The sequence below is a fragment of the Brienomyrus brachyistius genome, chromosome 3 (genome assembly GCF_023856365.1).
Source record: "Brienomyrus brachyistius isolate T26 chromosome 3, BBRACH_0.4, whole genome shotgun sequence".
NCBI lineage: Eukaryota > Metazoa > Chordata > Actinopteri > Osteoglossiformes > Mormyridae > Brienomyrus > Brienomyrus brachyistius.
In genome coordinates, this window is record NC_064535.1 from 14,471,699 (window position 1) to 14,543,787 (window position 72,089).

A 72,089-nucleotide genomic window follows, 5' to 3' on the forward strand; every position below is an offset into this window, starting at 1 on the left:
ATGTGGACGAAGGTTCTTGTTCATTTAACTGACCATTTCGAGATTTTTTGTTCGTCTGATTCCCTCCTGAACTTCCTAAAGATTATGGTTGCCATTGGTCATTAATCTGACTGACAAAAAAAAATAATTTTCAGAATAAGTAGTAATGTGATATTTGTCAAAGTATCTTACTTGTCATCTTCAGCTACATTATGTATGAGTCACTTGAGATGATCTTTGATCTTGCCATTTGTAGTGCAAAGAAAAGTGCAATATATGCAACACATTTAGACATGACATACTGAGATATGTACATAAGACAGAAAAATAGAGTTAAAATTTGGTCCTGCTTAAGCATAGATTTGGTGCTGCATGCCTGGGTCTTGGACAGGGATGACCAGGTCCCATCCCATCTTCTGCTCTTCCCAAGATGGACCCCCGCTGAAATCGAACCCAGGCCGGCGCAAGCGGTTTCCTTCAGGAAAGAACTGCAGTTGGGATCTGGTTCATTACCTCTTTCCTCATTTTCCGCAGCCTTGGCTGCATGGAGCCCTTCACACTGAAAAAGCGAGCCGACCCTGTGCTCCGCGCTCTCGTGCTTTGCGTGAATCGGGGGCCCCGCGACCTTCCCCTTCCTCTGGCCCCCAGCACTTATGGGGCTTTGTAAGTGAATTAAGATCCCCCCCGAACATTGGCCAGGCCCCGAAGAGCGAGCCGTGGGCCCGGCGTCCGGGGCCCCCGTCCCGGATTCCTGTGTAATGATGGGGCCTTAACCGTTCTCAGTGTTTTCCGCCAAACGAAACAGGGAGCCCTGCCAACACCCTCCATGTTTATTTCTTTCAATTTTTCATCCTTTTTTTCCCTTTTCATATGACGTGAAAAAAAACCATACACACTGAATCTGCATTCAATTTGCATGGCACTCTGCTAGGATGGTCTGCCCACCTCCCCCCCCCCCCCCACTGTTTTTGCGTATTCAGCAAGTAGCGGGGCCAAGTGAGGGATTTGTGGCCGGTGTGACTCCAGAGAGAGCGAATCAAGAATATGCCTGGGATGGATCCCCCACCGGCAGCCCCTCCTGTTCGGAGCCTCACACGTCGTGCTCCTGCTCTCAGTACCGGAGACGCAGAACCGCGGGTCTGAACACTCAGCGGATCAACATTCAGCTTTTATTAACTGCATCCTGTATGGGTACAAGAGCACAAAAACATGCACAAGCACAGGCACACAGACAGACAGACAGGCAGGCAGGTAGACAGGAACACAGACAGACAGACAGACAGATAGACAGGAACACAGACAGACAGACAGACAGACAGACAGACACACACACACACACACACACACACACACACACAGGCTGTTGCAGCAATAATGGAAACCTTCAGCCCAGCTGCTAATCAGTACTTTACATCAGTTGGAGAACAAGTAGCCACGGATTGGAGGTTAGGATTTCAGAGAAGGATTCCTGCGTAAACCCCGCCCCCAGAACCATCTCAAGCCCGAACCTCCACATTGGAGTGACAGAGGGTTTAGTCATTTGTGCCAAGCTAGGCAATTTTCACAAAGGTGCCCCCTGGGCTTACGCCCTCAAACATCAGGCAGAGACCAAAGGCAGCCGTGACCCCCCAGTAAAGACAAATCGGGGCCTTTTTTCAGGGTTACTTGATTCGTACTTAAAGCCAAAAGAGAAACCGCTGCAGAGAGTCCGGAAGTCTTTTCAGCGTCGGTCACTGAGTCACTCACTCAGCTCTAGAACCCAGGCCCTGAACTGTTCACCAACATGATGTCGCCAAGCTGCCCTTTCAGCTTGCAGAGTCCAAAACCTACAGTGGGTGAACGAGGACCTCTTCTTCCCCGTGGGATATGGAAGTAAAAGATTTGAGTGAATCTGATCTCGACTGTGGTCTGGAACCTAGAAGCTGTGGCGACAGGCGACCGATGCAGACACACTTGCTGTCCATTCGGCACGATTTATGGAGCTTGCGGTCGAAACCTGGAATTCCCGAGCTGTGTGAGGGCTCGAGCATAGAGGCTGCCTGGCAAAGAGGAGAGACAGCTAAGGGCCGGCGCTGTCTCCGAAAACAGAAAAAACAGTGCGTCCCCACAACCAAACGGCGCACAGGAGCGGGGAGGCCGTGTCAACCACTACCCAACACATGGTACTTTGTTCTGCCCCTAGCACAACAACAACCCCCCACCCCTATCCACCCCTAATAAAATAAAAAAAAAACCCACACTAAATTCCATTCACCTTAAGCCACTGTTTCAAAAGAGTCTTTGTTCAAACCTTTGCGGTGATTCTTCATTCAGAGCAAAAAAAAACAGGCCGCCTGACTCAAAATGGCGGCCCGCAGTGAGGCGAGAGGCACTGATTTTGCAAAGGAATACGGCACAGATGGGGTCCTATAGTAAATCCATCTGCCAGACACCAACTCTCAGGCAGAAACAGCAGGGCCCCCTTGGGCACAGGCACCCGAACAACAATGCGAAGGAAACAAACATATACACTGACGTCAGAAAGCTGAACCCCATAAAATGAACGCCTGGCCAGTAAAGGTCGTCTCAGAGCGGTCCTTTCTTCCATACTGCCCTTAGCAGGAGGGCCAGATTTTATTAAATCTATCAACAACAGGCTGGGAAGGTTTCTCAAGACTGCAAGATTTGCCGCTTAAAAAAAGGGGAAAAAAATTGTGCCAAACCACTCTTATTAGACACCACACTGTTAGCGGTGTGGTTTTACTGTCTGCCACAGCTAAGGGCTCGAACCCGCTGACTTCCCAAGATTTCAGATGCGGCTTTAACAAATCAGATTGGTGGATAGCAAGTCCTCCAATGGTCGCCCCCACTTTCTGTTCCACATCTTGTTTTGTCACGCGGGGAACAGATGCGGGGCGTGTGTATTGTCAGTAATTAGCCAGGTCGTTCACTGGCATGTGAGCGGTCGGAATGCCGGCCGAGGATGGACACAGAGTGAGTAAAGCGGGCCAAGAAAGGCCTCCGTCAAACACCCCAGCGCCGCGAGCCGCACTGATGGCGGTAAAGGCATCCAGACAGAATGAGGGGGTCGTGTCGCATGCGAACGGCCAGCGGGAGGTTCCAAACAACGGGAGGCCCAGTGGCAGAGAGTGACAGGGTAGTTAAGGACATGGGGAGGGTCTACAAAGGGCAGCCCTGGCATGAGGCCCCCATTCCCACGCATTTATCACCCCTGTAAATACCGGGCTTAAGAGATCGTGATGCAACGTGGACTTCAAAGCATTTTTGAAATCTCTAAAATGCATCCCCTAATCCAGCATGCCACTTAGCATGTGCCTGTGTGTGCAAGGCCAAAACGGCTCCATGGGGCTGCCGGCTAAGGCTGCAGGAGTCTATTATAGAAATTGTGCCACTCTCAAAGAAGGGATCTGGACAGGTAATCAGGACATGGCTGTAGTGGTTCAGCGGACTGTGCCTGTGATTGGAAGATGGCCCATCTAAAATCTCATCCTTGGCTGAATTGTCAAAAAAGAAAAAAAGTAAAAAAAATGTCCATTGGGCCCTTGAGTAAAGGCCCTTAACTCCGAAAAAGCTCCAGGAATGTCAGATGATTGGCCTGACCATGTGCTCAGTCCCAAAGCTTCTATATGTATGTGTGTGTGTGTGTGTTTCAAAGAAAAGCGTGACGAGACGTGTGAAATAAACATGCCATTTAACCTGTACGTGTGTGATTGGCAAAACGTCATTTCATAAAATAACAAAAACACTGCAATCATCTTCATTTAGTAAGCAGCTGCATGCCTATATGAGAAACAATTAACAAATGTGCTAATTATAAAAAAAACACTGTGAACCATTCATTGGAATGACTATTATTTTGAAAGTAATTAAAAATTTAATTTGTAATTGCATTATATATTATAATATATATATATATATATATATATATATATATAAAACTAGAACAGAGGGAGGAAAGAACTGGGAGGAACAAAACAAGGACCATCGGAAGAAAGTCAGAGGGGTTTTGTGGGGAGACGAGAGCCAAAGAAAACGAGGGATGAGAACGAGTCCCTCCTCCCTGAAAGAGGGAGAGAGCAAGGGGAGCGTAAAAAATGAAATATCTACTAATGCAGATATTTTTCCACCCAGTGTGCGCTATTATAAATTTTCTAAAAACACACACACCCATACTGAAAACATGAAAATATTTAAGAAATGTTCTTTATATGTATTTTGTTCGTAGGAAATATAGAGAGAGAAAAAAAAACCATGAAATGAATCAGTAAGAAAAACACCGCCTGGCCTGCCAGCGCTGCTGGAATCTCTTCATAGGCCCGGCGAGTTGTAAATATCTGTCGTTTTATCAGTCTAATTGTACAGGTATTATTTTTCTGGTACAGTAAAGTTAAAGCCAGTTCCTCCCTCAGGCCAGCAGGTTGCCGTGGCGATGCCAGGCTCCCAAAGCAACAAGAGAAGCATTCATTGGGTAAGGTTTACAGCGTCTCTAAAAACAGCACGGAGGGAGGGGGTTGGTGGGCATTAGCACCTGAAACTTGGCATAAAAAGTTTATTTTGTGTATTAAAGAGGATGGCTAAGGACTGGAAGCAAGCGAGGCAGTAACTGGGGTGTAGTCTGAGGTGGGGGGCCTTGGGCATTGAAGCTGGGCACAGCAGGACTCCAGTTGCCGTTCCACCTGCCCCCCCCAGTTTGCATTGTGGACATACGTATTCTAATTCCACTGCGAATATGCATGTGCACGGGGGAGCTAGAACACTGCCGCAGGGTTTGGGTAGAGGGGACTGGGTTCCTGGGGTCCAGCTCAGAACAGCCATGGACAAGTTGAAACGCTGGGCTGAGTCAAAGATTCACCTCGACTTTATTGGGGGGGGGGGGGGGGGGCAGGTATGGGGAGTGGGATTCAGGCAGAAGACAGACCTGGACTCACACCCCCGCACGTCATCCTACACGTAGACTTTCCTGGCATAGCTATAAATGTGGCCCCAACATGTCTTTACCCCCCACCCCCACCCTCCCAGCTCGAGGCAGGGGGCTTTAAGACCAATAATCACATTAAAAATCTGAAGATGCAGGAAAACAAAAGAACTGATTGGGACTGGGCTCACAGAGGCCTGTTTTCGATTTGGGTTTTCATAATGGACGAAGATCCAGCACCCAAAGACACAGCAGCAATAATTTAGGAAAAAATGTTCTGTTACGCTGGATAAACATTTATATAGTCGCCAGTGACTGTTTCTACATAATTGCTGGGTTTATTTTCGTTGATTATTAGTATTATTTTTCTAAAAAGCTGGAAATCAGAGAACTTGCGTGTGTTAGGAAGATAAAGTAGCAGATCAGTGGGCAAAATGTTCCTCTTAGGGGCATTTTGTGGCTGCTTGCGCACCATCTTCAGAGAGCTGCAGGAGCACAGCATCAAAGAGCAGCCCCTGGTCTCAGGGTGGTGCTGAGGAGCAGCATGCGAAAATATGCAGAATCACAACGTGTCCAAACGCTTGAACATGCCTCGCCAGTGACTCCGACCTTATGCGACCTTATGATTCCTGGAATTACAGAAAACGTACATAGGGGGGGAGCCCGGAAGCAGAGGGCTACACTGTACTCCTACCCCACTTCTCCAGCCTGCTCTCATCTACTTTCCATTAACCCACCTGATCTCTCTCCATCCACCTTTCAGTCATGGCCTCCAACATCTTAGACATCCATGAAAAACCAAAGAGACTGAACTCCTTAGCCCTCACTAGGGTGTACCGACACCCCCTCCTCATATCCCCCCCCCCATCTTAGTACAAGGAAGCTACTGAAAACAACACTCCATGCCCCCCAAAAGAGTTAGTGTGGAAGCAGCGAGATGAATCTCTCTGACAGCACCCAGTGAGAAGGGCTGCTCTCCCCCCCCCGTCCCTCTAATCCCCCAAAGAAAGACCCACACTAATTCTGCTGCACGTTTAGGGGGGAGGGGGGGGGCTCACAATACCAACGTGCATTTGGGCGACGTTCCACTGGGCACCCAAAGCAAACAGTCGATGAGAAAGACAAGGAAAGGCAGCAGAACTCATGACCAGGAGAGTTATGAAGAAGGTGCTTTGCCGACTGCCCATAAACCCATCCATCCATCCTCGGAGTCCATCACGGCATCACGGGACTGCCCTCCCCAGAGCCTAATCCTGCTGGCCAAACAGGACCCTGTCAACGCTGCAGCCTAGTCCCCACGCCCCCGCCTCCAACATAAGTACCAGCTCCACATCTTGGGAAAACAAGCATCGTCTAAGCGTGACGTCTGTCGCGCTCTGAAACTTTGCGTGTCCATTGACCGATGTCTGTGGTCGGAACCAAGTAAACAGCATAGCTGCCGGTAAGGGTCCCTACTGGCCTCTGCGCGTGTGTGAATGCGTGTGCGTGTGAAGGATAATGAATTCGAGGCACTGTACTATTCCATCTTAACCTTCCTTTTCCAAACTTATTTTTCTCTAAAATGGCTCATTCATAGCCTTTTTCCAGCTTTTTCCTGCACCACAGGTCCATGTGCCAGTCCCCTGCTGCCATTATTTACACTGAGATTTGTGCGTGTGACTAGCGGCCGGGGAGTGGGCTCTCCACGTCAAACACAGCTCCGCATCCCAAACCCCCGACCACCCCGCTGTCCAGGATGCACACAGCGTGGCTATACTGCGGCCAAACCATCTTCCTGCCCTGGTTCCAGTCGGAGTTCTGGGATCACCTGGGAATCATCCCAGCACTGCAAACACAATTAAACCTAGCTCACTGAACCCGGAGGATCCTTTATGGCTTTTGGGACATGTTAAGTAATTTTAATAGCTAATTTCCGGAATTGTGCGTGTACATATTTTATTTTCATAAATACACACACTCACCAGGTTGACAGATAACATGTCAGATTGCTACAGGGCTTTAAAATGAATTAGCATGTGCAGGGGGAGGGGGGTGGTGGTGGTGGTTTAGGGGGTTCAGCGAGGGCAGGCGAATCATGTGTGTCTGTACCGGGAAAACCGCAGAGAAACGATACTCTGCTTTCATGCCGTTCCTTGTTCTTGCATGTTTTCTTCTCCCCTGCCGCCTCCTTTCTGGAACAGTCCGCAGAACCAGCTGGCCTTTCCATAACTGCTAGGAAACACGGCTGTAAATCCAGCAGAGCCGAGGTGCGAGTGCCGTTCTGGGTCTCGGCTCGCCGTATCTCTGAGCCGGTGCCAGTGGGTGACGCCACCCACGGTACAGGACCCCGCCTTCTGGTAGACGCTTACGACCTGCATTTTCACCTCACCTGTGACACACTGAAGATTTTCCATATACACTGGTGGCCAAAATTGTGGAAGCACTTTCAGTTTTTAACTTTTTTAGAACTTTAGTCAACTGTTGCTCCAGTTACTTAATTGTCCAGTGTATGAAATTTGTAACATTCTTTGATGGTTTATAAACATTATCGACAATATTTGTGTAATCATTTTTATAGCGTAATGCCAAAAAAGTTAGGTGCTTTCGCAATTTTAGCAACATAAATTATATATATTCATTCTTAAACTGATCAACAGCATCAAAGACTCAACGCGGTAGTGACCTGGAACCTACTGAATAAGCTGCTGTAGCCTGTTTGGCCGAGTTGGGCCAGGAGAACTGGTAACACTGGAGAGTGACTGGTACAGGACTGGGGAAGTGGAACAGATGCGACCTGAAGCCAGGTACCGAATTCCACCCTAAGCTCATTTCCAGAATGATCCGGCGGTCACACATAAAAACCCAGAAAGAGGCCTGCAGAGCCGGCTGCCTTGGCTCAGATGGTCAGCTATCGCACCTCCAATGCTGAGGGTGACCTTTCTGGGGGGCGTTTAAGGTTAAGGACAGAACACTGGAGAAGGAAGGCAGAGTCTGCAGCCAGCAGGCTGGACTGATCCGACTTTACTGCTCCTTGAGGGAGAGGACTTTGTTCCTATGGAAACAAACAATTTGTTGACCAGAGGTTTTCACAAGGTGTGGGAGTGTCTAAGGACCCCATCCCCACATACAGACACCAGTTGGAGATTGTTGGGATTAATGTCTTTGGGTTCTGCTCTCATTGGCAGACATGAAGAGTGTTTAGTGTGCTAAATCTGTTCCCTTCATTAACATCTCAGTCCAATTACGTCCTCTGGCTGGAGGCTTGTTTCCCCCGTCGAAATGCGCTATCACTCAACGACGCTCCACTTTCCTGATTGACATACCTGTCAGGGCCCACCAATGCTGGAACCGGCCACGGTTCTGTGTGCTTCCATACGGCATAAGCCCTGTGTTGCAGGCGTGGCTCGGTTTGGTCTGCTTTCGTTCAGGACTAGCAGGCCGCCGTGTCCCAGCTCGAGACCGGCGGCTATTGGGGCGAAAGGGCGGCCTGTTAGCTGAGCCTCAGCCAAGCTCAGCCAGGTCCAAGAGATTTGTTGGCAGTGCACGGCTGGCCCAGTCTGACAGCTGGTTAGCTAAACATGGCTGAAGACAGGGCTTCAACTTTTACATGCGTGTCACCACAGAGCTTACGGTTACAGCTACAGGGGAATTCCATTAAACCTGATCACGCTCCGTGCCTGCTCTCTCCACAACAGCTCCCGACACAGAGAAGCGCTTCTCACTCTCACGACCAACAGGACGATCCTGTTCTGCTCGTGGCTCGGACGAGAGTTGGCAGTCTCATGAAATTCCAGCGGCGTTTTTGGCGACTGAGGCCGCGTACGGCTTAATAAAACAGAGGATTGGTGAGGTGCTGAGGAAGGAGAAACCCAAGTGGGACGTGTATCCATTTTCTTTACACAAGTCTGTTAAACTGCAGCTACACTGAGGATCACAAATGGTGCTGCTGCAGACAGAAACTCACATAGCAGGTGGCAGCTTCCAGGAATCTGGAAAACAGACGATGTGCAGGACACAAGGTCTTGACCCATGGCCATCCAGCACAAAGATGATAAATGCCTCCCGCTCTTGTCAGGGGGGAGACTCACGCTAGGTCTCTGTTCAAGGTGCACATGGTAACATTTACTTTGGAAACCAGACTGTTTTATGACAAAGAAAACACTTTTTTGGGTGGAATTCCACCTCCAAGCTTAACCCAATGCGATATTCCTGCCTCGTTGGCAGTCACCCCCCCCCCCCCCCCCCCCCCTTCTGCCTTTCTTTGCCACATCCAGGCCACAGTGCTTTCCCACAATGCCTTGCTCCCCCCAGCCATGAGGCTCCCCTCGATTCATATACTGAACGAGACGTGTACTACATGTACAATGTTTATATTTCTCGAAAGCAAAATTAAACATTTATTTTTGTTTGCTTCATAACATTAACAGAAAAAAAAAATGTTGCAAATAAGCCATATTTCAAGGAGAGAAAACAAAGCTTCAACTGATCCAAATGAAGATAAATTCTGTGGTTTTCTTCTTCTTTCACATTTCACAGTATGAGACTGAGTCATCTTGAGCTTTCCGCCTTTAACCGAAGGTCTGACCACTGGTGGCCACTTCAGAATCACGACGTCAGCTCTTGAGTCCCACCCACGTTGTTCGTTCTGATCCTGGCCTGACCAGGAGCAGCCCCCCCCCCCCCCACCATTTAAAGGTTACGGCGTGTCGCCAGAATAAAGTAAGAGGCCTTGTCCGTTTCCCCATATTACCCAGCAGCCCTTGCGCTGCCCCCTTCATCCACAGATGAAAGCAAAAGCCAAGCAGACAGTCGAGGTCTGCTGTCTGCTTGTTTGGGAGCCATGAGGCATGACAAAATGGCTCCGCCAGGGGCACAGTCTGAAACCTGAATGAGCTGGATTTGGACACCTTGAGGATCTGAAGATTATTCCACCCTTGCTACAGTATAGGAATCTCCCAGAAGAGGAGACACTGCGGTCTGTCCTTTCAAACTGCTCCATCCACTGGCCTCATCAAACTGCTGACATTGGATTGGCTTCCTTGAGGAGCTGCGAAACATTTTATCGTCCAGAGGCAGTCAGCCCCGAAGTCGGAACCGGGGAAACGAGCTGGAAGGAAAAGCATCAGACCAAGGCTGAGATGCTGAGAGCAGAGAAATGTCTCAGCAGATTGATTATTATTTGAAAAACACTGCTACCAGGGATTTCTGGACTCTCGTTCTACTGAAAAGAATTAAGTCCAATTCAAGAGACAGGAATTGACATGTTATTTTTTTTAAGCATGTAAAGGCATCTGAAGCCTAACAGACTAATTTGAAGGACAATGGTCTATTGTTTGACACCTCAGTGACTTCAGATTACAACCAGTGGGACTTCAACTGTAAAGGAATTTGGCTGTTTGCAAGGTGTGAAAAGCTCTAGACATTCATGTAACGTATCAAGGTAACACGGTGACACACTCCAGGTGGTGACATGAGTGAAATGGAGATATACGAAAAGTGACATTGGTCTCAGAAGCTCCACCCCCTCTAAAGGTCACAGAAGCTCTGCCCTTCCCTCCAAAGGTTACAGAAGCTCCCTCTGGTGGTCATGCTCTGTACAATAGCATCCTCTCCGCGCAGGCCTGCCCCACGAGGCGGGCATACTGCACCACCTCCTGCTCATCAGTGGAGCCTCTACGCTTCTGTTTGTAGATGCGGTAGGGCATGACGCTGCGTTGGTGGAGCACCAGCACCTGATCCATGTTCTTCAGCGCATTCTCTTCCCCTGGAAAACACAGGCAGACATATGGATCAGAGGTCTTGTTGCGTCACCCAATAGGGTGGCCGTGGCAGTCCCAGAGAATCCAGGTACCTGGTGACATTCCTCAACACGTCCCAGTCGTTAACGGAAGAACATTGTTTCCACATGCACAAACAACCGATTTCACGACATCCGATACGCCTGCTTCTGCATTCCTTGCTTGGCCCAGCAAAGCCGCTCGACCTCAGGTTTGCCCCGTGCAAACCTCTGACCCCACGTGCTAGTGGATGCTGTGCAGGAACGACGACGACGCGTAGCTCTGCTCCCTTTAGCACAGTGGCATGCTGGGATATGGAACCCCATGGGATGGGAAAAAAATGACGGGGGGGAGGAGAGGTTGAGTGTTTTCTGCAGACTAAAGATCTGAGCAAGACAATGAATAACACAGTGCCACCCCCCAAACAAATATTACCTGGGGTGAGCAGGGCAGGGTGGCTGGATGGTTTACAGGTTCTCATTCCTGGCCGAATTGCCACTTTCAAAACACTCATTACACAGTCTGTAAACTCCCCACCAAGCTCCCTGAAGAGCCATGAAAGGAACATTGTTTAAGCCCAACGCAAGGGTTTATGGGGACCGTTTGTGGAATATAATAATGTTGGGGAAAAACACACAAAAAGGCCTACCTAGGTCTGAAGGGGATGACAGAAACCGTGATAAATGGCCGATCCCCACGGCCAACCGATATAAAGCAGAGGAGAGCACACCCCTCAGCACCACGCCGGGGATTATGGGTAATGTTCATCCATAACAGATTCAACGACTCTGGAGCTTATAATTAAAAAAAAAAAAAAAAAAAAAAAAAAAAAAAACTTGATATAATATAAAATCAACTTTTAGTCTATAGGATTTCAGAAGCAGCCAGCTCACAATGACACAACCCCCCCTGACAGAGATCTGGGGAAAAAAATATTACAAGATGAAGATTAAATAAAAAAAAAATTGCACAGCTTTATTCTGATCAGAGTTGTCAGCCTGCTAGCCTGTCATGTCGATGGTATCTGTGGAGGGGGTGATGCCTTAGTAATGTCCTTACTGGAGTGAAAGACGGGGCCCAGAGCAGAGCTGTGCTCATATGGTGCCCAGCTGAATAGGATCGGTGCTCTGGCATACGCTCCCTCTCACGTGTCCCCTCACATACACAGGAAGCTGCCCTCAATTTTTTACCCCACTTTTAAAATAACGCCACTAAATGCTCCAATAGTCCAACCGCTGTTCTTCAGCTCTTAAGGCGGAAAAAAAACATAAAAGAGAACAAGAGACTGGAGAGAGGGCTGAGGAGACGTGGACTTGCAACCTCCGCCCCCCCCCCACTTCCTGTTGCCCGGGTTCTGATTGGCTGATTAGGGTGCAAGGCCACCTCCCTCCCTTTCCAGTGGGGGCAGAATACTGCAAAAACAATCCATCAAAGACATTAAACCAAATTATGAGAGAATAAAAAACAGAGTAGAAAGGAGACCTGAGGCATGCATCTGGTCACCAAAAAAAAGAATAATCGTTAGATATTCTCTCCTTTGCTCTACTTCTCATCCACCCTCCCCGTCAGCCAAACATCTTCAGAAATGGTTTTTGCTGGATTTTCTGAAAAAGTAAATGCCAGAAAATGCCTCTGGGATCCCTAAACTTATCCAGAATGCAAATGAAGACCAGGTACATCTAGACTGTCTGTCAACAACTTTTATTTACATTTTATTTCATCCGCATTTCATTTTCTCTTCTCTTTTTCCATCCCCCTCGCCGCTCGAGACATCCAGTCAACCCCATCCTCAGATACCGGAGAGTAAAAATCAGTCGCCACGGTTAGACGACATTCGACCATAAACATCCAGAACCCGCATCTGTGAAAAGACGTCATGCAGTTTGAAGACATAAAAAGGAATAAAGAAATCTTCTCTGAAATGATCCACTTGTATTCGGCAAATTTCTGGACACTGATGTTAATATCAGGGTTGATACACTGAAATGCACTGAAATCTGCCCATTGCCATTTGGAAAAAACCAAAGGGGATGAAAAAGTATGGAAGTGCGACGACACATCAGGAGGGAAGAAGAAAGGAAAAAATCAAACAACTGTAATGAACAGTGATTTAAAAAGCTTTTAGCTGTAAAATTAACCTCAGTAGTAACACTGAGCAGGGCTGTCCAGAGAGCAGAGTGGGGCAGTCCAAACATCCGCATAGGGTATAAACATGCCCCTTCTCCCTCCCTCTCTCTGAAAAACACCAGACCTTCATCCTCCACCAGGCCTGGAGGCTCCATCATCCTTGGGTTCACCTCGGGCACACCAGTCCTTAAGGGCAAGGGTCAAGGTCAGAGGAGATCGTCCATAGGAGTCTCGACATTCCCAGCCACACTGGTTTGGCCAGAAGCAGAACCCCAGGGTGACCAATGACTGTAAACGCAGTGAGATCCTAACCATCATGGAGATCTTCACCTGCCATATTCTCAGAAACATTGCCCCGAAAGCCGAAGCCTGAACCACCTATAAAAAAGCCATCTAGAGACCTTTACTTTATAACCTAAAGATCTCCATCAGCACATCTATTTGCTCAATCTCCATAGTGGTTTCCCAGGGCCGATTCCCATGGGACTGCCCATGGGATAACCAAGGCCCGGGCTGGACTCTGGACTTGGGGTACCCCCATGGCCCCACGGTAAATTTTGCAAACTGGAAGGGTGGGGGGGTTCACCATGATAAAATTTTGCCTGTTCATATACCCTTTGGCCCAGTATGCCAGATGGCCAGTACAGCCCTCTCCAAAGCTATGTTCCCAAGCCTCTTACTGACCAAGTGAAGATGTTCAAGCGGGGGGTAATGCCTTAGTAATGCCCTTACTAACTAACACGCCTCAAGCAAAAAGAGACATGGGCTGCAGCAGTAGGGGGGGCATTCATCTTCCAGAAATCCCTGTACCCCGTCCAGCCAATCTGGAGAATCCCTCTGTTCCTCTCCCCTCCCCCCCAAGTCAGCGGCTTGGCTGAAGACTCGCACACACCATCCATCCACCAATAGGCTTCCAATGAAGGAATAGCTGTGGGAATCTGTGCCCTCCCGCGGTGCGCATGCATGCCACCATGATCGCCGGGGCAAACTCAGAGCAGGAGGGACAAACGTGAGGCAGAAACTTCTGCTGATGGGGACACTGTTTTCATGACATCTACTGTTCTTTTACAGATCATAAAAAAGGCTAAAGGAGTGTGGCTAGAGGTCAGTCCCCATATCTGAAGGTGTTTTTTTCTGGGATGAGGACAAGAATGATGAATAAAGCTCAAGTCAGCGTCAATGAAAAGTCCCCACAGATGGACAGGATTCAGCACCCGTCTGTGTTTGCGTCAGAAGGCTATCAGAGCGTCCGTCCAAAGATTCAGGACACTCCACAGAGAATTAATGATCATACATAGATAAGACAGATTAGAATAAATAGATTACAATACATAATAAGGAGTGAGAAAGAACAAAGATACAAAGCCCTTGCTAGTCCAGTTCACAGAACTCCCCGACCTCAGAGTCCTTACGTCTCTTGCATGCCTCGGGAAAAGCATTGGGTTGTTTCAGTGCTGGTTTGCTTCAGAATGGTTAACAGAATGTCAGTGGCTGCAAAGGCGCTAATTGCAGCGCTCTCACTGATGCCGCTTAGGGGCCCCGGCGGTGTTTTTCCAATGCATGTTTTTGACACGACTCATGATTAAATGAAGCCAGACCCTGACAGGAGGACTAAGCAGATAAGCTTACCCAGAAGGCACTGCTGACAAAGGATTTGGCGCAGACATCCCTTTAAAAAAGAAAAACTGCCGCTATCTGATGGCAGGGTCTCCGGCCAAGACCTCCACCGATCCTGGGACATTTATCTCACTAATCTCGACCAATACATCCACTGAAAGATACTAGCACCATGGGCCAGTGCAAATGTAGAGTCTGGGGGGGGGGGGGGGGGGGGGGGGGCATAACCACCTACAAGCAAAAAAACAAGCCGTAGCAGGACTCAAGAGTCACACCCTTCAAACAAGGCAACAGAGGCAGAATGCACCTTCTGGAACAACTTAACGCCTTGCAGCTCTTATACATGCAGCTTTCTGTTTGGCCACAAATGCATGAATAAAAGGCCTCTATAAATCCCAGCACACTGCAAAAAACCCAAACAAGAGGGTCACAAGCAGGGAACTTCCCCCTAGAAAGGAGGAGCAGAGGAAAAGAGGATGGAAGGGTCAACTTTTCCATGACAACCTTGTCCAAGGACTGGGATTCTCCTCTCCATCATTCTACCTCCATGCAAGGCAGCCATGCCAAGTATGACATCACCATGTTGGCCAAAAGAAGAATAAACCATTTTTACCGCTGGAACAATGAACTGTGTGCTGGAGGAGATCGTCCAGCTCCACCACCCTCACCCCCCACATCATCACTGTGCTTTCCTATCTTTTGTTAGGGCCAGTTGGCAGGAGAAGGAGCAAGAGTCAGGTTAGGTAAACCTCTATGTGAGAGACAGACGCTCCACCAAGCCTACTTTCCTGTATTTGTCTGCCAAAACAAACGTAAAGCTCTTTCAAGCCAGGCCTGATCACTGGTAGATTGGAGTCATGGTATAAGCTGAGTATATGTGGATGGGTGAACTACCAGAAAGACCCAAGACCCGGCAGCCACCTTCTGGTCCCCACAAGGTACCCCACACAGCCTACAGTCGGAGGCCACAATAACTTGACTTGTTCCTAAAAGGCTTCTGCCCAAGGGGACTTTGAAGACTGCTGTTGACTTCTTACCAAACACATGGGTAACTCCAAGCAAAGGAAGGGCATCAGTTTTGCAGCCGGTAAGAGGGAACACAATAGCCTCAGAGATGGAAGGAGATCTTGGGCACGTGGGGGCAAAGTGGGGCTGGATCTGGTTGTTCTTATTAGATTTTGATAAAATCACTGCCAATGGGGCAGAGGAGATGGGGCCGGTTTAGACGGTTGAGACTGTGGGCAGCCCAGCACAGGGAGACCCTGGGAGAGCGCCAATGGGAAAGGCAACAGCGGACAAAGGAGGAGGGAGGTTGCACTGTCTTTCGAAATCTCCTTAGAGCTGAAGCAGGCGACGGCCAGTTGGATCGTAGACGAAGGAGTGGTGATGGAAAGCACACCGCAGCCGCGAGGGCGTCTCTCTCGCTCATGGCGGCGCCTTGCGGCGACACTGTTTGTTATTCTGCTCCTGCCCCCTGCCTCAATGACCCAATGTTCACCGGCAACCGGGCTAGAACCAGAGGGGTACGAAAGAAGGAAAGGTAATGGGCTAGAACCTAGAAGAACTTCTCATGTACACACTATAAAACAAGACAGGGAGCACACTGGGAACAAATGACCAACGGAGATGTTCATGTAGAGTAAGCGTTAGCACATGCTGACTTGCACAACTCATCCCCGTCCAGCATATTTGCCAAGATGCTCTGGTGGCGACTGATGCTGCCATAACCCATAACTAACAAGTCGGAATAAAACACAAACCGATTCTGTATAACAAGTGACTGACAGAGCCTGGCATGTTAAAAGTCTGTCTGACAACAGTGCTGAGCTGGGTCATGCTTCTGGAATCTCAGTCTTTGCATTCTTGGTATCGAGATCCACCCCTGGTTCAGTGTCTTTGTTTTAGGTGCCTGGTACCACATCCTGCTGGCTATCAATCATATTCATAGCCTGGTATCAAGACCAATATTTCAATGGGAGAAAATTGACTGATGTCATTCCTTACTGATCCCCCTTTTTTGACAGCATATATGGTAAAACCCAAGCTTTATCCCAATGACGGATACCTATAAACAAAGGGTTGTAGTACCTGTGTCGGGGTCCTGGTTAAGGCGGGCGTAAACTGAAGCTTCAAGCAGTGGCAGGCAGCGCTCTATGGGCACCCAAGTATATGTCTCCGGGCACAGGAGGTCCGAAGGCTTGTACTGACCCTGGAGTAGATGAGGGCAGAGAGAGAGAGAGAGAGAGAGAATAGTCTGAAGGTGTGTGATTGTACAAAACTATGTGATACCTTTCAAATCAACAGCTGACATGGACACCATCCATCCATCCATTTTCCAAACCGCTTATCCTTCTGGGTCACGGGGGGGTCCGGATCCCAACCCGGAAAGGGCATGAGGTAGGAGGACACTCACACACCAGCCACTCACACATGCACCCCTACGGGCAATTTAGTAACTCCAATTAGCGTCAGCATTTGGGGGGGAAACCGGAGTACCTGGAGGAAACCCCACGACATGGGGAGACCATGCAATCTCCGTACAAATGTAACCCAGGCGGAGACCCGAACCCGGGTCCCGCTGCACCATCACACCGGCCCGACATGGACACTCATAGGCCAAATACACCACATCAAACACAAAGGTATCAAGCAGAAGGATAAGAATATAGCACAGACACATTTTATACAGAGACTGAGGGAGAGATCATAGCAAATGAGAAATATAAAAAAAAGTCACAAAATTACTTAAAGACTTACATTCCTCTTATAGAGCTGCACCATAAATGTATTCATACTAAAACCATGTGTAACATTATATTTACTCACATTTGTAATCATGTATCATGATCCTTCAGGAATTGTACAAATAAAATATGATGAATGCATGCTTATTTAGAGTCATAAACCTTTGCGCCAAATTATATTTAAATATTTGTTTTACATATAATGGGCAAAAGCACAAATAAGTCGATACAGCAACAAAACGAAGAGTTACTAAATAAAGGGGACCTTTCCAGAACTTTCAGGTTTTATTTTGGTGTGAGATGTAGAAACAGAGGCATTATCTGACTGTCTGAATGCTGGATTAAACTTTCATGTGCTGCTACGTCACTTTCTCTGCAGATTTAATCATCTTCATGAAGAGTCAGGGCCCAGCGGCTGCCTGTTGTTGACAAGAAGGTTGGATTCAATCACAGGCCTCAAATGCAAGCTTTGCACCATAAACAAAACCATTTCTTCTGACTATCCTGCATCTCAAACCCTGAAAGGAGGCAGGCGGAATACAACTGAAAAGCAGCTTTGGTCCATCTGGTCAACGAGTCTTTCGAGAAGGTTACTGGAAGTAAAGTCTAAATTAGCATTCGGCTAGCATGTTTGTCGTGATGTTCCTCACGCCCCCCTTGAGCAGGTGAGCTGGAATGCAGATCTATCGACCTGATATCCGACGCCCACTCGCCCTGACCAGCATGTTCCACCTGAAATGAGCCAGGAAAAGAGGGGCTCACCGCCGGTAGGGCGACGTTACTTCACTCGACACACCCATAAATGCTTGGGGGCGGGTGGGCAGGTCGAACATTTCTGCCAAGCTACACTCTTCACTTAGAAAGTCCATTATGGCCCAGGGCTGTCTGTCAGTGTGCACAGGCGAAAGCTCTGAGTTTGTTTACAGAAGCCCGTCGCAGTGTGAAAATAGACCGCCTACTCCCTCCCCACCTAAAAAAAGGCAGGAGCCACATGGTGGCAGACTGTTGCGTCAGTGGAGATGAACTATGTGGCCAGTCAGACAGGTAGTGAGCCATCCTACAACAAAATAATGTCCCGTTTACCGGATGAAGCCGCAAGAGAAGAGAAGTTGGGAGACCCTTCTACCAGATTCCTTGGTATCGCGTGCTACAGCACAGGCATTTGTGGTGTAACGTTAAACTGCACCCCCTTTCTGCGCATCCCAAAGCGTGTATAAGGCTCAACTGCTAAACAAGCTGGCCAGTGTGTTCCTCCGGGTGCCAGGAGAGCTGAATCCTTTGTTTTTTTTGAAGCAAACAGAAAGAGAAACAGAACTGCGAATGTGAGCCATGTAGACCACGACAGGCTAAGCTAATTTTCCAATAAACAACGTGCCGGACTTGAGACAAGACTCCCAACTACAAAAAAAATTGACATTTTCCACCTCCCTCCCACTTTCTCTTCCCAGGCTATATGATTGAGTTCCGTCAAAGAGGAACGGGAACAAAATGCCAAAGGAGGGAAAAAAAGGAGCAGCGAGACCGAGGCCACCTCTGGATCATGGACAGCACCTCTGCCAGCACCCGCAACCCGCGATAAACTGGACCTGCTTCCTAAAAGGTGCTGAAACACGAGTTCCTCTGCCAAGGACAGTTTTATTGAATCCCTCCAATGTATCTGCACTTGCTATCTACCATTTATGAGTTCAACAGATGCACTCAAGCAGGGCAAAAGAGCCAAAGGGGAGTGAGATGCCACGAGTCCGAATCCGAATCCAAGAGCAAGCCAACGCCCTGACCCGCTCCAAATGGGCTGCTCATCTCCCTGGAGGGTTTAGCATAATTGCACACACATTTTCCCAGAGAATAGATATGTATGTTACGTGTGCAACGTAACCCACCCATCCCGACCCGCTCCAGAAAAGGCTTTCGAGTTCGAGTGAGGGTCAGAATCCAAGCTGAGATTTTTATCTCGGTCAGGGCTGTAGTAAGTATTCTGACAGGTGAATCTGAAAATGCACAAAATTTGGGGGGGGGGGTATCCTGTTATTCTGCAGCTTGTATAAAACCTGGCCTCACTGGTCAGAGCTTTAGAGCACAGGGCTCCTGCTCCAAGATCGTCGCCATGACCCCCCCTGCAGGCTCGGCGTGCACACACCCATGCACACGTCCCTGCAGGTTAGATCGCTGTTAAGACAGGGCTCACTTGCATGGATGTGAGCACACACACTAAACTAAAGCAGCAAGATCCCTCATTTCATCACTGCAACTCATGCATGCAGTCATGGGTGTGAATGAACACAAAGAAACTACAGATGGGGGGGGGGCTGTTTTTAAATACTCTCTCATCAAGTCGCTGTGTCTTTCTTTTCAGTTACCCAGAATCCTCTCTGAACCCCCCCCCCCACCCCCACTCATCCCCACTCATCCTTCTCCACATCCCATCTCCCTCCTGCTTTTGAGCTGATGTCAAGGTGGCAGTAAGGGATAGCACACGGAGAAGGGGGGCTGGGGGGGGATAAAAAGCAGGGGGAGGAATAATGGGCTCCTCCAAGGAGGAGGGTGGGAGGGAGAGAAGGGAGGGGGGTAGATGAAGGCAAAAATGAGAGCTGGGTCAGGGGGCGGTCATTAAGCACGAAGGCGTTAGGGATGGGAGGCCAGAAGAGGTGCGTGGGTCTGACAGTGCTGGGGGGGGCAATAATGAGGAGTGGAGGCTGGCTGGGGGGAAGGATGGAGGGAGAATGATAGAAGTGTGGGAGAAGACTGATTCCTCTGTTCCATTCACTGTGTCAGACTGTTGGAGCACCTGTACACACACACAGACAGACAGACACACACACAGACAGACAGACAGACAGACAGACAGACAGACAGACAGACAGACAGACAGACAGACAGACAGACAGACAGACAGACAGACAGACAGACAGACAGACAGACAGACAGACAGACAGACAGACAGACAGACAGACAGACAGACAGACAGACAGACAGACAGACAGACAGACAGACAGACAGACAGACAGACAGACAGACAGACAGACAGACAGACACACACACACACACACACACACACAGCCCTGCAGCCTTTACCTGCAATACATTTCAAAAACCAATTAATCACACACATAAATTCTTGGCTTTCAGGCTTGGAATCCTCATGAAAACTTACACCCTATATTCACCCCCCCCCCCACCCACCCTCAAACAGTTTTCACCTCTAAGATGGAGTTTTTTTTCCCCAAGACACAGCTGAGTAATATTTTCCATCACTGAAGATATGAAAATTATCAGAAGAATCAAAACGTCAGGAGGCCTGTTGGGACAGCGGGGGCACCCAGCACCTCTAAAGCAAACACTCAGGGTTTAGGGAGGTGGGGGTTGGGGGAGGATCTCCCAAAGCAGCGATCGAAGAGCAATAAACGTCACCTTGCTCCGGCCCCGAGCTTTGACTCCGGAGGCAGACAAGGGTTAAGAGCACTGGGCTCTTCCCAAGAGAATCACAACATCTCCCATGTGCCGTCTGCCTCCAGAGCCTCGAACCCGTGTCACTGGTCATGTGGGGCTCCTTCTGGCTGCTTGGGGGACAGCAGACGGAGGGCGAGGTGGCAAAGACCTGTGTGCACACACTCACGTGGGTCAGCGGGACCACATATCAGGGGGGTGGGGGTGTCAGGAGCTGACAGGTTAATGACAGGAAAATATCTTAGCAGGATCGTGTTTCAGCGAACTGTGAATAGGGGCCGCGCTCGCCATCCTCCAGCGAACGGTCCAGCCACGAAGCGAAAGTCCCAGCCGATCAGGGACGCGTCTGCTTTTCGTAGGGCGAGCTAGAGCCAGCTGTGAAGAGAGCCAAAAATAAACAGGCCGGACGGGGGGGGGTAATCACAAAGCTAACACCTCAAGGTGACAGCTGGCTGGCCCTGGCCAAACTCTCCCTTTCATTCTGCCCCACCCCCTGCCCCCTGCCCCCTGCCCCTCACACCCCAGCCCCTCCCCTGGCCTGTGCTCTGTCCCCCTGACCCGACGCTTGAACCCTGACCTCCCCCCCCCACCCCCACACTGCTTGGGTGTCTGCTTCTCAGCCGCCTCATGGCTGGAGTCAGCCGTTTGTATGAAACAGGGGGAGAAAAGTAAAATAAATACGCGCATGCACAGCCAAGGTGTGTCAGCAGTGAGCGGCGCAGTAGGTGGTCCAATAGAAGATGGGGGGCAGGGGGGGGAATCACTCTGTCAAGAAAGCTTCAGCCTGAGAGGCAGAGCAGCCAGGGGGGAGGCTTATTTTACACCCAAAAAAAACCCCAAAATGGGTCCCGAGTCGTTTGATCTTGTTGGACGTGGTGCTTTAGCGGTTTGTTTTTTTTTAATTTTCAAGGCGCCTGGAAGGAGAGGGGGTGGCGGGAGGTGGGGGTGGTGGGAGTGGCGGACAGGCCTTGGTGCGGGGGCCCCCGAAAAGAGGGCCCGTCAGCAAAGCAGCTGGTGTGTGAGTGTGTGCGAGTGTGTGCGAGTGTGTGTGTGCGAGCTTGTGCTCATGAATGTGTGCTGTTGCCGATCCTATCAGTGGTCCGTGCAAGAGCCACACGGGCCACGGCGAGGAGAGAGAGGGGAAAAAGGAAAAGCAGAGAGAGGAAGTGGAAGCGACGCGACAGACATGACAGGTAGCCGGAGCGAGTGCTACAGCGACTGCTAATGTGGCGCTCTCTCGTTCTGCGCCTCCCTCCTCTTTCTACAGCCCTGTGGGGCATCTTTATGCCTGCGTGGGGGGAGGGGGACTGGGCTCTGAGTGGTGGCCACAACTGATGCAGGGACATAGGTGGGGGCAGTACATACGAACACACACACGCAAACAGACTGACAGCAGTGCGCAGAAAAAAAGCGGCAGCCCGACTGCATTTTCATCATATGACACGCGTGCCCCTGCATGCCAGCACATACCACGCTGCTCAGTGAGGGGGGGGGGGGGTGAGATCTGGGAGGGGTGTAGCAGTTACCCGTAAGGATCAAAATGTCATGTCAGGGGAGGGTGAAAGAGGAGCAGTGCACAGGGGGGAAACTATTATATCAGTCACATCGAAGCCTAGCGAACAGGAATGCGTGCCAGGCTGAGGCACCGGGCAGGAGACGGGCACAGTCACTCTGTCCCTGCTGGACCGGGCATATGGGAATGTGAAGACGAATTAGCATAAAGATGGACGACGGGGTTCTGCATATCCCACAATGGCCAGCAGACATTGGATTTCCATGTTTTCCTCCTCGTGCTGATTGAGGGGTCAGTAGATTAGCAGTGCTTGAAAACGAGGCCACCAGCCGCTTGCAGTAAAAAGAGAACAGGAAGGAAAGCTTCAGAGAAGCTGAAGCTGGCTTTCCTCAGAACACCCACCGGGTTGGGAGGCATGATCTGGGCAGCTTCTGATCGAAGATCTCGCAGATTTACCATCTGAGGCTGTAATGGAGGCAGGGACATTTACGGGCCTTGCAGTAACAGGGTAGGTTTGGGCTCAGAACCCCAAGGCTGCAGGAAGCTGCGGAAGCCTGACACCACGCGGGGAAAACAGCGACCGCACCGCACCCACCATCCACCCTCCCATTTTCATCTGCCACCACAGCTTCTGCGGCTCCCTCTCTCGTTCCCACCCACCGTGGAAATTTTACTGTCTAAGCCCAAGACATTCTTTCACACGGGGAGGAAGGGGGGGACAATGATGGGAATAAAAAAGCGTTTATGCAACCTGCAGGTCGATGTTTGCACACCGAAGTGCGTGAGTGAGAGGAGTCGGAAAAAGAGCGTCTGCTCCCGCCCCACCAGGCAGAGGCGCCGCGTCGCCGTGCCGCCGAGCGGGCTGTGTAAACGCCCCACGAGCTACCCCTCATCCTCACTAAATCAGAGCTCTCTGCTACGGCACACCTCCTACAGCAAATAAACTAAAAATGGCACAGCGTGTTACCCAAAAATATTCTAAATTAAGATTTTATTTTTCTTAAAAATCAAGAGACAGAAAGACAGAGAGGAACAATTTCATTCAGCATGGTTCAGGTAACCTCAAAGGAATTCCCATCAGGCTCTCAAGGTCCTGCAGGGGAACAGGGAACAGCGGAACTGGGGAATATCTCACGGAGCGAGATTCACTTGATTTAAGGAACCTCAGTGCAAATTTAACTAACATCATTCACCTTAACCCAAACTACCTCAAATTTAACAAGTTATCTGGTTAACCCAAAAATCCAGCTTCGTTATACAGGAATGATCTGGGATGAAGGGGGCCGTTTATATTTATTTACTGAGCAGAGGCCGTTTCCTAAACGGATGGACGTTTGAGAAAGCAGGGTCAGAGAATCCTTAGCAAAAATGGCCCAAAGGCTGAACCCCCCTGCCAAGTACGGGATTCGATCCAGCAACCTTCTGATCACAGGCCCATTGCTCTAACCCTAACCCACTGAAACACACAGCAGTCAGGATAACAGTGACAGCAGGATACCCATCAGTGTAGTTAGGGGGCAAAATGAACCACTGTGCTGGGACTAGCCGAAGTCCCAGGTGCACTGCTGAAATAGTTATGACCTTAAGGAGGTCACTGAGATTTAAGCATACTGGGCTGCACACTGCAAACAGGGCTGCTCTTCTTAGCAAGTTTTCGCTTCCCCTAAATGCGAGCTACTGTTTCCCTCAAAAACATCCCAACTTCCATTTCTGAAGAATCTGACATGTCCTAATCTCCACCGGCTTTGTGATGAAAATTAAAGAACAAGCTTGACATAAAATGTTTCACTGCATAAATGGGCAAATGCGCTCAAGAATCAGATCTACACAAAAAGACCAACATGCAAAATACTGCTGCACCAGTGTCTATACAACCATAGAAGACTGTAGTGCAATCCCATCTGTGACCACCAGAGGTCAACTTCCAAAGATGCCTTCACATGAACTCAGGACATAACATGTAGCAAACTGCAGGTATGTAATGGGTTTAGCAGAACTTAATCACCCATTTTAGGTGTGATAAGGGCTTCTTAGGCACAGAAAGTAGCAGAACACACCTTTTAAAACCTGGGTTACAAGATGAAGACGATTTAGAATTTCAGTAGGTAGCATATCAGTAAAGAACATGGGCTCATAGCTCAGCAGGGTCTCTGATGTAGCATAAAGTCATTTAAAAACCAAGTCATTCATAAGCAACAGTACTGAATGTGCTACTTCATAACACCCAAGTGAGCTTAATTTATCTCTCTAGATCAATGATAGACACCCACCTATAGCTTATAAACACTGATGGTCAGACCCATCGAGGGCCCACAGTCCTCATGTAGGATTGGGGGATGTACGACACGTACTCCATCCACCAGGCTGACACCCCAGCGCAGTCAGAGCCCCAACGAGTCCGCACGCTCCTCGAATCTTCCCCCATATGCCCTCACATTCCCATCCAGCCCCGTTCGGGAAAAACGGGAGCTGGCAGGGCCCCCATTTGCTTTCTTTGGCTTTGCCTTGCCTGTGAAAGGCCGGGACGTCAAAACACCTGGCTGAGAGAATACAGGAAAAGGCGCACGGTCGGGGGGGGGGCTGGCCCCACTCAGAGAGGAGCTCCAGACTGAAACCACCACTCGCAGCTTCATTATCAGCTGATCGGACACATTTCTGGCCCAGAAAAAGCCTGCTGTCAGAAAAGCAAACGAGTGAGAAGGAAAGACACTGACTACAGTAGCGTGCAAGCATATGGGTGTGGGTTTTTTTTTTATTAGAATTTAATTTTTTTAGACAGGAGAATTTAAACCGCTTAGACAACACTTAAGATTTGCACCAAAGATGGGGCCATCTTGGATGCGAGACTTGGAAGCAAAAACACGGCGTGGGGATAGTGGCAGACGAAATTTTCAGGCCCTGGGGCCGGTAACGTCTGACAGACTCCAACCAAGCGGAGAACTAGCTACAAGGACCAGAGACGGAGTAGAACGCGGAACCCAGGCAAGAGCAACAGCCAATCAGATGCTGGCCCGCCATACATACAGGTCTGAAAATTCACCAGGGGTGGGGACATTCTCACTCTGGCTGGGAAACGGTTTCTGCCAATGATGCGCTGCCAGCGCAGAACATTCTGGAATGCAAACAGCCGCCCAGGCCAGGCACAGCCTTAATTAGCTACTTGGTAAGTCTGCCGTCGTATCGGTGATAGAATAAACCTCGGGGTGTGGGTGGGAACTGGGCGACCTCCTCACCCTGCAATCTCCCGCTGAGTGCAAGGGGGTGGGGATGCAGGTATTGAATCAACTGGCAAAACCAATTGGAATGGAGGGAACTGCTTGAATCTGAGTTTGTGGGGCCGGGGGGAGGGTAGGGGTGTCTGGCAATCAGTCCAAGAATGACAACGGCGAGCTGAGGAATCCAAGTACACAGCACACGACCAGCCACACAATGGGGGGGGGGCATCTATAGATGGAATTAAGCATGGGGGGAAAAACACATTCATTGGCTGCCATATCGATGGGCTGGCCCCCCCCATCCTGGGTTGTTCCCTGCCTCGTGCCCATTGCTTCCGGGATAGGCTCCGGACCCCCCGCGACCCAATAGGATAAGCGGTTTGGAAGATGGATGGATGGATGGATGGTTGCCATATCAGAAGGACCAAAGGGGTGGGGGGGAGGAAAGGCCTTAATAAATGAAGGAAGGAATGAACAAATGAGCTTCCTCTCAGCAGGAAAACAAGCTGGGGACCATTTACCTTGTGACACACCTCCCCTCACGTCTCTGTGGGCACGTCCTCAAACTGTATAGGGGGGTGCATGCAATCTTATGGACATGATTTTCTTTTTTGCCATTAAAATACAAAAGAGACGGAGGGTATGAATAATGGTGTGTGCAAATTTGTTGGACAGCCACTCTCCACTGCAGCCCTGCAGAGAGACGGTAGCCATCCCGTCGCTGACCTTTCCCTCAACTGCTAATGGCTTCAGCAGCTCCTTCAACCCCCCCACCTGGTACGTTCTTCGGCTCTCCGGTAATATTTACATTCTTGACACCGTCAGCTGATACATCTCAACCAATCGGTCGGCTGCCTTCCCCTCAGATCCCAGCCCTACATCCCCTTCACAGGTCCTGCACCCTCCTTGGCATTAATGTACATCTCTGCAGCTTCACTTTACAATATTTACATCCTACGCCCGCAGGACTTGGGCCGCTGCACAGGGAGACCCTTGCCATTTCAGGCTCCATAGTGTGGATTCGGCATTGCTTCCGTTCCAGCTCTGGTCCCGTCCAGATTTACAGCTTAGCCTGGTTTTACAGCAATGTTATTGCCATTAGAACATGCCTGCCGCTCAGAATCGCTTTCCCCTCTCCACACCTGTAAGCCAGCGGATGGAGGAACCAGAGAGCTTTCCGCCAGTGTCTCATACTAAAATCCAAAAACACAGCGTTTATGCCTCAAATTCTCTCCCGAAATGGCTGGAGAACATGAAAATGTAAAAGACAGAGCCGCAGCTATAACATAGAACTGCACCACTCTCACGCGGGGGAGGGATGCGGCAGAGGGACCATGTGGCTTTACACCTCTAGCCGATTGGTTACAGACTGTGTGGACTGAGGACCTCCTTGCTTCTCTGTCTCCCTGAGGTCTCACCACAAGCACCTGCTGAAGTTTATAAATGCTACATCACCCCACATCCATAAAGCTCAGAGTTTTTTTCCGGTATTGTGGAAAAGTGCGAATCTCAAACCATAAACACCCTGAAAAGATCCAACCTGCAGTTTAGTGAAGGATAGAGACTGTAGGGGAGCATGTCCAAATTCCTTCCCAATGCTAAAAAAAAAAAAAAAACCACACTGCAGGTTACGAGGCAGTCTGCTTTCACCCTGCGCCACAGGGAGGTTAACACGTGTGTAGCCCCCTTAGGAAGTTCCTCCCCTAAAATCCCCCATTATTCTTCTCGTCTATTGATCTAATAATCCTGCAACAGATCAAAGGCAATCCAAGTACACTGATCTACGCTCCCTAATGGGTGCTCAGTCTTGTAATGACCTAATGGATCCTCTTGCAGCAGTGACGGTCCCCCCCCCCACACACACACACACACACACACACACACACACACACACACACACACACACTTTACATAATTAAGAATACACTGCATATCCACAGGGATACGACGGTGAGTCCCAGAGCAACCCAGACCGTACAGCAGTTAATGTCGGACTGCTCTCCAAGCCCCCATGCTCCGCCGGCTTTGAGCTTCTGCCCGGGTCATTCTGAAACCGGTCCCCACAGCAGCTGGCCTGTTTCTGCAGAAGCAGTTTAGCCTCACCCTTCTGAGGGCCTTCGTGCGTTAATGTGGCTGTAAATAATGGTCAAGAACAAACACCCACCCAAAGGCCGCAACGTTCAGTGCCAAGTGAGGTTCTGGACCCCAGCCATTGGCATGCGGGGTTTGTGTGTTCAACCCCAGGCTGTGTGGTTTTGCTCCCACAGTCTTAAAAACACATTGAGAACCGCTCTCTAAATTGCCAACATTGTGCATGCGTGCGACAGTGTGGCATCCGGTACAGGGTGTCTTCAGGTTCACGGAGAACCTATACTGGGTAAGTGCCTATGGTGGATGGATGCCATTTCTGTTCTATTCAATCTTCAGAAAAATCTTCTTCCAAGAATCACTGATGAACCAAACTGCTACTGTCCTGCGTTTACTGGGGAAATTCTCTTGCTCTCCATGAAACATACAGGTGGGGTGGGAGTTCACAGCACAGAGTCAGCCAGCCAGCATGCGGTGCCCCCAGAGGTTAGGGGTTTTGCACAGGGGCCTGAGGGTAGCATCAGCCTGCCGAACCTGGGATTCGAGTCAGCAACCTTCCGATTACAGGCACAGAGCCCTAACCTGCTGAGCCACATGCCCTCCCCGCACTCCATGTGATCCTGCACTGGAGAAGTAGTCCTGGGCAGACAGATGATTGGTCAGTTTCTGTTACATTATTACTTAGGCAGATGCCACTGGAGCAGAGTGGGGTGCAGGTGTCACAGGGACAGTCGGGGGTGGGGGGGGGGGGGCGGGTTACCTTGTAACGCATCTTTGGACAGGAGTGGATGTAGAAGCCCATGTAGTACTGGGAAAGCTGGGGGGTGCGTTTCTGTAGCTGCCGGGTGAAGGCGATCTCCCTGCGGGGGGGGAGGAGAAAAAATGGTGGGAAGAGAAATGTGAAAACAGGCCCCCCAACCGAGAAACTGGCTAGAAGAGACAGCGATTTAAAGTGGCGGTCAGGTGCTCAGGGTGCTTTAAAAACGCTTTATTTACCACTTTCCACTTAGCTTCCCCCGCTTCTGAATCACCGTCCACTTTAATTATCGATCCATCACTCCCCCCATCCCCTGCCTTTGTTTTTCCTTTTCCATTATACCCATCTACCGCATCTCAGGCTTGGGTGGGGGGGGGGGTGGCTCTTTTTTTTGGTCTCGGAGGGGGGAGAGAATGGAGGGGGGGGCAGAAGGTCAGCCTGTCTTGCCGGTTCCCATCCCCTCCTGACAAAGCCCGGGCCATCCATGAATGAGTTGGGGTGTTGGGGGGAGGCCCATTCACAAAAAAGCAGAGCGCCCCCCCAACCAACCCCCTAAGGCAGCAGAGTCCTCCATTATCCCTTTTCACAGACCTGACACCCCAGCACAGGCCAAATCGGGGGGCTTCTGGGTGAGGTGACCGCGGTTAGGCTGCCCCATCCGGGCTCTGCTCCACGTTCCTCTCAAACACACACACACGCATACAAGGACACGCATCACATGTGCGACTACAGGCTGCTGAACATGCAAAGGTGTCCCACCAGCCATAAGCCACACACATACACATGGAGATACTCCGCAAGCACACGCCTGACAGCAGCTGCTCTGAAGACCACGATACCCCGCACCCCCCCCGAGACACACACACACACACACACACACAAAATCTTTAACGCGCCGCTCAAAGCCCAAGGAGAAAGGGAGATCGCCACGGTAACAGCCTGCCACTACCATTGAGATGGAAATGCAGTAAGCACCGGCGTGCTACCTCACCCAACGGCTCCCCCTGCTGTCCTCCTATTTGTATTGCACCTATATCCATCCAAGAAGATCCTCACACTAAAGGGGGGAGGAGTGGGGGGACTCTGAGAAAGAGCCCATTCTGCTGCTGGGCCACCGGATAATGCTGTGACAAAGGGTTGGTACATGTCACCCCAAAGCAGGTCCTGAGAAAGTCTATCCAATCGCGCAGTGAAGCACACTTGTCATTTTCACTGTTTAACGTCTCTGTGCTACTGATTTGCAGGGATGATTTTCAGGTTCAGCAATGCGACGGGAGCCCTGGAGGAACCATGGCCTGAAGGGCTATGACCGTAGGGACATATCACCTCTCGGCAATCGGGTATTTCCACTCCTGCCCTGGGTTTGCACACACAGACACACACAGACTGGAAAGCCTGTTGATCTTGGAGCTGCGCTCTTAGCAATAATAAGGGTGTTAAAGAAAGGAAAGCTCATTGCTTCATGGCCGGAGATCAGCGTGTTTATTCAGCCTGTGTTAATCAAGCCGGCACTGCTGCTAAGGGGAGCAGGGTTTCTGTGTGCAAACATCAGGGTGAGGATCTCTCTCTCTCTCTCTTTCACACACACACACTCAGACAAACATACAAACACACACAGACAGACACACAAGGGGGGGGGAGACGACGACGATGACGCACCCACCTGAGGGCAGAGTAGGAGCCCAGCGAGAGACTGGCGTAGTCAGGGTGGTAGTACAGGTAGACAGAAGAGACACAGGAGGGCAGGATATCTACCACCCCCACAGCCACAATGCGGCCATCCAGCCAGTACTGCTGGTGGAAGGAGCCATAGCCCAAGTCCGGCCCATCGGGGGTCTTCTCAGCCTGGGGTGGAGGAGCAGAAAAGAAGGGACAAGAAATGATGTGATACAGGACTCCAGGAAGTGCCACTGCAAAGACCAGTGCGGCGAGTGATGTTAGGGTAACACTTCCTGCTGGTGGTGGCTGAGACACCTGCTAGCCTGCTGCACGCACTTCCCTGTATCACCATCAATAATGAATGAATATACAGCTAATAAACGCAAACTCCTGTTTAATTCAGTTGGCTGGGGCCAGCCCATCAGACCCCAAGAATGATGCCGAGAGCCACCGTCACCTTCAGCACATCGTTGACACTGCAGACGTGGCCCAAACAGGAAGTGATGTCATGGGAGACTGCAAGAATGGAAACCTCAAAGTCAAAGGGCCCGTGAGAATCAGCTGTGGGGCTGGATCCAGCCTGGGGGGTGCTAGTGGCTTCCCATCCTGCCTCTCGTGGGCTCCTGCCGGTCACACCCTGACGTAGCCCGAAAAGCATAACCAACAGGCCCCATTCGCATTTAAAAAGAGCCGGCCATACTTGTGGAAAGTACTTCATAAAATCTTTTCCATATTTTCCAAGTGCCCCCTGGCGATGTTCGGCTGGAAGCGGGGGCTGTGTTTCAGGGCACGGTCTCGGGACCACAGTGCCACCAGGCAGACCCTGGACCCCTGGGTGGAGGAACAGGCCATGCGAGACGGGCCAGCCCCCCAGCTTAAAAAAGCTCCAGCCCGAAAAGCAAACACTGGGGGGGGGGGGGGGGGGGGCATGCTGTACGGGAGTCTAGTTCTTCTGATTGGTCCAGCATGCCGCAGCATGGTTGGGGGGGGGGGGAAATCGGCATGCACTAGCAGTCCAGAGGGGAGGTGTAATGAAAAATTCTTCATCGATCACTGCTCTGGGGGGTTAGGGCAAAGGGGGGGGGGGGGGGGGGGGGGGGGTCGTCTGAAACCCCCTACCATTCCACCACCCTGCTTGTCCTTCTGAATGTAACAAATTCATTTCTATTTCCAAAGGCTCAGGGGGTCTCAGCGCGACTTCAAAAGACAAACTGTAGATGACAGAGAGACCCCCCCAACCGCTCACCCCCCAGTCTGGTGCATCTGGGCCCAGTTAAAGCCCACGGACTCGACTTATCATCAGCACAGTGCGAGGACGCTTCTGACCTGGGGTGTGAAAACAGAGAACAGTGCTCCTCCCCACCCCCCCACCGCCAGCCTTCATCACAAGACCTCCACCTCAAGACGGTACGGGGGGGCGTGGCTTTATCGCAAACTGCAAAGATAATTCAAACGGACCAACAGGGTGCTCCACATCCACAGCGGGAGCCTTGAGTGAGTCTAGGAAGCCACATCTTTGGGAATTTACAGTGGGGAGGGTTGGGGCATGTCAGCCATCACTGGCTCTCTCACCTATTATGGTCAGTTTGAATCAGGGGGGGCTCCCACGTGACATTACTCTTACCATGGCTGCACCCCATGTGACCCACCTACCCAAACAGCCACCAGAATAAACTTACTTTCACCCTCCCAAAAGGCAGTCAGTTGTCTCCCCCCACCAGCCCCTGTCTGTATTCAGCTCCACTCTCTCCTTTGTGAAGAAATGCAAAGAGCAATGACACTTTGGCACTTTTCCACCGAACCAAGTACGGTACTTTTGGAACGGTACTTTCCATACTTTTCTACTGACATCTGGTCAAGTACCAGCACCAAAAGTTCCAGTACCGAAAGTGCCAAACCAGCACGGGTACTTTGGTTCTTCGTTACTTTGGGTTGGGACTTGAAATGCTTTCTTTGTCAACTGAAACACAATACAAGCCGTTGAAACACAATACAAGTGCTGCCTTGAGAATAATAATGATAAATGAAGTAAATAAAAAAAAAATTATAAAACCACACACACACACACACACACACACACACACACACACAATTTGTTCAAGAACAGATATAACAAAATCGACGTCAGCATGTGGCCCGCTGTCCTAGCGATGTGATTTTTTTTTTTTTGAAATACATATTGGGGTATTTATAAAACAAAATAAGTTTCAAAATAAGTAAACACGTCTGAGTAATTCAAATGGCAAGGATGAAAATGATTACAATCGTCTCAGCGAATGTTTGCAGCACTCCTGCAAAAGCAGTGGAGGTAAACTTTTAAACTGATTTTTAAACATAAAAATCGATAAAGGAATTATAATTAAAATTGCAAAGCTTGCTACGATTTTTTTTCCTATGACAGAGAAACAATAGTAAAAATATTATCAAAACTTTAACCACCTGTGCTATAATGTCCATACAGAATTGATAGTAAGAAAAAGCCTTGTTTTAATATAGCTGACCAGCGATGTAAGAATTGGATGTGCAAAATATGCGATTTTGGTATTAATATCAGACATTGTCCAGCCCTATAATGTAACACAACCATTTTTCGAAGTCAGTACAAAATTCCCGCCTCGTGTTGAGATGTCATTCGGCACCGGTACCAGTATTTATGCCAGTGGAAGTCCAACACCTCGAGTTGGCGTACTTTCAGTACTTTCTCGAACTACCAAAACTTCGGTACCTGGTGCGGTAGAACGCCGTTCGGTCATACTCACGCTTGGGTCTCCCCTACTACCAAAATGTTGGTATTATGCCGACACGAGTGTAGACCAAAGTGATCCTTTGCCGTCATGCTTGTGAAACCTTTGTCGCTATCCGATCTGAACACGTCAAAAAGACAATCTGTACAGCATCCCGATACGTTCCTTCCGGGTTCGCCTCATGTACAGTGTACATGTGTGCACGCGTGTGTCAGTCACATCACCGACATCGTGTCTGTGTTCTGTACTCGAGGTTGGTTAGCAATCACACTAGGTGTCTGTTCTGGCCCACCTCATCAACCAGGCACATTTTATCCTGAAGGCTGCTGATTTAAATTCCAGAAAGAACCAGGAACCAGTAAAGTCAAGCAAAAAGGAATTAACTTTCTAAAATTCTAGCTCTGTGGGCTCATGCCTCCAGGGTGGTGGGTTCGAATCACACTCCTACTCTGCGAGAGATCTCAATGTCCTCCTTGTGTCATGTGGGTTTCCTCTAATTATTCTGGTTTCCTCTCACATTCCATAGACCTGCAGTTAGCCAACACCAACATCGGCTAGCACTGTGCTACGCTTTGTCGATGAATTACTACCACACTGCCCCCTACCGGTCAGCATGTATAACTGTCTCTTACCACACCTCCAGTGTTCTGTCGGTGTGCTTTCCTTCCTCTGTGCTACTTTGCAAGCGACAAAGTTAGCATGCTACCACAACCATGGCCATCAGAAGAGGATGTGACTCTCTCGCACTCCTTTCCCCTACACTCGAACCCGCCAACTTGCACTCCTTTATTTCCTCTCCAAGTCTGCCCCTCCAAACTTTAAGACATGATGGAGCTTGTAAGAGTGAAGGCCGACTTACCCTTCTGTGCAGAATCTACGTTGTAGGTTTGCCATAGCTGCGTACCCTACGCCGTAGCCTACACAGTGGCCTGACGTGCACCTCCACAGAAACGCAAGTACACGCTATGACAACACACATCGTGCACAAGTATAAACGCTCCCAACAGCATAGTCTGCAACATAAGCTCTGCATTGGCTCATCACAGAAGTTTAATATAGCCTTGAGGCAGGAGGGACTAACATCAAACAGATGGCTGTGAAGGTGGGGGGGGGGGGTGGGTTAGGAGTCCCCTAGTCTCACAGCCCTATACAGCACTGCCCTCTCTGTCCTTCACTATCAGCCCATGGTGCCAGTAACCACACCCCCTGGAACCATGGTGTAACTGATCCTCCTAACACTGTCAAGCCCCACACATCTGCATCCGGGGTTCCCCAGATAGCCGGGGGACTCAGTGGGCCCACGCCGTCACCCGCCGCGGAGGTTAACGAGGCTCCATAAAAGCCACAGCTACTAATTACATGACACCCCCGTTAGGCGGCTCTGCGCCTGCATGCCGCGAGACAATTAAACGCAACCAGGAGAAAATTAACCGCCAAGCAACACGGGATGTGGATCTGGGAACGAGACGACTAGCGATGACCGCAACCTATCAGTCACACCGCCTACTCACGCAGACGGCACGCGGACCAGCGCGCGACACACGCCAAGAATGATCCCCATGCAGCCTTCTGGAGCCACTCACCGCTGCCAGAAGGCGCGGTGTGTGTGTGTGTGTATGTGCGTGAATATATATTATATATAAATAAAAACATAAAAGGACTAACACACGGAAAAGCTCTCCGGGCCAGATGTTAGCCATTAACCTCCTCCACAGGGGCATGGATGGACGGACGGATGGACGGACAGATGGAGGAACCGACGAATGCGCAACGGGAACCAGTGCCCCCCCGTGCAAGTTTGCGGCAGAAATGTGTTTAATAGCCCTCGCTAATTGGTCACAGACTGAGCTGTGTGGTAAAACCACAGCAAATGGGGGGGCATGTTTAGGGGAGGAAGACGGTGAGAGAGGGACTACAAGAAGAGCGGGACAGATAGGTGGGGAGGGGGGACCGGCGCGGCCCCACACGGTGATGGGGTGGGCGGAGCATGGCTGGGGCCCCTGGCCACCAGCCCTGACAAGGTGATAAAAGCTCGTTTCATATAAACGCTAACGATCTCCATTAGATCGAGAGTTAGCAGGCCTGGGGGGGGAGGGGGTGGGGGGTTCGCACATATGTGTCTCCACGAACATGTCTGCGTCAAAAACATTCCAAATAAATAAGTAAAATGATACCCCCCCAACCCCCCCGCCTTTAGAAGCTTCCTTTAGGAAGTGTGTAGAAGACATTCACACAATGCTAAATAAAATCAAGTATCATAGACAGACAGATAGACAAACAAATAAGGTTCTTTGCTGAAGCTGAAAAATAATAATTCATTCACTCATTCATTAAGAGGACAACTTACCTCCAAAGGGGAATCGCAGAGAAATCTCCGGAACTGTCGTGGGACGAGTGTCCGGGGGAAGGAGGGAAAACACAGAAGCGGAAAGTAAAATTTATTATTCAAAACAGTCAACAGATCAACAATTCCACACATTAATCAGTGTTTTATTTTATGAAATCTTAAAGATAATGTAAGCAATTACATCAAATGAAGTCTTATTATCAGCTACTACTACTTTATTAAATCAACGATTTCCTAATAGTTTCTATGAAGGGGTCTGTCAACCTTGGGATTTCAGTTTGCAAAAAACAAATCATGACAGACGAATGCTTTCAAGTGTGAGAGAGGCGCGGAGCTCATATCTGCAGTGGCCCAGAGACACCCATCTCACAAGTACGGTGCCCATCAATCACTAGCACTGCGGGAGTCGCTACGCACTATGGCGCTGTGTTTTCACTTTCTCTCCTGACAGCCAATCACAAGTGAAACTCAACATCAGGGGAAAGCCTCCGTCCCCATTTCTGAAGACACACACGGGAAATGACATCATCCACTCCAACCAGTGGCCTTGGCACTGAGCCAGTTTGAATGCTTGAACCCCAGGCGTGAGCCAGTAAGGAAGATGACTGTGTGGCCGTGCAGACAGTCCATTTCTGATTTAACCCCACTGAAGGTCACATGACCAAACCTGCATGGTCACATGGTTAGACACGGGGACATGAGACAGAGCAGGTAGTTACCAAGCAGTGCCACACGGGGGCTCCAGCTCCAAGCTTCACTTCACATTACGCAGGACACAAAAAAAAAATGACACAGTCCTCGATTACTGATAAATCCTAAGATGATGCATGTTCAAGAGCCCCCCCACCTCGGTAACAGTGAAATAATCATAATAAAAACACAGTTTCCAGACAGAAAACGGGGGGGCAAATGAGCCTATTCCATAGAGCAGGAAGCACTTATGCATGTGATGGGTTATTAGCCAAAAGGTTGTTGCCATTAGCTACCCCCCCCCCCCCCGACTGTATTAAACAAACAAAGCAGCAACCAGAAGTCATTCCAGCCACTCCGCATTACTGCATCCCGAAACCCCCTTCAGAGCACGGCGCCCCATTCTGTCTGGCCACTGCTGTTTATTTCAACATCCAGGAAGGGCGGGGGTGTCACAGACCTCTATAGGACTTGCTGGGGGTAAATCTCAGGGCAATCAGGAAATTACCCTTATTTATTTTGAGGCTGATAACATGGAACCCGCCACTGAGACCGTTCGGATGGTTTCACTCGGAAACGTATTTACAGCATGCATATCTGGACTGATACGGGGCCTACAAGGTATGCAGGTCGCCCTCATAAGGCCCCTGAAGGTCCCTATGGCTCATAACATTTAGGTCATGTTTATACAGTTCGATAAAAAAAAGCAGCTAAAAATCTTTAGGTAACGAGCTCTGCCGCCTGCCTAGCAGGTACCAGCGCTGGCAGAATCACACCACCTTTCTGCCAGCATGCGCCTTAAAGCTGCATTATTAAACCACGCCCGTTACCGTTAACGAGCTTTCGCTTTGGCAGGCATCCCGCTTCACGCGGAATGCACTCCTCTCCCCAACTAGGACACACATGCTCACTTTCCCTGCAGACTTTTTGGGAACCCACCCCCAAATTATGGCATTTCGTTCCTCAGATGCCTCAGAGAGGAAGCGGTTCAGACTGCAGGAGGCCCCCAAGTGTGTGTTATTAATCTGCCCAATGCAGCACCCCTTAGGGGCCCAAGAGGGAATTGCTGGGGGGGGGGGGTGTGCAGTGAAACTGAGCCCCCCAGACTGAGCAGTCAACAATGAGGCTCCTACGGGAAAGCTTTTTCTGCTTCCTAAAGCCTGACACTGCAAATAGGTACATAAATTACAATCTCGCTACTGCCCCCTGCAGGTAGATATTACATTCTTCCTCATCTGCGCCTGTATTTTAATGGACAGCATCTCTCTTCACAGAAGGCTGATATCTGAACGATAAATCACCTAACCTGGGGACAGATGTGCACAGTCAGTCGCGTACTACAGGCATTTTGCTAGCAGGGCGGTATATAAACCTCAGTGGCTGGCAGGCAGGGAACAGGAGCAGGGTGTTAACTTCACCATCACGACGGGAAGCGTCCGGGGAACATGATGAGCCGTCATAAACACTGCACCGCGTTTAGCACGACTCTCACCGTTCACACTAAGCTGTTCACAAGACACCAAACACAAGGCAAACGCTAAGCTTGGGGAGGGGGGGGATTAACATGCAAAACAGCTGTATTACATACAGTCATCAGTTACTTAAAGTGTGCTGAGTCTAGACCTAAGGGTCACAGAACTGACACGACAGCAACCCCATTTCAAACCAGAGCGTCTGAAGGCTGTCAGTTGAAGGGTTTACCAGCGTCTGAGCAAAGTCGCCGAACCCAGGGTTCGACAGCAGAAGCTCATCCTCCAACCTGGAAACCCTTTGCCAAGCTGTGACATCCAGCAGCCCATATCGTCCCAGGCAGGGAGCATGCTTGCAACTCAGAATCCATCGAAGAGGGAATGCGCCCCCTAATGATGGCCTGCGGTACCATCTTACCCCGTACCCCTCGGAGTGTGGCAAGCATGAGTCAGACAAGCAGAAAAAATAAATGATGAAGTGTTCCTCATCTACTCAAGGATGAAGGACACATCCGGCCCAAGAGCCAGAAGGAGCAGGCGGCCCTGGTGGAGAGACCAGAGCTGGCGGGTTCCCACAGACGCACCCACGGCGCCAAAAAACTTTCACTTGCGCTGCAGGCCACACCACACAGGGTCACCTCAGAAATACCCGCTCCCCTCCGCCTCCAACCGGGCCGACATCTGGCAAAAGGTGACTCCTGCAGACGGAGAGCGACGGAGGTGCAGAGCTGAGGAAGAGGAGCGATAGCATGGAGAAAAGGAGCGACTCGGATGCTAATGGCTTCCTGACGTTAATCGCTTCCTAAAGTAAACATTCCCGGGCTGCACGCGCCAGTGGAAAGAAATCTCACACAAAGCGCCTTCACTCTGCGGGCTGAGGCAGCCGCTCCGGCACTGGCTGGACGAGGTGAGATCATGACCCACTTTCCTCCGGAGAGCGTGTCGCGGTTGACGGCTACATCTCTGGCCCATCTCTGACAGGGGCCTTTGGCAGGGCATGGGAAGTCTCCAGCACAAGCCCGGCCCAGACCCAAGGCCAAACCCGGCATTATGACTCCCCAGACCACTCCAGTGCCTTTGGCAGGCTCTCCCCAAAGGCCTGCTGGGTACCAGACCCAGTGAGCGAGAAAGAAGCATGAGGGTGTTTTTTCCTACCAACGCAGGACGCCTCCCGGAGCCTGGCACTGTTTACCTGCTGCACTCGGAGCCTCGCACTTAAAAACAAACAAGGACAGTCTAGAGCGCTGAGCTTTATGCACACAGCCTCTAGAGGGCGCCATTTGGGAGAGCACAATATAACCCAAGGCTAAATACACACCAGTTGTGGTGTAAATGCCAGAACAGAGAACAGCCCTGCATGAAAATATCGAGTTTTCACCCCAAGGGGTGAAAGTAGAGTAGAGTACACTTGCCTAAAACACAAAGTCTGTTTGTGGACTCTAATGTCATGTACCACTCCACAATGCAACTAGGGTTATAAATCTAGTTTATCTTGAATAGCATTTACCCTTTTATTATATTCTTAGCAACCTAAGAAAGGTACAACAGCAACATCCCACAGTAACGTCATTGTGCATTTAACCGATTCGCTCATGTCTTTATTTAAAGTCGTTTACATGTAGACCTGTGTACACAGCGTTGAAGTGGAGCGATGCCCATCCATCACCTGAGGGGACGGCAGGAGCTACCTGCTCAAGCCAGTTCGCATTTAATATAAATGCTACTTCACAGCCAGCATCCGAGTGGCTAAACGTTTCGATCCAGGCAGCTGGAGTCACCGTTGGGCCAGCAATCCCATGGCTACGAGACAGGCGTTTGCCCCCCCACCCCTACCATGACAAGGGGCAGGGGCAAGAGGGGTATCCAAGGCAGTAAAACCAAAAACGCCAGGGCAGTAAGCGCAAACACACATCTATTAATAGGGGGTTTATTAGAGCACTGAGAAGGAATCAGACTCCAACAGCGTTTATTACATATTAATCCTCTGTTTTATGAGCCCGGGAATTTTGACCAGCACAATGCCGCTGGCAGCGTGGGCCAGTTTTCCAGTCCGCGGGACAAAAGTCTTTTACAGGTTATTGGTAACGGCCAGCAACCCCAGCTTTCGCCCTCTCTCTCTTTCCTTTCTTCTCTCTTCCTCTCTTGAATAAGCCAAAGACAAATGCACACTATATCCCTACGTAAACATATCCGATGCGGTTATTTTTTACGGACCAGCCATAAACACACGCTTGCCTTTGTTTGACCAGGAAAACACAAATCCCTTCTCATTCAATATAAGAAAAGGAAAGGGAAACAAACTAAGAGCACGCCCTTGCATACAGGCGGCCGCAGAAAAACATGCATGATTGGAGATGACGTCTCGTTCACCTCTGACTCCCCATCCATCTCCAAAATTCCCATCCATCGGTCCCCACCCAAACACACCCCTCCACTGCTTCCATTTCAACAACGGGATGCTGCACGATACTAGGATTCATGCCACAGGCTCTATGCGAGGTCTTCAGGGGTGGCGATCTGCTATCACCTTCTGCCGGAGCTAAGATCATGAATATGATCTTACAGAATCACACACACACAAAAGGAACTTAAAACTCCAATATCTAGGGCAGTGTTTCTCAACTTCTCAACCCACAAATGGTCCACATTTTCGCTCGGTGCAAGACAATCTATATTTCTGCTCCCTCCCGGCTCAAGTAGGGAGTTGGGAGAGAGAAAAAACAGGGACTGCAAGTGGATGCTTGAGGATCGGGCACTGATCGAGCAACACTGATCTGGGGACATGAGAATGTAGCATCCCATTTCTCATTAGAAATCAGCCCCTCTGACAGTATCACACATCTCCCTGCTTAACCACTGCAGGAATTTGCACAAATATAAGCACTTTGAGGGCTAACAGTAGGGCTGGGTGATACATCAATAAAATATCGTATTGTGATCATAAACATTCATACAGTTATCAGCTTGAATATCATGAATATTGCGATATAGCCTAAAAATGTTCATCATACCTGGTCACATGTTCCATAACTTATAAAATTATTGGTTCATCATGATCAGAAGAATTTAAAGCCACCTGTAATATTCATTTTCTCAATATATGAATTCTAGAATATTGTGATAATATTGATATTGTGAAAAATCTCTGAAAACATCATGACTGGCTGAGCGACATCCCGCAACACTTAGTCAAAAGCTTTGCCTGGAATTTGCAGCAATGCAGTCCTAGCAACAAAACGAGCTGTCAGTGTTTTTAGTGTTACATCCTACAACAAAAAAGTGTGCTTTCGTATGATCTATTTAGAAAAAAATTTCAGATTTATGTTTTGCAGTCCGTTCAATTTATTGCATTTTTCCCCCCCCAAGTCCTGAATCTGTTTAAGGGCAATTCTAAGGGAATTTTAAGCAAAAAAAAAAAAAGAGAGAATTGAAATCAATGATGATAATTATAGATATTGTTTGATATCAAAAAATAATTGATGATAAAATATTTTGCTGTGTCGCCCAGCCCTACTTAACTGGTTAAAATTTGCATTTGCCTCAGCAGACAGACATAAAACCCAAACTCTCATCGGCCCAGAACCCAAACTGTCTGCATCGAACTTCATTAAGACGAGGGAGCAGAGTAATAAGTCCTCCACCAGTAGGGTTAAATGAAGCAGAGGGGGGAGTCACTTGGTTTAAGGAAGTGGTCCAGGTCTCAGCAGTCTTTGTGGGGTCAGCCGGCTTGAGCATGACTTAATAACATGGCCTGGGCAGAAACGTCATTACAGGGAAGGATGCCGTGGCTGGGAGCGGAGGTCAGAAGTTACCGGATTGGTGACGCCATCCACAGACTTCAGGACAGACGGACGGACGGAGACAGATAGAGCTTCACAGAAGAACCTAAATCCTAACTGCTATGATAACTCTGAAATCCCACACCAGCCTGCAGGCCCACCCTCAAAGAAAGCTCCCATCCCAGCAGAGGTTATGGAGCCAAATACCAACACTACCAAAATGGATTCCTGCTGCTGGTTACCATGGTATCCAGTAAATGGACGGCCTGTTTAATGTCAAATGTTTATTACCCATGCTCAGAGGTAGGACGGCAGGTCCCGTTACCAGAAGGCGGGGGCAGAGAGAAATGGTGAGGTCATAAAGGGGAAGGGGGGCGGAGTCCTGTACTGTACCTCACTCTCTCCGCACTCTAAGGGGGAGTCCCCGTGGACAGCCATCTGGTACTGAGCATACAGCGCCGCCGACTGGTCGTAGGACGCAACGAACTGTGAATCCTCAAAACTGACAGGCACTAGCCTCACCTTCGGGGAGGGGTTGAGAGGATTGATAAGATGGAGGATTGAGGTTATAAGGGGAAAAGGGATGGACAGCAGGGGAAATGGGGTGGGCGGGGGGGGGGGGAAAAACCAGGCTTGATTACTGACATCATCCAGCTGTACAGACATATAAACTAACATGGCGAAGAAAAAGGAATAAGGAACCTGAAAGTGAGGCTAGTGCACAGGTTTGGACCTAGGAATAGCTAACTGCTAATGCTACCTCCTCCCAGCCCGAGAGACAGAGGGTGTTTATCAATATGCACACTTGACGGTTCTTGTACCCATTTGTCGAGGTACAGCTTCAAGACCGGAACAGGGGACAGTAAAAATGCCTGGATGTTGTTCTTACTCCATCCCAGATACTAAGGATGCATCAGCTGCATGCTCACCAACGAACGCAATCCCACAATGCCTTGCGTCCAATGTTTCTTTGTCAGCAAGACCGCTCTTGCCAAGAACACAAGTATGATCTTTGCGTTTGTGGTAATGAGAAACGCCCAGAGAGACAGAGAGGGAGCGATGCAGAAAGACAGTTCAGATGTACAGTACACAGGGAGCCCCCCCAAACATGCACACACACACACGGATGGTGCCACAGGAAGGACCTCCGTAGCCCCCACTACGAAAAGCGAATATGACAGCAATCAGACGGGAGCATGCCCTGCAAAAGCACCCGACCTGACCTGGGCATTGCACTGCATCCACACCGCGCTCTTAAGCAAGGCAGGTTACCATGGCAATGGGGACCGTTTACACCCAGCCCGTCTCACTCCTCCCTCCAACACTGGCAGCCTTGTCCACAGGCTAGGCCCAGCAGCATTCTCATACTCCCACCTCAAAGGACAACAACCTCTAGAGTCCAAATCGACAAAAGAGCTATAAAAGCACTTCACGGGACAATATTCCAGAACGATGTTTAAAAAAAAAAAAAAAAAAAAAAAAAAGTAACAAGAGAACTCAGAAGTTCTAGAACAATGCTTGATTGTGGTTTTTTCCCCCAGTACCCACCCGTCCCCCCACCTGCCCCTGACCTGTGTCTCAGAGGGTTTGTCGGGGGGGGTCCTTGTGCACAGCCATCTGGTAGAGCTTGTACACCTGGTAGGACGCGTCGAAAGTGTCTTTGAACTGGAGGCTGGGAGGGCTGGAGCGCACTAGCCTCACCTTCAGAGCGCACAGGCAGGGAAGGGATTAATGGGAGGGGGGGGTCTCACATTTATGTTTAAAGGATAAACAAACAAACAAACAAACAAACAAACAAAGCAAACTCTTCAAATGCAGCATTCCACAAACCTGAGGAAAACAGTTAATTTCATTAGTGCTTCTTTTCTGGGACACACACAAGACATAGGGCAGACTTCACACTATTACAGACAGGCAGTATCCTGGACGTCAGCATCAGTCTGCTGCCATGACAACACAGTCAGCTGACACACTGCCAGTAAAATATGCTAAAAGGACAACTCGCTTTCGTTTATAACAGATTGTAATGTGGAACAATCAAATTCCAGCACACAGCACTTATTTTCATTTCTAGATGTTTTTTTTTTTTAATTTAGAAGTTCTTAGAAATCTGAGGCGAATTGAACTGCATAGGTGAGCAGCAGGCGTCCACAGACCCCGGAAAGCTGCGGGGACACGGGTGCGAGGGGCAGAGGGCTGCGGATTAATAAGTGAATTGCATTTACGCAAGTTCTCACATCTCCTGAACTTGCGTCCAAAGAAAGCTCGTAAACTTAAAGCAGGATCGGGAGCCAGAACTCTACTGGGACAATATTGTTTCACATACTGGGGAGCTGAAATCGGTGCCATTTCATTCTCCACCGGCCCCCGCCTCATGCTGGCTGGAATTAATCACATACTTATATGCCAGTCCAGTGGAAAAATAAGACACTAAACCAGTAAGTAAACCATAAAGAAGGCAGAATTACACAATCGGGTCTCAGAAGGAGTTCAGCTCTCACCAAGATTTTAAAGTTCTTTACGGGCTCTTGAAACAGAGGCATCTTATCGAAGGGGGACAGACAGAAGAACAGAACAAACATTTAAAAATGACTGGAAAGTGGACAGAATCAGTGAGAAATCCAGGAAGGGGCCCTGCAGGCCTGGGTGAAAATGTGCGGCCAATACTGCCCCCTGCTGTTCACCCTAGTTCATTGCAGCACTCATAGCACAAGACCACCACAGCAATGATGTTATTCTGAAGATGCAGTTCTCTTTGTTGGAATAAGACTTAAACTAATCAACCCAATCAAGCAATTTGTAAGTCTGACCAACGAGCTTCCAACATCACCGTGAAATTGTGCATGAAACGTCATGACAAGCTATAATATACAAAATTAATATAAGTTACTGAGCAACGTGCTGTGCTTCAAGGGATGTCAGCAGGGGTAGGGGAGGGATAGTCAGCAGTTGAAGAAAGCGTCTCATGCTTATGACATCACAGGTTTGATTTCCTGGTTGTTTGATAAGGTAATGCGGTTAACAGTAAACCAGTCAGGCAATAAGAATCAAACGTGAAGGATCACAAACTTCAGCAAGGATGCCTCCTTCATCTGGCCTCACAGCACCAAATGGTACGAGCCACACTCACCTCCAGCTTGTGTGCGCTTTCAGCGAGGGACTCGGAAAAGAAGTCTTCCAGGGATTTCCCCTGGGAAGGTGGGAGAGGAGCCGGATTGAGGGTGGGGCTCGTCGAGGCAGCCCCCCCGCCGTTCTGCTTCTGCAGCCGCCTCTCTTTCCGCAGGTCTTTGGCCTTGCGACAGGGGGGTCGGTTGGGGTCTGCGCCTACACCTGTGGGAGAACCACAGAGATTAGTCCACCCATTCACCAACCGTTCATCCCAGTTAGGGTCACGGGACAGATGAAATTAGCCTTGTTAAAAATAGCATGAATGCATACATGCATGGATATACAGAGTACGTGTGTGTGCATGGATATTAAATGCAGTAAGTGTTTCACATTTGCGAGGGTTCAGGGCAAAATGATCCCTGCAAGCATGAAAATCTGCGCATACTTGAACCCCCCCTAACCACAACCTATAACAGTCTGCTAGCCTGAACAATAACATTAAAAGTCTATTGCCAAATTCTAAACAAACAGAACTGAACTATATATTTCGCATATCAAATTATTTTAGTATTAATATCACCAACCATCTAATTCATGCTCCTCTTGGTCTACAAAGTTACTACCATACGCACTGGGAGCACTACGTTTTCAACAAAATTATTAAAACTGCAAAACTAATGGCATAGAAAAGTTTAAAAGTTACTGCGAGAAATGTGAGATTCCACCTTTAACATTAAAGATATAATATATACTTGTACTAAGAAATATTATGTATTTCTAATATCAATATGATTTTGTGACCCAAATCATTTCCTGCACTGTTTTTGGCTTACATGTCTGCAAATATCTGCAATCTGTGAGCAAGCTGCAAAAATATTCCCATTTAACTGTTCCCAGGCAACTCGAGAAACACACACACACACACACGATCAGATTAAGATCTGGGAATTTTGAGGCCAAGTTAATATCTTTTTCATGCACCATTCCTAAACATTTTTTTTTGGTCTGCAACAATGTTTAAGAGTGTGGTACAAGTCAAGGTAACATCCACATGAATGCCAGGACCCAAGGTTTCCCAGCAGAACACTGCCCAGAGCATCACACTGCCGGCTTGCCTTCTTCCCATAGTGCGATGGTTCTCAAACTTGGTCCTCGGGACCCCCTGCCCTGCCTTTCCCAGCTACCCCTGCCCCACACACTGCTGATTGACTGAACACACCTGATCCAGGTAATCAGAAGCTGAAAGACAGCTGGGAGTTGTGTGTGGGGCAGAGACAGCTGGAAAACTGACTGATCTGAGAGTATGCAACCCTACAGGCATCAAACTGCAATGCACTGTAGGCATAACCAAGTTATGTCTGATCAATCTGTGTGTGTGCGTGCATTTGTATCTATACATTATATATAAATAATACACGCATTCAGTAATATATAAATAAATAATTTACACACACACACACACACACACACACACACACACACACACACACACACACACACACACACACACACACACACACACTGCTGGCAGCCTCAAATGATGATTGTGTGTTATATATAACGTGAATAAACTAAGAAACACAGACTGGTAACTGCTGACTGATGCTCATCCACTTGGTGGCGATGTGACTCAGAATGTGGTGTAAAGGGGGCTATTTACGGCAGCAACTAGGGTCATGCAGCCCAGAGTAAAGATCTCGCTTCCCATTACATGCAACCTTACCAAACAGCCGACAGACAAAGACCAGCATCCTGAGAGGTGGAGGCGGCAAAGCAATGTTAGCCTGCATCACCCTGACAAGCTGCACCGAGTAGCACAGGTGACTGGCTGGTGTTCAACTTGAACAGTAACAACAATGCTGTTTTCTGTCATCAGACAGAGGCAGAGGGCTGGCGGGATCAGGGGGAGGGGGCAGGACTGTGTCGGAGTCAGGAGGCTCACCCCTCTTACCCCCCACCTTTAGCTCCTCACCCCACCTTAACACTCTTCAACGTCAGTCACTGAAGTTTCCGGAAAGCAAGTATATACACAGCCTGCGAGTGGCATGGGGTCGTGGGGCACGAATCCAAGGCACGGCACCATTCCAACTTCCTGGCCCGTTTCACGATTCCTGGAACGAGCCGCCGGCAGCCCCCCTCCCCCCGACCCCCCAGGTCTATCCTGTCTTCAATCTCCATCACGCTCCAAGCACTGCCTGTTTTTTAATACTGTCATGCCGGGAGGAAGGGCAGATAAAACCTGACAGGTTCTTTCCTGTGAGGGACGCTCAGCTCCACCCACTCTGGCAGTAAACACCTCATAAACCACCCACTCTGCCATTTTTGGGGGGGGGGGACTGGGCTCCTCCCCATTTTCTATTAAGCAGCCAAAATGATCACAGGTGACCTGGAACCTTCACCAGGACTGGCCTTCGAATGACAGCCAAATTGTCATGACTACATTTATAGCGGTAATATAAGTGACCGGCAGACAGCAAACAGCAGCCTCTTCATTTCAGTGACAGCCCCCCCACGCCCCCCCACCGCTATATCCACAGGGGCGAAATGGGACCCTGCAGCCAGTCGGCCCGGAAAACCCCTCAGAGGAAAGGAAGCTGGTTACGCACTTAGCCGCCTTTTGAAAAGGGTTATATTAAGGTGGCTGGGTGTATGTGTGTGCATGTGTGTGTGTGTGTACGCGTGTGTGTGTGTGGGGGGGGGGGGGGGCAACACCCTCCACCAGTTCGGAATAGTAAGCTACACTACACCCTCAGTGTGGGAACAAACTGGCAGAAAATATATATTATATATTTTTTTTTAAAAGCATGTGCATCACCAAACACACACTCTGTGCTCTGGGGGGGGGGGGGGGGGGGGGGGAGTGGCTTAATGGTTAGGGACCCGCACTTGTAATTCAAAGATTACAAGGTCCCGCCCCCAAGCTCTGCTCCCCAGGTGCTGAATTAGCTGCTCCCAGCTATGTCACATTATATCCTCTGCATTTATCCCATATGTGACATTTAGTTGTTGTGCACTGTGGCGTGTCAACAATGACAAACACTAACTTCTAATTCTGTTCTGGGGAGGCAGCGTTTCTCTTATGGCCACATTATCTCCCCCCCCCCATATAAATTACGAAGGAGGATCACAGCCTAAAGTGCTTTCGATGCTTTTAATTTGATTTATTAAACATATCTGCACACTTTAAGCCAGTCTAACCTTTATCACTACCAGCCGTTCCCCTCAAAGAATCACAGCTGTAATTGAAAACTATTTGCTTCTACAAAACTTTTGGGCATTAACATCCAAAAAAAAAACAAAAAAACAAAGGTTTGCATTGATTTGTTTAAACACGCCAGAGTTGGTAAGGTGACTTTTCCAGTGGGAAATGACAGGGCTGGTGAGGAACTAGCATTAACTGAGGTTTCCGTCATCTTCATTTTTAGGTGACTGCTGCCCCCTGCTGTATTAGCGAGGTAATAAACAGAATTTTTTTTTATCGATATTCAGGCATTTCCAGTACAGGGTTGCAATACTCTTCGTGTACTACATAAAATGCCCCTTAATTACTGAAATTATATTACTGATCCTGATTCTCTGCTTCTACCTGTACATCAGGATGAATTTTTTGAGCTTCTGAAGGTCTAGGCTGACTGGATACTGCTATAAACCACCAGGTAAGTGGTTAGGGTGAGACAAGCCTGGGCAGCTGAAGGTTTGAGCCCAGGCATGTGATTTTTGCAATTTTATTTATTTTAAATCACAGGTCCTTACCGGGTTTGGGGGTGGCTGACAAAGCCAGTCCAGGTGGTACGGATGGAGGATCCTGGGGTGCCGTTTCATGCTCTGCTCTCTTGGGGGTCTCCTCCTCCTTCCCAGAGGTGCCCACATTGAGTGGCTTTTTCACATCATGACGGTTCATGCTGGGGCCAGCAGGGGGCACTGCCTCCCCACAGTGTGAGTCCATGGGCTCGCCTAAAGGAAACACACACACACACACACTGTATGCTGTCTCAACCGAACTCTGAAAAGTTATCCCAAAACACCTTAGACATAACATGTAAAATGAATAACCAGCAGTGAATGCATAGCTTAGTTCAAATGAGAATCCTGCACATCCAAAGTGAACTAATGGCCAGATTGTTGTAAATGGTTTGCTCCGCGCAAAACCTCATTTCATAGCGTTCAAATAAATCACGTAATGTAATTCACTGAAAAGTTTGCGGTAAGCAATTTTCTGCAAATTGTGCCATTATTTAACAAACAAAAAGCATGTCTTATTTTTGCGCTTGATATGGCTGCAATAGCTGCTGCTAGGAGGAGATGGCACCAAGTGCACATGAGCATAAACCTACGCTTGGTGGTAAGGGCAAAAATTTGTTTCACTGTATTCACAGTATAGGATTTAGGCAGTTGCATGGTAAAGTTCACCCTTAACAAGCAGCAAGTGTTTCCCAACCCAGTCCTCGTTTTTTGCTTCCTCTCAGCTCCCAGCGCACCTGTACCAGATATTCGGTGTTTCTTATTGGCTGGGAGCTGGGAGGGAGCAAAAACGTGGACAGTCCAGGCTTCCCAGAGGACTGGGTTGGAAAACACTGGTTTACATCAATATAATTTGTGAATGTTTTTAAATGTTATTATAAAATCATTTATACCGTACAGGAAATTAAAACTGGTATACCAGATGAACCATTATACTGCCCAGCACTACCAGCTTATATTGTCTGTCATACAGGTACAAGCTGCATCTGTGTTGTTAGTAGATTACCTACACCCTCAACAGATGAGTTCGTTTGCGAACGTGATTTGAGCCTGCTTAGTGAATCTGGCCATAAGGATTTATCCCTAACACAATGCCATAATGGTTCAAAGGCTGACAGCTAACTGCACTACAGCCAAACCGATCCACAGGTCAGGCACAATAGAGGCATATTTTTAAGGCTGAAAATGCCAGCTGGTATTTTCTGCACGTCGGCTATCATCAGGTGCCAACGCCCAGTACAGCTGGTTTGCTTACAAACCCTCTTGACAATCAGCGCCTCGATACTTTCACATCACATTATGCTTTGTGTAGGTAACACCCCATTGTGTCTTCTATTACTCTGTATTGTTCAGCTGCGAAACTGTCATCCATTCTCTTCCTTTAGGTTATTTGTCTGTTATATTTATTGTGTTATTTCTTTTTTTTTGTAGGCCAAACTTCCACCTGGTTTTACAAACTGATTACTATCAGCCAGATGTCAGGCTTAGGGATTAATGATTAAATCCAAGCCACATCATGCTCCTTTTCACCACTCCCGCTATCAGGAGTGTGCATCACACACTACTACCTTACCCTGTTTTTCCTGCCGAGTCACCATACACCTGCAGACCAGGTCTGTGACGTGCACAGCGATCACCCAGCTACAGGCCTGCGTCACGCTCCACCTCCAAAATTCACTTTCTACACCTGTTTAGTCAATACGGATTATGGGCCTGTCTGTCCCTGGAACAGTTGATTTCCCTCTTAGTGTGAAACGCAAACAGTAACTTACTCAAAAAGAGACATTTGTCTTATGTCCATCTTATTCCATCATTTTTTAAAAACCAGTTGGTATAAACAGTGGAGCAGTGATGTGTTTATTTCCCCTTTTCTGGGGGAGGAGACAAATATGTTGGCAATGTGGAAATTTTAACCAGTACTGATAAGCAGGTAACTGGCCAAGGGGGGCCGGTTCTTTGAGGTCTCTTGTAAGGGGTGAATGAGCCGACTGAATTGCTCATCATCCACTACAGAAAATGGCTGATTATAAAAATGCGATCACTTAAGTTGAAATATCGCCACATAACATCAGCCAAAACTGACACGCCAGACCAATATCTTGATTTTTGTAATGAATATCAGCTAATACAATGTATCATTGGGTATTTTGGTATGTATCAACCTACACAGACACATACACACACACTCACCATCACAAGGGCCTGCTGGCACCACCCCGCCGGACAGGAACTTGGTCATTCTCTTAAGGATCTTCTTGTGAGTTTTAGACGGCTGGAAGTTTAAGACTTGGCACCTGCACAGACACGGTATCACACAAGCTCACCTCAATTCATGAACAGCTGCAGCCCAAAACAATTAGAAGAGGACAGAAGCACATTATGACGCAATTACCAGGCCACAAAGGGGGTGAACAGCAGCACAGACAACAGGTGACACAAACAAGGGCTGGTCAGACGTACAGTTAAAAACGGAGAAAACCCAGGAGCAGCTGGTCCACTTACCTCATTAAGGTCTGACAAAATGGGAACCAGACATGTGGCCCGGACTTCAAATGCAGGGCCGACAACCTCAGATCAGGGCCAGGTTTACCCACAGACCAGGGGAAACGGCACATCTTAGGAGACGCTTAACTCCTACGTGTACTGGGTTGTGTTCCCACAAAACTCAACTTAACTAGTTACTAGGAATGTCCCAATGCACTTTTTTGGTACCCAAGTCCCGATCCAATCTTATAAAAATATTTAAGATACTGTGTGTGTGTGTAGACAAGAAGATCCATAAGAAATTACACACAGTAGGCGTTGCTGCGTTCTTAGCCTGAGTAAGCTTTGTGATTTCACAGTATTCTCCCTTGTGATGCTTCTGCAGGTGCCTGATTAGATTCAGTGTATTAGCCAACGCTTTGTTGCTACCTTCTCATGAAAGCATTGCAAACATTGCTGGTAGCTGATAGGCTATTCTGAGGTTCCAATATAAAGAATTTCCACACAGTCGACATTCATAATTTGTAGTTTCAAGCCATGTGCCGAACAGTTTAACGTTTTTTCTTCTGCTTAGAATCTGCGCCATAGGCATGCCAGGGCCGTGTATCCTACACGGCAACCTGAAATGCAACTACGCATCACGAGAGACGCAGATCGTAACAACTGTGATTGGTCAGCTTGGTAACATCGCACTTCCTCCCATGCAAATGTTTTGTTGGTTGCTTCCGGCTGGGAGGATTTTACTGTGGGACAATGTGATTAGCTCTTTGTTAACCTGCCGGTTTTGCCACAGCTGCAGCCATTAACACAGTTAAAAATCACAGTTGCAGCCTTTCACGCTAGGGCTACATGATACTGGAAAATTTCAGATATCGCAATATGATTTTTTGCAATAAATATTGCAATATTTATAAAATAGGTCGTCAAACTCTCTCACAAACCCATGAGTCATTTAAACAGCAGGGCTAAAAATGATTATGACTGGCTCAAGTGGTTCATGCAAAAGCAGTGGAAGTAAATTTGAAACCGATTTTTAACATATACTAGATTATCTTGAAAAGGAACAATTTTCACTAAAACTACGAAGCTTGTGAAGTTTTGTGTCCCATAACAGAGTAAAAAGGTTTTCGCAAAATTTAAAAACACACCGTGCTCAGCCAACTAACATTCTGGCGGTGTATTTCCATAGCAACGCAGATACAGCAGCACACAGGTATAAATGCTGGCAACGGCGTGGGCTACAGCGGAACTAATAAGTAATAAGCGCCTTTGCGTGTGACAGAACCTTATAATCTGCACAATTAATGTAAACTGGGCAGACTCAGAAAATTAAATAGATCAGGCTTTGGTTCGGATTGTGGTACCCGATACCAAAAAAAAACAAAAAAAAACAAAAAAAACACAACTCGACCAGCCCCGATTCTGATCTTCGATACTGGCTCAGGACATCACTGCCCGATGAGCTGCATCAACCTATCCCTAACTTTTGAGAAAAAACATGTTGTATGTGAACATACACATACACAGAGCAGACGGAGAGCGCAATCCAGGGAGCTGAAGGGCGATATCTGCATCCACATAAAGAACTTACTTAATGGTGTACTGAGGACAGCAGGTTTTATTCATGGTCGGCTTGTAGACGTACTTCCCACTTCTGCGAAGAGGAGACGAGAGACACAGTGCTTACGGTGTTTAAGGATGTCAGCAAGTGAGAGAGAGCCGGGAAAGAGATTCTTCAACTCCAGAGTGCACGTTCACTCAAGGCAGCAAGAAATCTCTGAAGAGAGAACGAGCGATGGAACAAGGGTGTGACAGGCATAGCTTACCTTCTCCAGCCACGGTCAATCAGGTCCTGGTAGTCTTGCACTGTCATGCTATGGGCCCACATCCCTGACCAAAAAAGAGAGGAAATAGACTAACAGGTGTATATAGACCAACCCCCCCAATATACATAATATTCTCAGGAGTTAGACAATCCTGCCCATTTCACTTTCCAAATAGTCAGCAGAATCATGTTGGGGTTGATTTTCTCTTTGTGAATATAGGTGGAGCTAGGGGGTAGAGAAAAAAAAACACTTTCTCTCTCGCCTAAAGCAGGCAGGTTGTGATAATATTGCACAATCGCCATCGTCTTGGTGCATTGTCAGTCATGGCAGTGTCATACTCCGAGCACGTGAATGCAAACAAGTAGGGCATTATTCTCAAACCAGTCATATTCAATATGTCGCATCACCATAAGCAGTGTAACGTCATATAAAAAGTTAAATAAAATTTAAATAAAACCAAAAAATGTAAAGGCTAAACAGACATTACTGGATGTGACCTGCTGTCAGTTATGAGAATATGGTCTCTCTCATTTCAAAATGTAATGGGTAACACTGAAGCAACTGAAGGCACCTAAACATCTGCAGGTATAATTTATTTCTAGCTGGGTACAAGAACTGCTGAGAGAAATGTGTGAGCGAAATACTTCAGTGTATTCACGGGTAAGAACAACCGTAAATTTCATGAAAATGAAATGGTATTTAATAAGCATCCTATACTGTAATGGTAAACAATTATGGTCCTTTGTTCTGCAAAGTTAACACTGCAGGGCTGTAGCCTTTTTTCGTTGTTACAATATCTTTTTTGACTGCACATTAGAGAATATGTCTTACCACATAAATTTAATAGATTCGAAATTGAATCCAATCAGGCACTTGTGAATCGAAATAGAATTGATTTGTGAGGTCAGAACCAATTTCCAGCCTTAAACAATACCTGTATGTTCCACAAATAAAAAGATTTTGCTATACAAGCCACTGGCTATTCCTTAGTGATTTTCACAATTTGTTTCCAATAACCCTGCATTTATAAAATCGGTGCTAGATTTAGACCTTTTTAAACAGCTCTCCGAAAATGCTTCAGTATATACAGTGTATTTTATATGTCACTTGTATAAGACTGAATGGAATCATCAGCTTGGGGAGATTGAATTGAACGGCATCTGTGGGAATACGCAGCCCGAGGAGGAGCTCTCCGCTCCGGAGGCCCATTTTACAGCCAGGGTTTCCAGGAATTTGTAAACATGAAGACCAACTCACGAGGGCGGGGGGGCTTTTTCCATGTAGTCCACCACTACAGACTTAACAGTGCATCCCCCTCTCAAACCCACCCTTTCCCTCGCATGTGCATCCCTCCCCCTCGCTGAACCCCATGTTGCCAGTGATTCCCACAAGGACTGAAATTTTACGGAAGGAAATATTCCTCATAAGGCATGAATCTCAGAACTATTCCAGAACATTCCACTATTCCCTCTGTGCTTTACGCAAGCACCAATGCTCGTAACCTCCCTTGGGTGACAGTAACTGAGCAGCTCCACTAGCACTGTTGCACTCACCATTTTGTATTTTGAAAGATAATGATCTATTCCTCATAGTAAAGCTGAACCTCAACCCAGAGCAAATAAGGCAGGCCTGTCACAGAAAGGGGAAAGGCTATTCGTGACATTACTGGTGTCGTCATGACGCTTATTTATACATAACATGGTTGCCCAAAAGCGCACCTGTCTTCAGACAAAAAGGGTGTCAATGCCACGGTGACAGACGACAAAAGCAGGCGTGTCAAAGCCTCCCCCCTCATGTCTGAGCCCATTCACCCCCCCACCTACAGCCAGGGAAAGCACAATATAGCAGGGATGTAATGATTCTTCAGATCCACAGTTCAGGTCAGACCTTGATTCTTGAGCCATGGTTCAGTTCATATCACTTTCATTGAATTAGAAAATGGAAAAAGATTATGGGGTTTATTAATCACCGACAATTTGGAACACTAGAGAGGGTTATTATCCATCTCGAGCTAGCCTAGCTCTTACCGCAAGCATGTTCACTCGATCATGACTGGACCAAAATAGCTAAATGACATGAATCTGGAAGATATTACACATTACATCTCTTTCATTATTTAAAAAGTTATTTAAATGTGTTATTGTTCATTTCAAAATTAACACTATGAGTTTTGTAACAGCAATATAAGGACAGCTTAACAGGAAGTACCTGCAGCGGTCACAGTGGCTTAGGGCAGGGGATATCGTACTTACAGAAGACGTCTTTCAAAATATCTGTAAAGCACCTTTAAAACACCGTGGTTAAAACAGTGGCCAAAAAACTACCTGGCCAAAAAAATGCTGCACACTTCAATATTTCATTGGACCACCTTTCATCAATGCATTGTTTTCACATGCTTAAGCAACCTCAGCATTTTTCCCCCCATCCAGATTTGCATTCATTTCTGGTCGAGATCTTGCATTGACGATAGGTGAGCTGGACCACTCTGTAAAGTCTTCAGCACATCTAAAAGACTTCCAGTGGGGTTAAGGTCAAGGCTCTATGGTGGCCAATTCATGTGTGAAAATGATTCCTCGTGCTCCCTGAACCACTCTGACAATTCAAGGCTGATGGATCTTGGCATTATCTTCCTGGAATTTGCTCATGACATTAGGAAAGGAAGAATCCATTGATGGGATAACCTGACCATTCAGCAGATCCATGTAGTCAGCTGACTTCACTTCACTGCTGCATAACATTACCGAGTTGTAATTAGGCTCCAATCATTGGCTATTAAGTACAGTGGAAATTGCTTATAGTGATGACGGTTATAGTGATCAACTGCTTACACAGATTAAAAATCATGGGACAGAATCATTCCTGTACAAATACTTTTTAAATAATTTGCTTAAAGTAATCCGCTTACAGTGTTCATTTTTGGTCTTTTAAAAAAAAGACAACATATCCATCCATCCATTTTCCAAACCGCTTATCCTACTGGGTCGCGGGGGGTCCGAGGCCTATCCCGGAAGCAATGGGCACGAGGCAGGGAACAACCCAGGATGGGGGGGGCAGCCCATCGCAGGGCACACTCACATACCATTCACACATGCACACCTACAGGCAATTTAGCAACTCCAATCAGCCTCAGCATGTATTTGGACTGTGGGGGGAAACCGGAGTACCTGGAGGAAACCCCACGACGACATGGGGAGAACATGCAAACTCCACACACGTGACACAGGCGGAGACTCGAACCCGGGCCGCAGAGGTGTGAGGCAAATTACAACATAGGTAGAACATAAACCACCCCAGTTTTAATTTTTAATTTATTTATTTTTGAACTTTCATTGTCCGGCTTTGCCTTGCGGTAACCAGTCTGCTTCTAGCTAGCTACCAGAGGCTAACCCGGCATGCGCAGAAAACATGACATTCGACAAATATAGACTCAAAACTTACAATAAATAACGTCATACACAGGGCGTAAGGACATAGCTGACAGCAGCTGGCAAGTAATTCCTGAAATGCAGCCATTTTGGACATTAAGATCAACAGCTAGTAATAAGTAGAGGCTTCAACACCACACAAACATTTATTTAATAAAGTGAATATTGCGGAATTCATTTCCATAAGCTAGCATGAACTTTCTTATTCATGTTTTTCTGACTGCATCCCCCTGAGACTACACCCATTCATTTATGTCCAATGTAGTGGACATTTTGTTATTGCATCCCTCTTTTCACTGATGTAAGAAAACGTATTTACTCCTGTTGTACACTAAAGAGGACATGCTGTGAAATTAAAAATAAATTTGAAAAAAATCTAAAAATTGTAAGATGTCTTATTTCCTCCAAAGACAAGCAAGCAACTGGACTGAATTTTAATTTCCTGGTTGAATTAAATCAAAATATGAGGTTTAATATATATATATATATATATATATATATATATATATTTTTTTTTTTTTTTAATTATCTCCAGAAGGGCCCAAATATGGCTGTGACCTCTGACGTCATTCCCCTTTAATCACAACAAGACTGCTGAGACACCCTGGCCCTCCAAACTGTCCCAATACTCATTTCCCAGTAAACCTGCTCCACTATAAAATATCCAATACAGCCAGAACTTTCCCACTGTAAGGTCTGAAGCATTGTCCGAATAGCTCTTGGTCCTTCTATGACAATTTGGTTGCTCATTAGACACGTATATTTCAACAGTATTAGCTGCCTCACTTGTTTGTCAGGCTTGGACAAAAGCTTCTGCCAAATAAATAAAAAGTTGTTGAAAATTTAATGCTGGGTTTTAACATAGTAGGAGCTTTGTCCAAAAATAAGTATGCACTGGGCAAAGTGAATCAGTCTTAAACAAAAACACCCCAGACAATATTAAGCATACGGTTGCCATATTGAGATCAGAGCCAGGAAGCAGCTTTTTCAGTGTTCAACAGCCTTCATATCTGGCACCTGTACTACAAAGGGTGACAATGTCTATGATGTATGGTGATCACTCAGTGTCACCTATTAATGTCCATAATCCATATCAAGCAATGACTAATGAAACTGAATTTGTCCCCCATAAAAAAATACAACCCCTGGAGGGAACTTCTATTCATTAACGTTGCCAGTGTTTCATTTATATAGAAGGCAGTCCCAGATCAGAAGGGGGGGTTGGGAAACAGAACTTAAAACTATTAGGTATCACACATGTAAAATGCCAATAACCAATAACCACCTGAAAAACAAAAATAAACGGAATCAAAACTAAACTTCAAATAAGGAGTGTTCAGCGAAGTGCTCTTTCCTCAAATAAATTTGAGTATGTATCTATAAACCAAAGTGGAAACATAAAAATATAATATCAATATTAAAATAATATATGTATGAATATCTACGGGTACTCACGTAGGTTTAGTATAACAATATTTACAAAATTAAAATCGTGCGTTGCCTAATACGACCGAACGGACCGGGCTTAGATAGACTCGCCTGCGGCGGCCATAAATCTACAAATAGTAAGAATATTTTTTGTTTAATTTGACAGGAAACGATTATGTTAGAAGCGGTCATCATAGACGCTGCATTTTAAAGATAGTGGTGCATACCCGCTAACCGGCGGCTGGCTTGCTCCGCTACCCCCAGGCGCCCCCGGAGCTCTGGCCGCGGCTGGGCGGCCCAGAGCGGCAGGCCGGTCGGCCACGTACCGTGTGAAAAGTTGCCGACGTCGTTTTTACAGTATCCGCACCGATAGCCTGCTTCTCCTCCAAAATACTCCACCACGGTGTACGCCCTGCCGGCTGCCATCTCCGCCCTGTCTGCTGCTTTAACCGGATTTCTTCCGAACTGGCCGTCGGTGTTTTAAAGCGAAAGTACCATAGAGGCCGATATGTAGGAGGCGGATAATAAAGTGGGGGTGGAGATGCGCGTGCCTCCTTCTGTCCGTGCTACATACTGCATATGCAACTGGGAAGCAACACTGGAAAACAATAGGGATCCAGCAGCTAACAACAACAAACTCATTAATTAATTCACAATATCTATTAATAATAATGATTCTTTAGTAAAGCGAAGCAGCAGCATTTTGACAGAGGATAAATACTATAGCACAGACAGTATATATCCGGCGGAAAGTTATTTCAAAGATACTGTCTGCTAAAGACATGCAACATTGGGGATTGTAAATTACAGACACTTGCTACTATATACGTAACAGGCTGACATTTCCTCATGTGCTGACATGGTGACTGCTTTTCTAACTAATATCTAGCAGCAACATACCGAGTTTAAACTTCTGAGTTTGGCGATTCGTGGAAACGTTATAATAGCTGTAATCGTGTGTGTGGGGAAGCACGCTGACAGGCAACATCAGCCGGCTTTTCTGGGGTTTGGCGTGATCCACTTACCGTAAGACACTTTGCCCCGGGGATGGGCGCAGTAGCCACAGCTGTGTCCCGACTTCACGCCTTTGATCGCCACAATCGACTGCATTTTGCTTGGCGAAGGGACACCCATAAGCAGCAGCAGTCTCTCAAACCCCGATGACATATATGGCGGATGCCGTTTTGTTTAAAGCCGGTAGGTGTTGTAGTACAATGAAAATCACCGTGCATGTCGGAGTTGCATCCAAAAGCAAAGGCTCCATTTGACAGCTGCTTATACTGTATGTGTATTAAAATTGTGGAACAGGGCTAATTCTGTACAAATAATAATGAATTTCAATAAAAGCTGCCATGTCAATACAGATCTGTTAACTTGGAATATCAGCCAGTTTAGCTAGAAATGACATATTTTCGGGATCTGTCTTTTAAAATTAAAGCTGGCTGTATATTTTGTAATATACAGCCAGCTAATCTAAAGTGAAAGTAAATGTTCCCGACGCCACCAGTCGTGACTGCAATGGGTAACACCATATTTGAAGTGAAAAAAAACGTATTTTGCAGCGTTTGCTACGATTTCTCAAGCTTGTGATATTTAACACAGTAACCTGTTACTAAGTCCAATGTGGATTCTGACGTTTTAACGCTGACCAATTAGCGATCGGGGAGGAAAACGAGGGCGGGCTTCACGTTTTGTCACGTGAGCAAGATGCTACCGGGCAGAGTTTCCCGGTCCCTGGTTTTGCCGCCCAATTGGGCTATTTTGAAAATACAATTTCGCGTAAACATTAAGTAGGTTGCGGGTTGCGGCTTTTTGGGCTTCTTTCATAATGTTCCGCGGTAGAGGACTGTAAGTACTGTAAGTATGTAAGTATTGCAATTTAAATGATACCAGCTACCATTAAATTTATGTCGGTCAGGAAAAAAATGGTAAATGTGTAACAGTATGTTTTCCTATAGTTGCCTTGTCCTTTGATGGATATATATTTATATTTACATTATCCCTTGACACATATTTTTTTAATTCCTTTGTCATTTGAGAATTAGGCTAAACATCAGAATACAATGTACTTTATTACTGTATTTAATGTTTAATGGTGAGGCTGTCCATTGTCCTTTTGGGAGTCAAAATGTTTCCCCAAACCCACATGGCAGCTCATCTAACCAAGACCAAAGACAACCGGATGACACAGGTTGTGAAGTAAATGATATCCTGTGCAAACCTACTGAATCAGTATCACATTACCTGTCCCAATCTGGTGGTTAAAAGGTCACTTGGGCAAAGCCTGAGGACATCCGCACTTGTGCATGCAAAGTTGCGGAGCATTTTAAATGAAGAATGGAGACTCTTTGCTGCAAATAAGGTAGCGGCACACATGGGAAGGCCACAGCTGAAGCTAATCCAGGAGGCTGACACTGCACTTTTGACATACTGCAGAGACTGCATGACCAGAGGGAACTACTGGAACCAGTGCTCACAAGTCTTAACACTGACCGTATTCCATTATCCGCTGAGGAGTTTGAAACGCTTGACCAGTGACTGAGTGCTCTAGCCATTCCAACAAGCCACTGTGGAGCCGTCTGAGGGAAAAACGTTGTCAGGATCATGCTGTTTATGAAGCAAACATCCAGCATAACTCATTTGGTGCCAAGCTGACCAAAAATGTCAAAGCTAACTTGAATGAGAGGTTCTCCATTGGGTCCTGCTCCGTCTTAGGATGACAGGTCTGGATAAGCTGCTGCACCCAAGATTTGAAGAACTAGGTTCCTGTAATGCAGGCAGAGCTCAGACATCAGTGGAAAAACTGACAAGAGAATGTATTACACTAATCCGTGCACAGGTACAGGAATCAGTACCAGCTGCTGCAGCCGGGCCCTCAGCTCATCTGCAGGCAATGAATCTCTGGGTCATGCTTGACAGCCATATGGACGCACAGCAACGAATGTCCATTGCAACTAGTGCCATTGGAGGGATCATAGTTTATTATATGATACTGGTATATTGAAAAATTATGACATTTCTTCTTCATATCTAGGTATTTAAAAGACCCACACATTAAATGTTTAGATGAACTATTTTTAGCCCATACACAAGATTACTTATCCGCAGCAGTTTCAGGATCTCTGCGCATCGTGCTCGGTGCCATGGAGAGAATGTTCTCCAAGGCTGGTGAAATTGTGAGCCATACATGCAGTTGCCTGAAACCCAGCGTAACAGAGCAGATTCAGTTTTTTAAATTAAAGCCTTTAATAAATACCCTGTTCCAAGAGCATGTTCTTTCCTAAATAACTATTACGATTCCCAAACAGCGATGTTCAGATGATTAGTCTAGTCAAAAGCATATGTGTTTTTATAATTTGTTTGTTATGGGCATTTAACATTGTGCAACAAAAATGGACTGTTTGGGGTAACAGAGCCCACAGGGGAGAACTGCAAGATACAGGAAGACAGTGACAATCATGCAGAGAACACATCCCCTGCATTCTGAAGTTCAATTACTCCCCTCAGGTAGAAGATCGAGAACAACTCTGGCAAATAGAGCAATTTTTTAAAAATAAAACACCAAATATTTATTCCTAAGGCAATAAATCGTATCAGCATGCTGCCAGTGACGGTTCTCGATTACATGGCACCCTAGGAGAGCCTCCCCTTCATCACCCCCCCACCAACAAAAATTGTGTGTTTCTCCTGCCTCCCCATCCAGATGTTCACACGAATGTACCCGCTCTGCAGGGGACTTGGGACAAGAACCACGAGGACTTCTGAGCCACTTCCACTGTCAGCCTAATTAATATGACTGAAATGGAATTACAGTATTATCACTGGTATGCCATGCATTGTAGATTAGGGGACAACGAGAAGAGGAAAAATACAACAGAATATGAAGGGAAAGCACTTGTTACAATGTAGATTCCACCAGATGGCGATGTTGTGCCACATATACATTACAATTCTACACCCAGCACCACCATCAATTATTACTGCTTTATTGTTAGTGCACCTGTATATTAATCACAGGTGAAGTGTCATACTATTTACATAATTTGCGGATTACTTAATGATTTTATTTTCTTATTCATTTTCCATAATCACATCTGGTACAGGGTAATAGTGGGTTTGAAGTCTATTCCAAGGAGCACGGAAGTGTTAGACGGACGTACCCTGGGTGAGATGCGAGTTCCTTGCATGGGAGACATTTACTAAATTTTCTTAACTTACTGTTTTTTCCCCACTAAATATTTGTAAAAAATAAGATGCCTGGTATTTCTGCATATATACCAGTAAACATGACTATGTAATTCAACATATGTGTCATTTGTGGCAACACAAGGTAAATAAGAAGATCTGGAGATCCTAAAATCAATTACCACCCAAGTTTTCACCCTCCTCCGGGGGGCGCTGTGGCTCTGTTGGTTAAGACTCTGCCCCGGTAATTGGAAGGCTGCTACTCCAAACTCCATGGCTGCTAAAGAATTGCCACCGTTGGGCCCCTGAATAAGGCCCTTCACCCAAATTGCTCCATGGGTGCTGGACACTGGCCTACACTGTGGCAGCCAAACATGCTCTCACCTGTCTGTGTGTCTCATGGAGATGGGATATATGAAAAGAATTTCCCCACAGGCATGAATAAAGTATCAGTGTTCAATTCTCTCTGTTGATTGGCTAGATTTCCCACTCCATCTATGTGAGAAAATGACTGGAACTGATACGCACACCTAGTGAAGCTTAACAGGAAGTGAGTGCAATGTTCTGATTGAATTGAGACTGACACGTGTTTCCCTATATTTAAATCAAACACACACTATAAGTAATAGCAAAGCAATAGTGATAGTAAATTCATTGTTAGTCACCTCTCCATCTTTTTCCACCTCACCAATCACCCATTTTTCCCCCCATTTATACATGACCACAGCATGATTAAGGGAGGGGGGTTCTGCCGCTATATTTAGGTTGGCACTTCCATTCGCTGCTGTGGACCGCAGTACATGTTTTTTTTTACAATCCTCCCCCAACTCAGCACGTGACTAAAAACAGACGCTGCAGATACGGAGGAACGAGCTAAGCCAGAGGGTCCTGGAAGCGGCACGGGCTTTTAGCTATGGCACAGTGTGTGCCTCTGTGGCTCACCTGTTAATATCCCAGCATGCACGGCTTTAAGCCTCTCCCTCACCTGCTTCTGTGTAATGTGTCATGCACGGGCTATGGGGTGCCGTGGCGGGGAGCAGCCTGTCAACCACATGGCTCTTCTGCATTGCGAGACACCTGATGTGAGACATATTCATTCTATTCTATCATTTTCTATGCAGCATCTTGTGACGGCAGAGGTTTCTGGGCACTGTGTCCCTCCCCAAAGAAAAGTGTTTCACTTTAAAGTTCCTCCACTATCCATAGCATTCTTTGAACCCCCTTCCGCAGCCATCGGCTTCCCCTGTCCAGAATAACCCTTTCTGACGGTACCTTTCTGCCCAGGAGATGCTGCAGTGTGCCAGCACCATCAAAGTGATATCAGGCGAGCTCCTAACCTGGAGATCAAAGAGCTCGACTTTCGGTTCCTCCACGGGAGATGAGAATTTTTCTGCCATCTTTATTTACCAGATAAACAGCAAATGCAATTTTAAAAATCACTTTAAAGTGTGTGCATCCATAGTCCACAAAATTACAGGAATAAGCTGTGAAGGGCCTCATCTCTCGAGGCTTTCCTACTGCTCTCCTGGACCTGGAGACAGAATGCGTGCTTGTTTGCGAGTTCTGGAAGGTTCCAGGATGTCCCCACTCACAGCTGCCTTCCACTGCACAAAACTGGTTTTCCTGAAATAATATAGACACAATAAAGTCTTGTCTTTGTTGAAATGGTACTGCCAGACCTTTGCTATTATGAGGGCAAAAAAGATCACTAAAAAGAGTGAATGCTAAAGGGGAGCCATCGTACTTGTCAAAGTTTGAAAGGAGGCGGATGATTACAAATCCTATGCCTGGTTGAATAGAAGATCACAGTGTGATATCAGGGGCTGTGGATTCTTCAGGATGATTTCGTTCTTCATTATAACATGTCAGCTCTGCTGAATTACGCAGTTATGAATGGCTGTGTTAGCACATGACATCAATGGCTTATAATAGAGACGTTTAAAGTAAGTTTGTGACTGAAAACTTGTGGAAAGAATAATAATCAGGAATGTACAATAATTAGTTTGTTGCAATGCTAGATAAAGTGAAGCTATCCATGTATTAGTCACCTTCCTCAAACATATCTGGTAGCAATACCTACTGGTATGAGTAAGTGAAGGAGTTGATTGCAACATATATACAGACATGTAAAGAAGTGAGACACATTCGGCAGGATGGTGGACAAAACTATGTGAAAGAGAGATGGGAGGAATATGACAGAGGTAAGGAAACAAAGACAAAGGTAGACAGCACCCCCTGGTGGTCGGCAGTCTGCTCAACCCACCACTGCGCATAATGGCTTGCTTATTGTGTGATTCATGGTGGTGACTGTTTTTGCTGTGCCTTTGGTGCTGTCACCTGCAGCAAAAGGGAACGCTGGAGGTAGCAGATCACAGCACAGCAGGGCACATGAAGGCGGCACCTGTCCCAACTTTGCCTGTGCCGGAGTCACTTCCTGCCGTCACTGCTAGAGGTCACTGCTCAGTACTCCCACATGGTGGAGGAGTAGCAGTATCGATTTGCAGAGAATGATAGCGATGCAGAGACTATTTTGCCAATTGTGCTGATTTGCCACTTGCCTGTTGCAATTGAATGTCTATAATCCAGATGTTTAGGACTGACTGATGTATATAGATTTTGAGTGCCATCCAATGAGAGGGGCTGACATGGCATGCCCCGACCCATCTGTCCCTGCCAGGCCCTGCATTGGACCGCTGTGCTGGAGTGCCTCGTGCTCAGAAAGCCGCCCGATGTGCTTTGCCCCTCCCCTCGAACCCTGCCTTTCTCTTTCATCTCCGCCTCCATTTCTTCCCTTTAGCAGGCCTGGCAGCCCATTGTATTCCTACCTTTATGCCTTGTGCTGCTGCTGAGGATTTAGAAATAAATAAAAGAAATAATAACTAGGGCCCGAGGAGGGTGAGACAGAAATGCTGATCGAGAGGTAAAGACTGTAAATCGAAGTCATTGAAAAAGAGCCTATCTGAGTTCCCTGGGCTATAATTCTGACTGTGAGCTTTTGAGATTGACGCTGTACCCTTTTGTACTGATAGCCATCTTCATCCACAAAGTACAGCGAGCTACACTCATTCCATCACGGGATTATTCCAGGGATTTACTTTCCCAGCATGCATTTTGTGGGAAATATGGATGGGCAACCAACAAGGGGGGCCGAGATTCAGATCCTCTGGAGAAAAAAATGTCATATGTAGCTGTAATTGAATTATGTTAATTAAGTGGATTAGCACTTTCTCTTTCCCTGCCCCCGCACATGCGACCTACTTGGTATTACAAAAGTTCAAGGGTAGAACATGAGGGCCTCCGCTCCTGACGTTTGATCCTGAAGGTTATTGTTTAATTTCCTTAACTACCACACTGACTGTAGCCTGCCACTCTCTGCCTTTCAAGGCTGGACAACAAAGACTAACATACTTGTTCACAGAAGTGACATGGAAGAAGTATTTGTTGTTGTCCTCTGTATCAAACATGCGGTAGTGTGGAGATTTAAGGTCTGTTCAACCTCTGCACAGTCTCCCAAAGACTGAAACAAGCAAATTCAAATAAGGAACCATGAATTTTTAGACATGTGACTGAAACAGTGTAGATTTCACACATTAACATAGCATTGCATTAAGCTAGCTTAAACATCAAGATTCATACCTGCAATTTACTGTAAACTGCCATGAAAATTTGTCAGAAAGAAACTTCTGCAGCTAACAGAACATGAGCCTGGAGGGTGCCCACCTTCTCGATTTGGTAGCACAGCGGCTCCCATCCACGAGGCTCTGGCAGCTCCCATCTCAGCACCATGCACGCTTTGCTTATTTCAGACGCGTGCACCTTGGTGGGAGGTCCCAACGCCCTCACATGACCTGCACATGGAGGGTGTTGTATATGGGATGAGATCACCCATTTTTACATTCATTACTGCTGGAGAGATTTAGGGTGCATCTGAAGTCGCATACTTGCTTACTGTGTTGTAGGCGAAATATAGTACGCGAAGTACGCAGGATGTCTGAATCCTCAACATGCATGAGACAGTAGGCGAATGGTAAGCAGATGACATGCTGCATTCTGTGGCATTCCAAAGTGTGCAACCAATGGTCACTACACTGCCCCACAAGGCTGCTGGACCGACGTCCAGTGACAGAATGTTCCTCGCTCAGAACTTTATTTTGTCAAGATGTCAGAGGAAGCGCCATTTCTGTAAAAATCTGAGTATAAAACAATACCCAGTTGCATAAGTTGACTTGGATATGAGTTTTCGACTTTTGGAAGGGTCAAGCTACATCACTGCTACACATCCAGGTCAGGTAATGTGCAAGATGCCGGGCTGCCAGGTCTCACACATCTGGCATGTCACTCACACTTTCAGACGCTCACACAAGAAATCTTACAGCATCTATAATATTCCATTATGAACCTAAAATTAGGTACATCAAAAATATTGGGGTAGTTCACAAATCCTGCAGACTATCTACAAGGTAGTAAAAGTGCTACATAAATGTAAATGCATGTGCATGTGTGTGCAGACTTCAATTAAATTAGTCTACAATTAAAAATCTCATTCCAGCCAGGTGACCAAAGTTGCCGACCCTGGTGGTGACAACTGCAGTTTGAATTCATACTGTTCTTATGCATTTATATGCAGTATGTACTACATTAGTGGTGGAGTAGTAGGCTTTTAACGAAACTCAGTATGCATACCTGATTTTTGACCCACCCTCACAGTAAGCTAAATGCATGGACGACGAGTTGAATGCAACCACATGAAGCGTAATTGTTAGTATCGTTGCAAGATTTCGGCCTCCTCTGCTGACAGCTGCAATTCATGTATGACGGGAAGGCAGGCCATCTGACCTGCCATTGTTTGCCCAGCATTAATAATAAGCAAATGAAGGCATCTTGTGGAACACCACCAAACACGCGAGTGCACTGCCTTTTACACGCGCGACAGGGATGCTTAGGAGAGATAGATATATCACAAGCCACATTACAAAATGAGAGCCGACATCCATTTTTCACAAAAAAATCTGTGTCAAAACAACCGTCAAACACTCAACCCTGTGTCTGATAGTCTTTCAGTATAATTTACATTCTGGGTTTCGCTTTAGCTTTTTGTTCTCTGATTCCGGAACATATGGACTTTGACAGTATTTTCCAACCAGATAGCCGTATCTGTAATTCATTTTACGCTGAACCGCACCAGGACGGACCCAGAGCAGGCAACGTGTGGCAAAATCTCAGGTATCTGTCTGTGTGCTGGAGGAACCATGTTCCCAAAAAGGCCTCTAATTGGAATTCTTGGCCGTAAGGATCCTGAGAGTGAATTCCCAGAAGGTACAACAAAACAAAGCCGTCTTCATCGTTACCAGAACGCAGCATTCAGTGTCATTCTTCCAGCAGCACCAGATAACGCCTTTTTGAATTTAGCTGAGCTCTAAGTCAAAGCTAGACTCCTTCCTAAAATCTCTGTGAATTGACAGCTACTTTTTCCTCCACCATACTGGTGCTGAGTCTCGTCCCAGCAGCACCAGCAGGGCTCCGCTTTCAGAGTGGTATCTGTGAAGCAGCCACATAAATCATCACCTTTTTTATGTCCCATGTCAGCCGTGGTGACACATGACAGCACATGTGACAGCGCTGGTCCGCCTCTCGAATGATCAGCAGTTCTGACACACAGATCAGGACATGGTGCTTACATCCGGTGCCAGAACGTTCTACCTGGACGACAGCCAGTGCCCGGTGACCCAGGAGAAGAAGTAACACTGAACCAATGCGCTTTTGCTGACCTGCAGTTGGACCAGAAACCTGTGACAGCCTCAGAAATGTCCCCCTGCTGGGAAACTAGTCTGTTAGGACAGGAAAGGAAGAGGTTGCGGGTGATGGATTGGGCCAGAAGCAGGCGTACATCTCTGTGTCCACAGCCTGCACTGAGCAGTACATACTGCTGTATGTACAATTTTACAGCCCCGCTAAGCTGAATCCATTAATTCTTTGTTTTCACTGTTCAGCTGGATATTCATTCCGCGATAAACGCCAGTATAACTCAGGATATTCACTTTAAGACACACATTTTCCCACAGAGTATAAAATATTTATACATTATATAAAAATGTAACCATTTTGGACAGCACTGTCAGTGCTGGTCATGTGTGTCCTTATACATGCTGTATGCAGTGGTATTCAGGAAATCAAAGCAGCTCTCTGGTCTGGGTGGATACCGTATGTACAGGACAGTGATTGGTCTCATTCACAACCTCATGTCACAATATTGAAGCACTGTTTGTAAAAAACCCCACAGGCCAACATGCCATTTGAGGCTAATAATTAGGTATAATCTGGATTTTAAGATTAATACCCCCCTAATCCTGGTAGTTTAAGCTCATCGTTTTCCATGCTGAAGTATTTGAATACTATAATAATTGCCATCTCACATCACTAACCAGTCCCCCTGCAGGCTGTAAAAAATCACATCCTTGCATTAATGGACGACTGGGAGGAGTAGGATTCAACATTATAAGGTCAAGTTTGCACGCTGCTCCACATTCATTTCAGTGGCAATAACAGATTCATTTTGGGAGCTTGTCTAGGACCTGCATGCAGCCCTTGATGTAAGACGCTCCCTTTCTCGGTGTCTGTCAGTGTCAGTAAAATGAAATGATGCTTTAATTGCTATTTTCACAAGTACATTACAATGCTTCTTTGTGCATATCCCCTCTTGCTGTCCTGTACACATATGTACAGCTGAGAGTGAAACTTTTGGCCTAAGCACAGGCCCCTTAATCTGCCAAGACTGGGACTTGAACTGGTAACCTTCTGATCATAGGCACAGAGCCATAAATAGCTATGCCACAGACCACCCTCAACAAGCATATGAGCTGCTTAGCTACCCAAGAGTGAGCTGACTTCCCCCTATTTTTATTTTTTCCAATGTTCTTTAGCGGATGACACCTTTAAGAAATAATGCATTCTGAACTGGGGGAGCTAGAGCTTCAGATAGCTGTTTACTAATTTGTGCAATAATAATAAAAAGTTCCTTCTGGTGCAATAATTTGTTCTGGTTATCTGAACAATTACCATTGTATATGGCATCTTTGGAATTATTTTGAACATATTGTCACGATCCGGGGTGTAGCTGACGGGCGATCGTGCGGGTAAGGAGAAGGCAGGCAAGCGGGATATGGGAAAACGGGGGTTTATTCGTGGGAATCGGGGCAAGGGACATCAGACATCAGGAAACATCAATGACAGACCAAGCAAACTGGGGAGACCAGGACTTAAATACACAAGACTGAATGACAGCAAACGGAAACAGCTGGGTACAATTCGGGAAACACACGTGGGTAAGCAGGGGGCGTGGCACACAGGAGGAGCGGACGAGCCGGGCGTGACAGAACCCCCCCCCAAAGGCGCGCTGCACCGGGCGCGCCCGGGAGGAGGCGAAGGACGGGACGAGACCAGGGAACCAAAACCCGAAAAACAAGAACCAAAACCATCAACGAGGGACAGGGAACAAGACAGACAGGCAAAACTGACACAGAGGCAGAAGCCAGGACAAGACATGACACAGGACAGGAAAGGCAGACAGACAGACAAGAAACGGGGACACGGAGGGAACAGGCGGAACAAAAGGGCCAGGAGTGAACAGAGGGAACCCAGGGAGAGAAGGAGGAACACGAGGAGCAGAGACGGGAGGAACAAAGGAACGAGGAACGGAGAAAGGAGGAAAGACGGGAGGAGGAGCAAACAAAGGAGGGACCAGGGCAGGAGAGAAGGGAGAGAAGGAGGGGGAACGAAGGGGAGCCCGAGGGAGCCCCAGCGGGCGACGGGAGGCAGCCGGAGGGGCCGCAGGCGGCCGGGAGGCCGGAGCCGGAGGGGACCTCGGAGGGGCCGAGGAGACAGGGCGAGGGACCCGCGAAGGGGCCAGGGAGGGAGCAGGAGGGAGCACCAGGGAAGGGGACGAGGGAGCTGGAAGGGGCCAGGGCGAAGGCAAGGCGAGGGGGGGAGCCGCCGCAGGCGGCGACGTCCTCCAACGAGCTGAAGGTAGGGGCCCCGCAGGCGACCGAGGAGCCGCCGTCGGGGAACCCCCAGGCGACCGACCAGGCACCGGAGGGGGGAGCGAGGCGGGGCGACGAGGCATCGGAGGGGGACCCGCAGGCGACAGCCGACCCGGAGGGCCAGGACCCGCAGGCGCCAACCGAGCCCCAGCGCAGGCGAGGCAGGGCGAGCGGGACCCCAGCCCTGCGTCTGTGTCCCCTCCCTTTACGGGACACAGACATGACCCCAGGTCGGGGTCGAGTTCGCCGGGGCGAGGGAGAAACCGTCACAGGGGGAGAAGGGACAGGAGCGCGGTCAGGACTTGGAGCGCGGTCAGGACTTGGAGCGCGGTCAGGACTTGGAGCGCGGTCAGGAACAGGAGGTGGCTGCAGTGGGGGTGCCGGCCCGGGAGCTGCAGGTGGCTGCAGTGGGGGCGCCGGCCCGGGAGCTGCAGGTTGCTGCAGTGGGGGCGCCTGCCCGGGAGCTGCAGGTTGCTGCAGTGGGGGCGCCGGCCCGGGAGCTGCAGGTGGCTGCAGTGGGGGCGCCGGCCCGGGAGCTGCAGGTGGCTGCAGTGGGGGCGCCGGCCCGGGAGCTGCAGGTGGCTGCAGTGGGGGCGCCGGCCCGGGAGCTGCAGGTGGCTGCAGTGGGGGCGCCTGCCCGGGAGCTGCAGGTTGCTGCAGTGGGGGCGCCTGCCCGGGAGCTGCAGGTTGCTGCAGTGGGGGCGCCTGCCCGGGAGCTGCAGGTTGCTGCAGTGGGGGCGCCGGCCCGGGAGCTGCAGGTGGCTGCAGAGGGGGCGCCGGCCCGAGAGCTGCAGCAGGCAGCGAAGGCGGCTGCGCAGGCGGCGGCGGCAGCGAAGGCGGCTGCGAAGGCGGCTGCGCAGGCGGCTGCGCGGGAGCGGGGTCCGCCGGCAATGGCGGCTGCACGGGAGCGGGATCCGCCGGCAATGGCGGCTGCGCCGGCAGCGGAAGCGGCTGCGCCTGTTCGGGAGCCTGGTCCGCTGGTGCCTGCTCGGGTGCAGCAGGCGGCAGAGGATGCGGCTGCGTAGGCAGCGGAGGTGATTGCGGGGATGATGGAATCGCCGGTAGAGGCGATTGCTCCGGTGCGGGGTCCGGAGTCCTCCGGAGCTGGAGTAGCTCCTGCAGGTCCGCCCCGAGACGTTCGAGGTCGACCCACTCCGAAGCGGGAGAGAACTCCTCGAAGCCCCTCTGGAGTTTGGCTTTGAGTAGTTCCGCCTTGGGACCCACTAGAGTGGCCGGGTCCTCGATCACCCTCCAGTAGAGTCCTTGGAGGGTGATGAATTGGTTAGCGAGTTGCATCTTCTCCGGCGACGGAGGTGAGGAACACGCCTCAGGAGTTCTTGTCGGAGGCGGGACGCGGGGCACACGCCGGATTGCGTCTCTCGTAGCTCGCATACCTCCCCAATTGTCCAGATGCTCCGGTCGGAAAGAATATCGCTCGAAGGGCGGTTGATGGTCTGGGAAAAAGGGCTTCGGGTCTAGGATTAGGAAGGGCTCCTCTCCTTCGTCCTCACCGGAGCCCCAAAGCCTGGCCAAGGAGCTGGCTCCCAGACTGAGCGGTTCCTGGGCTGAGCAGGGGACGAGCTCTCCCTCCTGGATTACGGAGGGAAGCCCCTGGCTGACCAGCGAGCAGGCACCCAGACAAAGCGATTCCTCTGGAGTCTTGCTTTTCCTCTGCTTCCTCTTCTTCTTTTGAGGGTCTGTCATTCTGTCACGATCCGGGGTGTAGCTGACGGGCGATCGTGCGGGTAAGGAGAAGGCAGGCAAGCGGGATACGGGAAAACGGGGGTTTATTCGTGGGAATCGGGGCAAGGGACATCAGACATCAGGAAACATCAATGACAGACCAAGCAAACTGGGGAGACCAGGACTTCACACAAGACTGAATGACAGCAAACGGAAACAGCTGGGTACAATTCGGGAAACACACGTGGGTAAGCAGGGGGCGTGGCACACAGGAGGAGCGGACGAGCCGGGCGTGACAGAACCCCCCCCCAAAGGCGCGCTGCACCGGGCGCGCCCGGGAGGAGGCGAAGGACGGGACGAGACCAGGGAACCAAAACCCGAAAAACAAGAACCAAAACCATCAACGAGGGACAGGGAACAAGACAGACAGGCAAAACTGACACAGAGGCAGAAGCCAGGACAAGACATGACACAGGACAGGAAAGGCAGACAGACAGACAAGAAACGGGGACACGGAGGGAACAGGCGGAACAAAAGGGCCAGGAGTGAACAGAGGGAACCCAGGGAGAGAAGGAGGAACACGAGGAGCAGAGACGGGAGGAACAAAGGAACGAGGAACGGAGAAAGGAGGAAAGACGGGAGGAGGAGCAAACAAAGGAGGGACCAGGGCAGGAGAGAAGGGAGAGAAGGAGGGGGAACGAAGGGGAGCCCGAGGGAGCCCCAGCGGGCGACGGGAGGCAGCCGGAGGGGCCGCAGGCGGCCGGGAGGCCGGAGCCGGAGGGGACCTCGGAGGGGCCGAGGAGACAGGGCGAGGGACCCGCGAAGGGGCCAGGGAGGGAGCAGGAGGGAGCACCAGGGAAGGGGACGAGGGAGCTGGAAGGGGCCAGGGCGAAGGCAAGGCGAGGGGGGGAGCCGCCGCAGGCGGCGACGTCCTCCAACGAGCTGAAGGTAGGGGCCCCGCAGGCGACCGAGGAGCCGCCGTCGGGGAACCCCCAGGCGACCGACCAGGCACCGGAGGGGGGAGCGAGGCGGGGCGACGAGGCATCGGAGGGGGACCCGCAGGCGACAGCCGACCCGGAGGGCCAGGACCCGCAGGCGCCAACCGAGCCCCAGCGCAGGCGAGGCAGGGCGAGCGGGACCCCAGCCCTGCGTCTGTGTCCCCTCCCTTTACGGGACACAGACATGACCCCAGGTCGGGGTCGAGTTCGCCGGGGCGAGGGAGAAACCGTCACAGGGGGAGAAGGGACAGGAGCGCGGTCAGGACTTGGAGCGCGGTCAGGACTTGGAGCGCGGTCAGGACTTGGAGCGCGGTCAGGAACAGGAGGTGGCT

General features: G+C 48.5%; 1 protein-coding gene across 1 annotated transcript; it reads right to left on the reverse strand.

Moving 5' to 3' along the window:
- Positions 1-9,224: 9,224 nt before the first annotated feature.
- Positions 9,225-57,417, reverse strand: LOC125738788 (arginyl-tRNA--protein transferase 1). Its single transcript, XM_049008113.1, is given in 13 exon segments — positions 9,225-10,637; positions 16,483-16,603; positions 28,159-28,258; positions 29,819-30,000; positions 34,906-34,938; positions 42,415-42,441; positions 42,443-42,544; positions 43,974-44,173; positions 47,705-47,905; positions 49,883-49,986; positions 51,768-51,830; positions 52,003-52,066; positions 57,182-57,417. Coding segments are annotated over 13 exon segments (1,476 nt in total). The 5' UTR covers positions 57,282-57,417; the 3' UTR covers positions 9,225-10,458.
- Between the last annotated feature and the right edge of the window lie 14,672 nt (positions 57,418-72,089).